The sequence below is a fragment of the Cornus florida genome, unplaced genomic scaffold (genome assembly GCF_030987335.1).
Source record: "Cornus florida cultivar Cherokee Brave unplaced genomic scaffold, ASM3098733v1 CherokeeBrave_3.0.0_Hap2_Chr09, whole genome shotgun sequence".
NCBI lineage: Eukaryota > Viridiplantae > Streptophyta > Magnoliopsida > Cornales > Cornaceae > Cornus > Cornus florida.
In genome coordinates this window covers 36,979,669-37,051,757 of record NW_026775579.1, presented here as the reverse complement: position 1 = coordinate 37,051,757, position 72,089 = coordinate 36,979,669, and the positions used below count along the sequence as shown (strand labels likewise).

The following is a 72,089-nucleotide window of genomic DNA, read 5'->3' as shown; positions in this document are numbered from 1 at the left end:
GTAGAGGAACAATTGAGGGCTGAATTAAATGGTGTCTACATTCTTCGCCATCAATAGTAGCAAAGGCTTCCAACAGGGATGGCATTAGTGATGCATTCAAGATCTGAGACTTAAGTGGTTCAAATTATGGGCGTAATCCCATCAAAAATTGATAGGTATGCTAACGATCAAGACGTTTCACAAGAAGAAAGGCTGCCTCGGGAGGAAATTCACTGATAGGCTCATATTAAGCTAGTTCCTCCCAACGAGATCTTAAATACCCAAAGAAATCAACTACAGGTAGGGATGGCAATTTGACCCACCCCGCCCTATTTTTGGTGGTTTTGGGGGACTGTTTTGCTTATTTGGGCGGGGATAGTTTGATATAATAAAAATCCACGTGGGTTTGGTACAGGGGCGGGGGGGAGGTCACACCGCACCGCCCCGCCCCGCCCCATTTAGATAGATAAATTACTTAAGTACCCTTATTTCATTAGTATATATATTTCTAAGTATATATATTAAGTACCCTATATAATAATATTAAATTGACAAATGAATTTGATTATAAGGAAAGTTGCAGTGGTAAAGAACTGAAGATGAGGAAAAAAAAAAAAAAAAGCAAATCTATTTCAACAATAAATAAATCATGGTCTTAAACGGGGCGGGGTGAGTACCCGCAGGGGTAAAAATGTTCAATGGTTGCGGGGATGATGTGGAAAGTCCCCCCATTTTTACGGTTTTGAGTGGGAACGGGGTCGGGATTTTTAAACGGTTGAGGGGGCAGGGGAGGGTACACCCGCCAAAACCCACCCCCATTGCCATCCTTAGCTCAGACAAATTCAGGCCTTCCTGCGAGGCCTTAGCAATATCTTGGTATAATTAAAAAATACGAGCATTATTCCTAGAATGAGTATACATTTGATTCAAAGCAGTCCACAAGTCATTAACAGAGTCATAAAACATGAATATATTATAAATTTGTTCCTTCATAGAATTAAACATCAATCCTAAAATGGTGTAATTGTCCATATCCCATTGACCATATTTAGGATCTTTAATATCTGGCATCTTTTTAACGCCCAAAAACCACCCTAATTTTCTTTTTCCACCAACATAAAGGCAGAGGGAATGAGCCCAAAATGCAAAATTACGGCCATTCAACAGCACACTAGTAACACATTGAGCTGGTGCGTGTTGTGCCAAAGAGAGTTTTTTTATTATTACTTGAATCATCCATTATATTAAATAAAACAATTCAACAGATCACCAATAATTTTAAATAAAGGAGGAATAAACCTGATTTTGATCAAATCAAGAAGCCAGAGACACGGCGGTCCGATCTGAAAATACTGCTGAATATCCCGGCAGCCCCAAAAAATTGCAGACACGCCTTTTGACCCTTAGTGCACGAAAAAGACTAAGGGAATACCCCTACAGGGTTCGAACCTAGAGGAGATTGGCTCCCCCTAGGACTGTCGCAATAGCGGCCTGAAGAAGAGAAAGGGTCTGTGACAAAAAAAAATAAAAATAAAATAAAATAAAATAAAATAAAAAAGGGAAAGGGCTGTGATGAGATAGAGAGAGATCAAAAGAGGCGGTGAAAGAGAGAGAGATGGGAGGTGTAGGTTTAAGGCTATGATACCAAAAAGTAATTTGGTAAGATTGGCGTACTCAATTTGAGAGCCTAACTATCATTATATACAAGAGGAAAATTGCGCTGCTCATGGTGTTTCACGATCAGTATTGGAAATGAACGGAGAAGTGGTGGAACATGTGGAACCACATATTCGATCACTCCAGTGCGGCACGAAGACCCAATAAATCTACCATGATCATTGAATCAACTTATAGATATGATTTCCAACAGTAACTACCAATACACACAGGCACTGATTGATGAGATTTTTAGGCTTCGGGTTGATATAGCTGAATATAAAAGTAACTTTAGATACAATTTTCTCCTAGAGGAGGTTGAATGGTTAAGAGGTATCATTGGAGATAGCCTAAAGAATCAAGCAAAGCTGCCGGAAAAGATCTCCCTCCTCAGTGACTAGATTATCAGCATCAACCACTCCTAGGTTGAGGAACACACTGGCTGTAAATCTCTACCACCTCAACGGCTTTACACCATTACCACCACCCACTCATATCCCAACGGCCAGATCACAAGCACGAATACAAATGTAGATTCAAATTTGAATTTCCATGCACAAAAACCAAATGACATGCTCAACTTTTCCACTTTTAAGCCTACACATGCCGCCCCTAAGACTATCACTGCACCTAACTTTCACCAAAATAGCAATCTTCCTACATCACCTATGCAATACCCCTCGATTTTAGAGCCATGGGTGATCAAGTCCGAACACAGATCCGAGGGATACCAAACAATCAATATGTAAACAAGCAGGAATACAAACGAATTAAAAGATAAAATAATAAGCTGAAAAAAATTCTAAATGAAAAATCCTTAAAAGAATATACATTAATATAATTTAATCTTTTCCAATCCGTACAACTCGGGAATCCAGCTAGTGGACTCCTAATAATCCCAAATGAAAATAAATTACAAAACCAAAATCCAAAGCTAAAATAATAAAGTAAATCATATGTAGTCGGAAGAGTGAATGTCTGTATCTATTTCATCACGATCAAGCTCTAAGCCTGGTACTGACGAATACCTGAAAAATAAGAGTGGGTCAGGCCCACATGCAAGTTCCATCCTACTACAATCCATACATAAACCCAATATGCAGATACATCCTAAATAGCTCAACAATAACTAAATTGTTCGTAAATGTATATATAAATATATCCACACTACAAGATTCTCACTGGACTACAGGCCCATCTCAACCCGACTAATAGGCATCATGCAAAACACACCTGAAGTAGGCACGAGTACCTAGACCTAGCAGGGTACACATCAAACCATCATAGCCAGCTATGCATCCCAATGCATATACGCTCCTTAACCATCGATCCTGAGACTCAAGCTCATATCGTGGTAACATAATTATATATATAAAAAATTCCATCCAAAACCAATGTTGTGCCGGTCAACTATTCATCACCAAGACACGACATATAATTAGGATTTAAATATTTTAATTAAATCCCTATCTTTTCTAATGCAGAAAAAATAAAACAAACATCTGATATGTCGTTCAACTTGTTTTAGTTAACAGGACATGCATCCATGTAGGATTTAACTGTTTTAGTTAATCCATTCCGTATGTATGAATAGGTAAGAATTAGTATTTTGATTTAATTCCTTCCTCAATATGACACCGTCCCATACCGGTGCATATAATGCATATGATCCATAAATGATTCACACTCAATTAAACATTAAATACATCCAGAGACAAACATAATAGCAATTAAATATGGACAAGATCCTATTATGCATCCAGTGTATGATTATAATCATATCACCTCCGTTTAAACTGTTAAAGTAATGATAAACAATTTAAACTATCAATTTCCAAATAATAGACAGAACATAAATTATAACAGTTCAGCAATTAGCATCCATAGCATGATATAATGATTATCAGACTTATAAATTGAGCCCATTATACTAGAATTTCCAACCAATACTTCTATAGTAGTTCATTTAAATTTCTAGAACAAAGATTAGTAATAAGATCCTCCTCAATCCTTGACGGCATGCAAATTAATATTTAAATCTCATGATGTCCATTCAATCCTCAATCATAACTCCTACACCTGATATAATGGCACTCAGAAGTCTAGACGGAGTACACTATATGAAGTCCCAAAAGGATTTTAATACTAGTTCGTTTAATTTGCTAAAGCAACCACTAGTAATCAAACTTCCATATTTCGTGACAACATGTAAATTATTACTAAATTTCATGTAATCCATTAACACAGTAAAACCAACATTCCTGGCCTTTAGTTAAATTATATATAAATATCATTTATATAAAATCCATTTTGTTTGCTCAACAAACTAGAAACTAAGTCTTCCTCCTTACTTGGTAGCATACATAGTTTTCTTTAAAAATTTATGATACCCCTTTTCCAGATCATAAGCCAATATTCCTGGGTCTTTAAATATGTTATATATATTATTTTAAAATCCCCAATTAAACTTCTATATTGCATTTTAGCCTCTGCAGTCCGAAAATCACCAAAACCACTTACTGGGCATTTACAAAAGGTAGAGGAGGCTCCAATTTTAGGTTGAGCGGGCTCCACTCCCCTTGGAGCCACCTCAACATCATGTGGAGCCGGCTCCATTTCAATGGAGCCGCCTCCATTGAAGGGTGGAGTCGCCTCCACTCTCCCAGCCTCCATTTTTCCTTTTCCGACGTGTTCCAGACCCTCTATCTTCCATTGCTAGGGTTCCTAGGTGTCTGAACTAGAACCCAACACATTCCCAACATGTATACAACATAGTATGCATCACAAATTTTAATTGAAAACATCTAATTAAGTATCAAAATTCAAGATTACACAATTTACATAAAACTGTTGTAATTTAAAATTGACATGAAATCTGGATCAGTTAAAAATAGCATGCAATCCAACTATCAGTTTTAAAAGTTGAATTAATCCCTGCAGACTATAAAGAATGCACAGAACACAAGTTTACAGAAAGGAGATAGAATGAAACTTGCCTTTAGGTTTCGGTTTGAAACCTTTCAACGTCGTCTCTAAATTCCCTAATGACTGCCGACTACCGGTAAACCTCCTACTGCCCGGTTTCAATCCTCCAAGCTATCCCTTCCTTTATCTTTGGTACGACCTACAGGCCACGGTTGAAATCGTATCCGGTGGTTCTCACAGGTTCCTCTCAAGCTCCCCTCTGTTTTCCCCTTCAAGCACCATTACGTGCCTCTGTGTTTTCTCTCAAGAACCCTTACGTGAATAGGGTTTATTTTTCAACCCTAGCCGACGTATACCATTCAATATATATAGGCATTTACTAAAACCTAAATTCTAATTCCCAACTAATTATAAGTCGGCGACCTATGAGAAAATACGAAACCCTAAACTATTTATGACATATACAATTTATGAACAAAAGACTAAACAACATAGTCTACCTAAGCACATATGTAAAAACACACATAAATCATATAAGCTATCAAATAAAACACGTCAATTCAATCACCAATAAATCAGGTAATTAATTTAAATAAACAATTATACAATGAATTTAAAATAAACAAACAATTACAATAAATAATTGATTTAAATAAATACACATTTAACCAAACAAGCAAATAAGCACATAATTTAAATAAATAAATAAATCAAAATTGAATTTAAATTTCAACTATATCCTTTTGAATATTAAGGGTATTACAACCTATCCCCACAACAATTGACCTTACCCATCACACTATCAGTGTCCCACTCCCCCACGAGGACCCAGTCCCACATGCAACCACCACATCCACCACCACCACCACCACTCCACCACCTTCAGATCCCCTAGACAAGCTACCTTAAGTCCATAATAATGATAGAAGATCCTGGGTAGATGTTGCTCGCCCTAACAAGCCCACAGATAGAATATCTCTCAAGTACATATCTCCTACCACTAACAGCACAACTAATATCATTGATATACCTTTGGAAATTGCTTAGGAGGGCTCCACATTTTGGGCTTCTCACCATCTTTCTAGCACTTATCCACGTAAGAGACTTCCATTCAAGGTAATGAAAGCAACTGCACAAAGGATTTGGGGTCACCAAGGACTAACTAATTGCATTGTTGGTGAGAATAGATAATTTCTGTTTAGATTTAAATCCAGAAGAATTGTGGACAACATTCTCACACATGGGTCATGGTCTGTTGCTGGCAAACCTATCATCCTTAGGTGTCTGGATCAAACATCAGCTCCTCCCTCAAACTTTTCTACTTGTGTCCCAACATGGGTCAAATTTTATAACATCCCTCTTCGGTACTGGACCGGTAAGGGTCTTATCCTCATTATTAGTGAGGTGGGTGTTCCCCTCTACGCAAACCAAGCAACAGAGGGTAGGTATAAGCTCAAGTTTGCAAGAATTTGCATTGACATCAACATGGCCAAGCATCTTCCAACCTCGATTAAGCTAAGAATGGGCCAACTGATGTTATTGATATCAACATTGAATACCAATGGTTGCCAATGTTCTGTAAGGAATGCAGCACCCTCTGCCATAATGAAGCTTCTTGTCTCTCTCTTGCTCTCAATAGCATCAATGCACCACCATCCCATCTCTCTGATAACCACAGTGGAAAATGGGAAATTATAACCAGAAGGAAAAAAGGGAAAGCAATCACCTCTCATGTATCACCGGTCAATCACTCGCACCATTCCCAACCTCTCATCACAACCACTACCATTAGACCTCCTCTGAAATTATTAACCCGTCCCTCCTCTGCTACACCAGTTTCCTCTCCTCTTGGCAACAACAAGATCACTATTGACCTTTCTTCCTACAACATTCAGTTCATCCCCAAAGCTGGTATGACACCTCAAAGCCCAACAGACTCAACTTATATAGCCATTAAGAACATTTTTTCTCCCATACATGATGACTTAAACACTGACATGGTTAGCACCGAGGACTCATCTTCTGATGAGCCTGCTTCTCCAAAGGCCCCAGAGATATCAGTTCATGAAGTATGTGATCCAAGCACCTTACAAGCTAAAATGGAAGCAAGAAAATTCAAAAACAAAAAATCAAAGATGTAGTAAATGTCTGTACCATCAAGCTCCTATGGCTTAAGGTACTTGAGACGTAATCCCAAACCCTTTTCCCAATGATTAACATCATTGGGTGGAACATAAGAGGCCTGAATGGCCTCTTAAAACAATTAGAGGTCAAATAGTTGATCTCTGATAACAATGTTGACATTCTCTCAATAATTGAAACCAAAGATTAACTCTATTCATCATAGAATTAGTGCTCACTGGTCCATTGTTCATAAATATAACCACTCCTACCTTGGGAGGATTTGGATCATGTGGAACCCAAATAGAGTGCATGTCTCTGTCATTTCTGAATCCAGGCAGGTTGTTCACTGTACAACCACCATTAATGGCTCACCCACCTCCTTTAATCTCTCCTTTGTATATGGATTCAACTATGCAACTGAAAGGAAATCCCTTTGGCAAGACCTCATCAACCATTCCACCATCTCAAACTCAATCCCATGGCTCATAATGGGAGACTTCAATGCTATCATAAATACCAATGAGAAGAATGGAGGCTCAAACAGGCTTTTTCCTGCGATCACTGACTTTAGAAACTGCCTTCTTGAAGCTGAGTTAGTTGACCTGAGGTTCAAAGTTATACTCTACTCATGGTGTAATCAAAGCACTGGTATTGCCTGTATTGAAAAAAAAAAAAAAAAAAACTGGATAGGGTACTTATCAATTGCAAATGGCACACTACTTTTGCCCTTTCTGAATGCACATTCTTACCCCAATGAGGCTTAGATCACAGCCCCATGCTTGTAAGGACCACCACTACATTAACCCCACGTAAGGACACACCATTCAAGTTATTTAATGCTTGGTGCTCTCACCCTTTGTTTCTTCCTCTTATTGACAGGAAATAGAGAGTTTTCATCAGTGGCACTTCAATGTTCCTACTAGTCCAAAAGCTCAAGTCTCTGAAGTAATTTTTTAGAGATGATAGCAAAGATAAATTCACCTACATGAGCATATATCCAAAGTGAAGAATGAACTATTTTGCTATCAAAATGACCTGGACCATTCTCCATCAGACCCTCACCTCAGACATCTATCAATGCACAAATTACAATAAAATCATAAAATAGACTATCGAGACTATACTTTTAAAATTAGGGGTATTACAATCGAACCCTCTCACATGCGAATTAAATTAATTTCCAGCTCATTAAAAGCTGTCTCATTGTGCAATCATCGGAAGAGCCCTTGTGAACGAGCCTAGACTATTGGGTGTGACATTTGAGCTACCTATATAAGGAATATGAGCCACTTTTACATAGAGTCTTGGATGTGCTTTTTAGAGTAGAGAGATACAATTCTTAGAAAGGAAGAAAAGAGAAGAGGAGGCTAGAGACACATTCTAGAGAGGTTTTTCATCTTCCTCAAGAAGAAGAGCACTTCTACCATGGAGATAGCCCTTAAAGGTTGGAGGACACCATTCATGAGTGGCTAGACATTCTCTTGGGGCTAGAGTTAGCCCTAAGCATGCTTTCTTTACCTTAATTTATGTATTTTTGAGGGGATTTGTATTGTAATACATGTTTTGACATATTTATTTACATAGATATTATTTATTCAATGATTTGTGTGGTTTAATTCTTCCAATTGATCATTTCATTCTATCCATATGTCTATGTATGCTAGAATAGATGTTCATGTGTTTATCTCTATCTCTTGTATTGTTGATGCATGTCTATGTGTGTTGATACTATAGATCTAGAGATTGTCAAAACATAGTGCTTAATAGAATGCTCTTGTGGTTTATTTGATGGTTCATACTCATTTCTTAATGGATTTTGCTTCTCCCTTAGTTTAATTTCCATGCCATTAGTTAGATGTAGTGTAGTTACCTTAGTTGTTAAATAGGAGGACAATTCATGCTTGTTGTTTGATGTTCTATACTTATGAATGCAAGTAGTATATTTCTCTAATTATGTGATGTGTTCGGATTATGAGCTTAAAGAAGGATTAATGACTTAGTTTGATGTATTGTGTTATTCACTATGTTGTTTAGACAATATATACTTAAATGGTCATCCATACTTGTTAAAACAACTACACGCACTCACTATTGTTGCAACATATGTTTTCCCCCTCATTAATTGTGAATTAAGTGTATAGAAAGGTAATCCTTAGTGGTGATCTCTAAGAGATCTGACAAATATTTAGAGACTTGATATATTATTTTTATTATTATTATTTACAACAGTCACACCATACAACCTCCTTTAAGTTCATATAATTAAAGTAATTAAATTGAGAAGCCTATACATCCTTTACCCAATTTGTCAGGGCAAGGATATATACAAATAATAATAATAATAATTTTCTAGGTGTATTAATTTTGACAAGTCATGATGCATGGAAGAGTTTACACAATTAATTTAATTCTACGCTACTATTTTGGGAAGTTGATTTTTTTTTTTCTTTTTTTCATTTTTTATTTCTTGGAGGTTAATTATAACTTAAAACCATGAGAATTTGTCTTTTTATTACCTTTCTCTAGACATTCAGGCAAAATAAGAATGAACTTGGGGACTGGGGGAGAAGAGTGCTTAAAATGGCAAGAAATACTACAAATAAAAAGAAAAATAAAATTAGAGTTGAAAAAACGTAAAAAATAATAATTGAATACTTCACAACCACAATACTAATAGTTTGATAAGATTTTAAAAAATTATTAATGAATTAAAAATTTCTGAAAATTTTGAAAAAACTTCCATTTAAAAAAACAATTAAAATTTTGATAATGGCCTCCGCATTGTAGCATGAGCTTCAAACCTTCCTTAAGAATAATGGCCTCCACAGCTTCAGCATTACCAATGTTGTAGAAACAAACAGTTGCAACTTTTAAAGCTCTCCCACCATAATCTCGTAACACCGTACCACCCCCACATACTTTAGAAATTGGGCAAAAAGATGCATCCACATTAAGCTTCAACACACCCCTAGCAGGAGGTTTCTAGTGCCCAAGAACTGGTTGAAGAGCAAGATTAGTCAAGTGGATAGAAGTGTCCTGTATCACTAAGCATTGAAATTCATAGTACTGTATCATAACTCTCGGTCCAAAATTGTAGAAGGTTTCCATATCTTCCTGCTGTAATACTAATCATTCATACACTTCCACAACTGCCAACAAATGAAGGAACCCAAAGAGAAGTGGTCAGCAACATTCGCTAAGCCGACCCACAAATCATGTAGGAAAATCCATACCTGCTGCATTGTAATAGGACAAAAGCACAGTAGATGAGAAACTGATTCTGCTCGACTACCACATAACGGGCACCAATCATTTGCAACCACACCCCGCACCTTTAAATTACTAAGAACCGGCAACCTTTCATGGCAGCACTGCCATATGAACAGTTGAAGCTTCCTTGGGACTTTAAGCTTCCAAATGGTCTTCCATAGATTAGAGAAGTCTTGGTCCCAACTAACAGAAGTTTCCTCGGAAGTTAATGGAGGGCAGTGATGCATTTGCATTGCCAATCTGTAAGCACTTCGGACTGTGAATTTCCCATTAGGGGAAGCACCCCAGACTCCTTGGTCAACATCCACGAATTCTAAAATAGGAATCTGAAAAATTAAATCGGCATTGCGATGGTTAAAAATACTTCTAATCAAAGGCTAATTCCAAGTCTTGTTGGATGAGATAATAAAATCAGAAACTTGCTAGACACCACTACGATAACTGGGGTCACTCTTAACAAATTATGCTATCCTCTCTATGATACATTACAATCTACCAGTATGAACTTTTCTGGTTTTATTTTGCATTTTTTCTTTTTTGTTTTTTTTAAGGAAAATAATAAATGAAAGTAGGTTTAATCATACTTAACATAGTCATTTAGTAATACAAAAATTTTAAAAATAATAATAACAACAACAGAAGAAAAAAGAAGAAGAGAGAAGGAAAGTTTATAATAACAATCCATTTCCTTTCTCTTTCTCTGTTAGATTTTGTGGTGAATTTACTTATCTACTCTTGTTATTATATTTTTAAAAAAATCTAACTATATTAAATTACAAGTTTGCCCATATTAAAAAATAATATTAATTTCATCTTCTAATCTCTTCCCCTCTTCCTCTCTCCCCTCCACCAACCAGCCACCTCCTCCCACCACCATTACAGGCCACCAACCCCATCACCGCCACACCTAAAAGTGTGTGTGTGTGTGTGTGTGTATAATTACTACTATCTCATTACAACAATTGATGAAAGAGCTTCAATACATCAATTTCCCATAACCAAATAAATTGGGTTTCAAATATATATGTGCTGCTACATCAATTTTCAATTAGAGTTTCTATAATTAATGGCTTGATTGCAGCAAAATGGGTCTAGCTACGGTTGTCCAATATCTCAGAGACCAACTCTTTGTGCAGCAAGATCAAATCTATCTCATCAAATGAACACCACCATAAACCTTTTTGGTAAGTAGATATTCAAATTTGCGTATATGCATATATATAGGAATATTGTAGGTACCAAAAATTTAACACCGGGACACTTAAAAATAAATGCAAAAACTATAGTAAAAGAATTGTGACTGAATTGAGGCAAGCCTAACAGAAGAAAATGAGCAGGTAAAATCGATGCCCTTTTTCTTAGGGTCCGTTTGGTTAGCAAGAAGCAGCAAGAAAGGAAAGGAAAGAGAAAAAAATTAAATTTTTTAATAGTTTGGTTAGATAGAAAGTGAAAATTTTGGAGAATGTAAATTTCCCGTATTTGAAAATTTTCCTCAAATTTTTTCGAGCATAAAACACACGAAAATCTACTTTCTCGTGAAAGTTGTACACTTTATTTCTTGCTTTTCCTATTATGCCCATATCTATTGTCTAAACTTGATAGACTTCATTAAAAAGGAAAAGTTTCTTTGTTCAGTAAATTACTTAATTTGTCTATTATTAATTTAATTGTTTGTAATTTTATGTGTGTCTGTAAAATTAATTTAATTTTTTCTTCCATTAGTAAATTATTATTTTTCAATGATGGCCGCAATTGCTCAATTTTTCGCAATTGGTAATACTACTAGCTCATGAACGATGTCATCTCAAGACAACATACAATAATACATACATATATGTATATATTAGCTAGAGTCCTACCGTGTTCCACTCATTGACATACATCTAATGACTCAAGATTTTGTTAACAATAGAATAGAGTTTACATAATTTCTTCCTAATAATAATAATCAATATTTTTTCATATACAGAAGTTAAATTAGTCAATTATATTAGTACTTACTCAACTTTCAAAGTGTAAAAATTCGAGGGTTCTAGTCCTTGTAAAAAAATGCAAAACTTTTTATATGATATCACATATTATTCTTGATTAAGTATAAAGAATATTCGTCTAACTCAAATTTATTTATTTTATTACTATTTATAATTATAAGGGTATTTTTGGTAAGTAAAATCATTTTCTTTTCTTTTTCATGCTATCCAAACTAACAAAATAACATTTTCTTGCAACTTTCTTCAAAAAATTTCTTGCTAACTAAATGCACAATGAAAACTTGATTTTCCTTTCTTTCACTTCACTTTCATTTTTCATTAAATTTCCCATCTAACCAAACGAAGCCTTAGTATTGATCCCTTCTTTATATGTTTATACAGAGATTTTCTTGGGGTCGTTATTGGCTGTTTCGAATGTGGGCAACCTTGACCCCTAATTTTCTGCGACTTCCTACTCATGACGGTCGTTATGGAATGTTTAAACGAAATTGGACTCGGCCTCGTTCTTTTGTTTGGGCCGGCTTGAATGTTTGATGTCTCCTTTTATGGGCTCTTAACTGCATTGGGCCTCGTTCTTTTGTGTGGTGTGCCGTGATTGGGGAGAAAATTTTCCTCAAATTCATTTATATATGTAAGAAAGATAAGAATAAAGAAATGTGAAAGCATTTTATAAAGAATCTCAATCTCACTTAGATATATATCCACACTTAGCTCTTCAAAATGATAAAGATCTGGTCTATTTATAGTGTAAAAGTTTAAATCGTATATGGCAACAAAAATAGAGAATTTAACCATAATTAAATGATCATTATAAATATAATAAATAATTATATTAAATATTATTTTTATTTTTATTAAAATATTCATAATTGTCCGTCCTCCCATCGTCCCAACTTGAATTAATCAAACACAAACGATAATGGATCTCTGAACCACCAAGAATTTTCAGAGTAACTAAATTCACAAAACGGGGACAGCTTTGAACTAGCGATTCGAGAAACATTGATTACAAAATCTGAACATTGAAGAGACAAAAGAAGAAATGTAGACTATGAATCCAGGTTTCTGGTCATTAAAGAACGACACTCAAGAAGCTCCCAACTGTGTTTAATTATCATGCCATGGGTATGATTATCACAAAATTCCTTCAAATACCTATCCACCTTATATTTGTAACCCCAACCTTTTTTCCTTGGATTTAAGAGACTCTACTTGCTCACATGCTTCTCTAAGGGGTTGATCAACAACCATTCCATTTGATTTTTGAGTAGAGCTAGCCGAAGATGAATTAGGCAAGTCATACAATTGGTAATCTGCAAAAATTCGACTCATTGTCTTTTTTACCCTATGTGAGTAGCTCACCCACCCTGTGAAGAGCATAAAGTTCAGCATACCAAAACCTCACATACTTAATTTCGTAACAAGGATTCACAACATTAAACCATTTTCTTCAGTGTTACAACCGTATATCTCAAATTAATTTGTTCTTTTTTCTTAATTAAGGCCAAACAACTTAAAACAAGTATCAAACATTTTGTCCACTAAGATAAATAAAGACTTTTAATTCCACATCACACTTAATAAAAATACGAATTTGACATCATACCAAAAGAACTATTTGAATTCATATTTCCTTAGAAGAGCATTGATCTTTCGATGAGAAAGCTCTCTTCAGGCAATTGAGTGTTTCTACCAATGAATGAAGATTTGACCTAGCTACAAGACCACTCGTAAGAAGCTACGCTAAAGAAAAGTTGATATTCTCTTGAGAAACCACATCATCAGGTACACTCCCTTTAACCGATGATCATATAAGTCTGGTTAGGAAAAGCATTCATAGCTTGATTCATGTATGAGATAGAGCTGGCAACCATTGATAACCATGGATATGATAGATAGAACATAGGACTTGATCTTCCACCTTTGGGAGTAGATTCTTGCAAGAAACAAACCTCCACAACACTGATTCCAGTCAGCTCAAGGAAGAAGAGCATTCCGGATTTCTTGTTTCGAATCATGGGAACGACGACTGAATCGCTAGGCGCTGTCGAGTTGAAATCGAGAGTAGAGGACAAGGTGGAGTCACGGTCCACAAGACAGTAGGAAAATGACGAGGCTTTGAGCTGGGAAACAAGAATCATATCACCGCCCAGGTTCCACAATGGCTCTTTTTGAAACATTTAGCACTCCAGTATGACATCCAATTACCATGTTGAGCTATCAAATGACAATATTTCTAGGATCAAATCGCCTGCAGAGGATGCCTCATCCATATAAATGATTTTGTAAGAGCATTTATCTGTCCGACAATCTCTGTTCTTTTCTGGCAGATAGTTGCACTCGTGTGAATCGCAGTTTAGTTGTACGTAGGAACGCGACCTGTCTGGGTCAAAGCCATCTTTTACAGAACATTTCACCCAAGAGATGTCACTGCCTGTGTCCAATATCATGTACACGTACTGAGGATTGGGTTGGCCAATTCCAACCCGGACCAAGTAGTACTTTGTGGCATAGCTCATTGTTATACCGGAGATGATTATCGCCGATGACTGCCAAATCTGGTTCAGCTGAGGAGGATTGCCCTTGTTTGACAGCAACTTTGATTTTTTGATTTATAAATCTGACTCGCTACAAGTCACCTTCAAGTCGAGCTATGGCCAGCGACCTGTAATCTGTATAATGGCATTGGTCGGAATATCATAATAAAGCAAGTCCAGGGTATAACCCAAAAGATCCGGCTTGTGGCGGCAGCTCTTCAAGGTATTGGCGGGAATTTGAGGCTTCTAACAACAATTGTATTACCTATCTTCTTTTTCCCTACTCCACCCACTCCCATCAACTTTCTTCTTTCAGAAAAGAGACAAGACCTATATTATTATTATTAGGACAAAAGAGGAGAAGTTTTAAAAGCGTTAATAAACTTGTAAAACATATATTCTGAAATTGAAAACTAAACTTCCAAGTCTTTAATTCCCATTAATAAATTGTTCGAGCATTACATCATAACAATATTATATATATGTATGTAGAAACAAAAACAAAAACAAAAATCAGTATGTAAAACATGAATAAATAAGCATAACCAAGAGCTAAAAATACCAATTAAAATTTTAGAAAAAGTAAAAATTTGTTACCTGATGACTGATGTGGCATGTTTCTTGAACCTTGTTCTTGCTAAATGTTAAGGCCCGATGCTAACCCTAAAAATAAGAAAACACTCAAGTTGTGAGGAAGAGGCTTCACAATCTCACTCATAACAATTAAAACACCACCATCTAAGTACTATCTATATCATGTATCAACTCAACTATGCTTTTAGTCAAAATGTTGGACACCTATTCGTAGAAAGAGGTGTGATTACAGATAGGTGTGATTAGTACATATTATACTCAGCTCTTATGTTAAATTAATCCAATAACAAAGTACAATGCATCGGTTTAGAAATAATCTTCAAAATTAACAAATCAATATCATGATATTCTGAATTCTAATAACAAAAGAAAATCAAAAACCAAAATTTGAAAATAAAAATATGGCAGAAAGATTGAATATATCCTTCATGCATTATACAAATTGTATTTCTATGTGAAACAAAACATCCAGGATTTCTCAATGGGGTGGACTAAATCAAAACATATCAACCAAAATCAATTGTTGTTTAATTCAATTTTAGTTAACTAACAATGTTTCTTTAGACAATTGACTGATTAAAGCATAGAAAATCCTATTTGGGTAATCAATAAAAAAATAAAAATAAAAAATTTACCAATTTATTTCTGAACAATTCACCACTCAGTACCCTATCTCTTCTTTTGACCAATTTACTAATCCTATTTGAGAATCTACTACAGGAAGCAAGAGTGTGAGGTAGTTCATGGCATAGTTATTAAAGGCGTTAGGCGCACTGAGGCGCTAGAGTTCCTTTGGAGCCTAGGCACGAGGCGCACGCCCGAGTGATGTGAGGCGCACAAGTAAAAATTTAAAACAATAATTCTCAGCAAAAAGAACACAATTAAACAATAAACATCCAGTAATAAAAATACTAAATATATCGCAATTAAATCAATAAAGCAACCAGCAAAATAGCACAATTAAAACAATAAAGCTCCATTAAGAAAAACAGCAAATAGAAGAGACTTAGTTTCGGTTTTGAGTCATAAAACCAAACAATCTTAAGGGAAGAAGAAAAAAACAGAATAGAATAAAAAAATAAAAAATAAAAAAGCAGGAATGGTAAATTTATTTTATTCTTTTATTGCACCAGAAGACAAAGTTCATTGCAACAAACTACCCCCCTTTCTTTCTTTCTCTTTTTGGTCTTTCTTTATTTGTTCCACTCTCCCACGTTTCTTTGTATCCATTTTTATTTGATCATTGCATTTCTTTTCTTTATTTTATTCTTTTATTGCACAAGAAGACAAATTTACAAAAGCTTATTTTTATTCCAGCACATGTGTGCTGAACAGAATTCTTTTATTGCACAAGAAGACAAAGTTGACTACAACAAACTGCACCCTTTTTCTTTCTTTCTTTCTCTGCTTTTGGTCTTCCTTTACTTGTTCCACTGTCTCACGTTTCTATATTGCTTTTCTTTATTTTATTCTTTTATAAATTTACAGCACGTAGAAAAAGCTAGACACCACATGGAAAAATGAACAGCACATGAAAAAAGCTGAATAACACATGGATAAGTGATCAGGCGCGCCTGAATAAAAGCATGAGGCGCATCCCAAGCGCACGCCTAATGAAGGTCGCTGCACCTGGGCTATTATGAGGCGCCTCTCATGCGCCTGTAGGCGCCTGGAGCCTAGGCGCGCCTTAATAACCATGGTTCATGGCAAGCCCCTTTCAACACTATCGAATTCACTCAAAAGCATGCTTTTTGTAAGTATTTTAATTTTCACTTTAGAGCTTTACCCTATATTAAGTAGTTTTGCATGTCAAAGTTCTTGTTATGACTTTTTTTTTTTAGTTCTGAAAAGATTTCCATATTCCAAAAGCTTGGCAGACCCATTATCGTCTTTTCTTTTCCTTATTGTCATGGAAGGTCTGAGCAGATTAATGAGAAAAGCGGAATATTTGGATTACATCAGGGGGTTCAGAGTTGGCAGAGATGTTGAACATCAAATGCAGATCTCCCATTTGTTGTTCGCGGATGATACTTTGATTTTTTGTAATGTCGAAGTTTCTCAACTCAGATATTTGAGGTGCATACTTGCTTGCTTCCAAGCGGTTTCTAAGCTAAAGATTAATGTTGGAAAGAGTGTGCTTGTTCCAGTGGGGGATGTTCCAAATATATCCTCCTTAGCAACTGTCCTAGGATGTGGAGTTGGTGTTTTTCCTCTTTCTTACTTAGGATTGCCTTTGGGAGTTTCTTCTACGCGAGTTGGGAATTGAGACCCAGTGATTAATAGATATGAGAGAAGATTAGCAGGATGGAAAAAACAGTATCTATCTAAGGGGGGAAAGTCACACTCATTAAGAGTACTCTCTCGTCCCTTCCTACCTACTTTTTATCTTTGTTTCAAATTCCATGCTCTGTTGATAAAAGGATTGAAAAATTTCAGAGGGATTTTATTTGGGGTGGAAGGGGAGAGGAGTTTAAGTATCATCTTGTTAATTCGGATCAAGTCCGCCAACCGTTGAGGTTAGGCAGGTTAGGCATTCGAAAAATCATTCCTTTTAATCGTGCTCTCTTGAGAAAGTGGTTATGGAGATTTGGAAACGAACGCCATCATCAGTGGAGAAGAGTTGTCTCGTGTCGTTTTGGTGAGGAGAGTGGGGGCTGGTCCTCTCTCCTAGTCACTATTTCGGGAGGCGGCGTTGTGTGGAAATTCATTCGGAAGGGCTGGGATGTTTTCTCACACATTAAATTCAAAGTTCGTGATGGCAGACATGTCCGTTTTTGGGAGGACCCTTGGTGCGGAGATCAGTTGCTGTCTCACTCCTTTCCTAGACTTCACAGTATTGCAGTCAATAAGCATGTCTACATAATTGATTGTTATCAACTTAATAACAATGGAGTTACGTGGGATGTGCGTTTTAGGCGCCCCTTTCAGGATTGGGAAATGGAGGAAGCTTGTGTTTTTTTTGATACGTTGTATAGGCAGAAGGATATTGGCAGAGGGTGTGATGATATTTTGTGAGTTCCTTTATGTAATACCCCTAATTCTCAAAATGATATAATTGGAATTTAATGATTTATTTCATGTGCATTTTTAATTGATTAAGTGGCTATGTGTTTATGTGGCTTCATTTTATATGTTTAATTGAAGTAACTGTTTAATTGTAAGTGTGTGCTTAAGTTGTTTATTTAAATTAATTGTTGTATGAAATTATTTGTTAAAAGATGATGTGTTTGTTTTCAATGTAATTTTATTTGCTAGATTAAATGTGAATTTTATTTTATTTTTAGTTTAGAAAGATAGTTTAAAAGGATGGATTTGGATAGTAATAATGGACCAATAATTAGGTCGCATAGACTACTTGAATGGGAGTTGATTATGGGTACGGATAATTACTCATATATGGATGATTGTTTATATATAATTGAGTATATAAGTATATAAGGATAGAGCATTATTATTATTAATACTAATAATAGTAGTTTAGGTTAGTAGGTTATATATATATAATTAAGTTATGTATATATATTTAGTTATCACGTGTAGACCTTATATGTATATGTAATAATATTTTTCTTTTCTTTTCTTTTCTTTTATGATTAGCCGACTTGGTATCGGGTTGGGATTAGGATTTGTATAAAACCTATATATATGTAAGGTTGTGTCTGTCAAGGGTTTTAGAACCCTATTCACGTAACAGTAGAGGCAGAGAGAAAGAACAGAGAGGTTCGAGAGAAAACAGAGAGTGTTTGAGAGAGAAGAAACTAGGGTTTTGGCCTAGGACTTAATGTCATACCAAGGAGGTAGATTGAGGAGTTGGAACCAGAGCAGTAGAACACTTCAACGGCGGCCAAGCACCACCGAAAAAGCTAGGAAGTAGAGTTTAAGGTTTCAATCCGAAACCTAGAGGCAAGTTCTATCTATAAATCTTTCCCTTAGACTTGTGTTCTGTGCATGCCTAGATAATCTCTAGGATGTAATCGGATTTTAAAACTGATCTTGTATACATATTAATTAGAAGTTTAAACTGGATTGTGTGTTATAAATTAAATTTGATTCATCGTATCAATTGTTTCAGCAAATGTGTTTTAAATTTCTGTTAGTAATGCATACTTGGTTTATATGTTTTCTGGATAATTTTGAGACATAAATTGAACCCTAGGAACTTTACTAAACATTACAGGGGGTTCTGCAGCGTATCAATTGTTTCAGCATATGTGTTTTAAAATTCTATTAGTAATGCATACTTGGTTTATATGTTTTCTGGATAATTTTGGGACATAAATTGAACCCTAGGAACCTTACTAAACATTATAGAGGGTTTTGCAGCATTGCCGGAGGCGAAGAAGACGAAGGGTTTCAGTTACGGCTCTCTGGGATAGAGAGAGCCGGCTCTAAGAGAGGGAGAGCCGGCTCCACAAGGAGTAGAGCTGGCTCTCCATGGGGGAGAGCCTACTCCACAAAAGGGGGAGCCGGCTCCCTCTTTGGGAGAGGCGGCTCTCCTACTGGAAACACACCTACGGGTGTATTTTTGGGTTTTTGGAACTTCAAGGGCTAAAAATGGGTTTCTGGATTTAAATGTGGGGGGGGGGGGGGGGGGGGGTGGGTTTAAATGATTCAAATAATTATGTTAAAATCCCATAATGGTTAATCTAGGCTATTAAGCTAAGTTATTGGACATCATGAAATTTTATAACGGATTTGCATGCTGGATTTTAATTGATGTTTAAATTTAGCATTTCTTGCATCAATTATTGGATTTGTGGATGATATGCACCGGTATAGGACGGTGACATATTAAGGATGGATTAGATCAAAATGCAAATTCCTACCTATTCATGCATAACGGAATGAATTAACTAAAAAGTTAAGTCCTACGTGTATCCATGTCAGGTCAACTAAAACAGTTGAATGACATATTGGATGTTTATTTTATGTTCTGGATTAGGATGGATTATATTTATATATATATATATATAGTTATGAGCCATGATATGAGCTTGAATCTCAGGATCATGGTTAGGGTGCGTATATTGCTTAGGATGGATAACTGGAAATAATAGACATTGTGTACCCTGGTAGGTCTAGGTATACGTGCCCATTTTATGTGCGATTTGCATATTACCTTCTATTCAGGTTGAGACAGACCTATGGACTAGTGAGCGTCCTATAGTGTGTATTTATTATACATATACAGACTATTTAGCTAATGTTGAGTTGTCTAGGATGTATCTGCGTATTGAGTCTCTGCTTGGACTGTAGTAGAGTAGAACTTATTTATGGGCCTGACCCACCATTATTTTTCAGGTGTTCGTCAGGAGCAGGGATTGTTCGTGTTGAGCAGGGATCATCTACTTCATTCTTCCGGATTATCTATATAGGAGTTTCTTTTATGTTTCATTATTCACTTATAGACAGTTGTGGTTGTCACTTTTGCAGTTTGGATTTTCTAGGGGTCCACACAGTATGGATTCCCGAGTTGTATTATTTGGAGGATTAGTTTGTACCAAAAGAGTTTATTATTTCAATGGAATTAATTAAGAGGTTTTATTATTGGATTATTCTTTTAGTTTTCTTTCAACAAACTTATTTATTCCTATTTATTCTTTTGTACTCTGTGTTCGTTTATTATCAATTTGTTTTTGATATCCTCGGGTAATCGGGTGTGGGCCTGGCCAACCCACATCCGGAAATTCGGGGGTATCACACTTTAGCTCATGATAGGTATGGTGTTCGATCCATGTTCTTGTGTTTGTCCAATTTCGTTGGTCACGAGTTCCCATGGAAGTCTATTCGGCGTTCTACAGCTCCTCTTCGAATCGCATTCTTCGTTTGGACTGCCACATTAGGAAAGATTTTGACATTGGACAATTTAAGAAAGAGAGCCAACATCATTGTTAATTGGTGTTGTTTATGTAAAGCAGATAGTGAATCCGTGGATCATATTCTTTTGCATTATCCTGTGGCGTATGATTGTTGGAGTTTTAATTTTTACATCTTTGGCGTTTTTTGGGTAATGCCTAAGCACTCCTCACAGTTGATTAACGCTTAGGACGTGCTTTTTCAGCAAAGAAAATGCTTTTTCTTTTCTCGATGGCCGACTGTTATCGCCTTGATAGCACAGGAGACCGGTTTGGGACGTGCTTTTTTAGCAATCCTTTCAAGACTGGGAGATGGATGACGTATCTGGTTTTTTAGAGTTTTTGTACAGCTAGGTGATACGTGGAGGAAGTAGGGATTCTCTTGTTTAGATCCCTTCTTCTAGGGGAATGTTTAGTGTGAGATCTTTCTTCAGATGCCTTTTGGACCGAGCTGGGGCGGTATTCCTTTGGAAGGCAATGTGGCGAACTAAAGCGCCTTCGAAAGTGGCATTCTTTTCATGAATGGTCGTGTGGGGTAAAATATTGACGCTGGATAATATGAGAAGGAGAAAGCATATCACTGTGAACTGGTGTTGCATGTGTAAGTGAAATGGAGAGTCGGTTAACCATCTTCCTTTGCTTGGTCCAGTAGCGGTTGACTGTTGGAATCTCTTGTTAGGCCTCTTTGGAGTTGACAAGGTTATGCCTAGATCTACGAGAGGTCGGATGGACAACTGGAGAGGGGGTTGGGTGGGAGCACAAGCTCGAGGGTTTTGGAGGATGGCGCCCCTGTGTCTTTGGTGGTGTCTGTGGAGGAGCGGAATAGAAAATCCTTTGAAGGAGAGGAATCTTCGGTCATTGTTCTCAAATCTTCTGCTATTAGCTCCTTTTTTTTTAAGTTCGGGTAGACTATGTTCCTCTGCTGAGGAGACTATTGAGTTTCTGTCTTCCCTGGGGACTTAGGGACCCAAGTTTCTTCTTGTTTTCTAGGGACGCGCTCCCCTTTTGAACGCTTTTAATGAATTGCTTATTATAAAAAATAAAAATAAATAAAAAAAAAATAAAAAAACGTAACAAGGGAAGGTCCATACATCATAATGAATAAGATCAAATAAACAAAGACTACGACACATGCGCGAAATATAAGAGGTGCGTGTGTGTTTAGAAAGCTCACACACAACGCACCGAAACTGATGGGTTCTACAAGCTGTTCGTAATGCAGGAAACAAAAATAACAAATGCTGAAAATTAGCATGTCTTAGACGAGCATGCCATAAATCAAGAGTTTGGTTCGTAAAAGAATGCCTGCCATAGTCCGGTAATACGGAAGCATGTGCAAGAATTGGAGATGTCCCAAGGATGTACAATTCGTCCCTCTCATACCCCCTGCCAAAAATCCTCTTCGTAGCTAGGTCCTGAAAAACACAGTATTCAGGAAAGAAAGTCACTAAGCAAGCCAAGAAACGAGTTAAGCGACTAACAGATAATAAGTTAAGGGAAAGTTTAGACATATGAAGAACAGACTGTAAAGATTAATCAGGAGAAAAAGGGATGGTACCCTTACTAATGATCAGTGTAAAAGAATCATCAGCAAGTCGTACCTACCCGGAGGATGCTTCTATATCCGAAAAATATCGAGACTCACCAGTCATGTGATCAGAAGCACCCAAGTTGGAGGAACAATACCAAACTGAGAGGCATGGAATGCAGATGGGGTACCTGAGTGAGCTGTAGTTCATGTAGCTGAAGGGATGGTACCTAAGTGAGCTGCAGCAAATGTAGCTGAAGGGATTGTACCTAAGTGAGCTGCAGCAAATGTAGCTGAAGGGAGAGATGCCTGTGATAAATGATCTCGGATAATAGACCCAATTTGTATATGCAACTGATACATATCAATACATCCAGTTGGAGGAACAGGTGGCTCATGGGCACCGAAGGACTCGAAATAGCAGCAGTAGAAGAAGTTGTAGTGCTGCCAGATCTGAGGTATGGGTAGAGCTAGAAGCACTTATCCTTAGCATGACCAGTTTTTCCACAGCGTGCACATATAGTAGAACTACCCCGTCCACGGTTACTGCCATGGCCACGGCTGCAAGTACCAGATGGTCTAGAAGAAGCGAATAATGCCATTTGATTAGTATTAGGTGCAGGAAGTGTAGCAGGAGCCATTGAAGGTGTAACCTGACGTCATCATCATTCCCATCAATAATAGCAAAAGCCTTGAAAAGAGAGGGTAGAGGTGTAGTATTCAGAATTTGAGTACGAAGGGCCTAGATGGAGTCCCACTAATAAATCTAATGGCACTCGTGTCTAGCCTTAATAATCCATGCAACCTCTGTTGAGATATCACCAAGGGACTCATAGTGAGCAAGTTCCTCCCAACGTGACTAAAGGAAGGCAAAGTAATCTGCAACTGATAGCTTCAAATCGTCTTGGGTAGCTCATGAGATACCTCGATGCAACTCATAGATCCAGGCTTCATTACGAGCATGAGCATAAGTCTTAGTGAGAGCAGTCTATAAGGTGTGTACAATTTCATGATACATAAACATATTATATATACACTGCTCCATAGAATTGAATAACCACCCAAGAACGGTACAATTATCAATGTCCCATTGTGTAAACGTGGGTTCAGCAGGTGCTGGTTTTTAATAGTGCCCAATAAATATCCAGTTTTACCCCGACTCCCTGAATAAAGTCTCACTGATCTCGACCAAGACGGAAAATTTTTCCCATTTAATAAAATTGTAGTAATCCTTTGGGCTTGGGAACTACGTCCATACGATGCATTATCCCTAGTCTAACCAGATTCCATTTCTCAAATTGTTATGATATAGAATCAAATCACACATGCTTACCGAATTCCAGATTGTAAATACTGTTGTCTGCAAGTCACAAGGGTTGGAGAAGTCTTCCAAGTGAGCAAGCTCTGTCTGCAAGAGTGAAACTCGGCCGGGCAATTTGTGAACATGTACTGACCTTACGGAAGTTGATAGAGAATGAAAAGAGGCTGGATGATTCATCAACAGCACATAACGACCGAGCCGGTCATTAATTTAGAGAGACTGAATATTATATAAGTAGAAAGTAAATCAAATCACTGATCCTATGCCTCTAACAGGCACTTGATGAAAATAATATCATATAAAATCAAATTAAGATCAGATCAAATTCAATCCTTAAACATACTCCCAATACAGATCAAATCCCTATATTTTCTCCCAATAACGAGAATAGAAGAAGATGACTAGCTTCCTTCTTTAACTTGATTTATAAAGTGAAATAAAGAAAGAAAAGAAAATGCATTCCCTGCGCATGACAATCAAGCTTGGGAATGGGGGGCAACTGATAAGGGTAAAATATTCAGTTAGAGTTTAAAGTGCCAATTAGTTCAGATTTCATAAGGATATTGACTAAGCGGTTGTTCAGTTGATTCAAAGGCTGTTGAGCAACATAGCAATAAGACTTCAAATTCAAAAGGGTAGATTAACCTCCTAGAAAATTTCTCCTCGATCTTAACAACTCTAACGGACAATGACCACTAGCTATAGAAGCACTGGTCTGGCAAACCAAAGAGGTACGACACAATTAACACATTAAATTCTTGCTTTACTTCAGAGCTCCAATGACTAACTTGATCGTCGGAGAGCTTTTGCCAGGCACCACACCAGTGTCGGTCAAGATTCATCTCTTCTTTTTGCAGAGAAACGGTGTCGTTCTGGATCGTGTAGAATCTCACTTCAACATATATGACTAAGAGATTCAAAGTAAAATGCGCATGAAAGAAAATCCAAAACAAGAGCAATTCAATCAAGCAAGTGTATATGTGACTCATTTGTTTGGTAAGTTCAGTCCCTTCCCAATGCATCTTCGGGGGAAAAGGCCCCTCACTGTATTACTAAAGTGAACTCGAAAAAGAGGCTTTTTCGGTGAATTCAGTTTAACTAACTATCGCTAAAGAAATTGTAGCAGTTATAGGTGTGCATGTGTGTACATGTGTATGTATAGGTGTGCATATGTGTATATGTGTGTACAAGGTTACCTATTGAGTCTCTCTAAATCTAGTGAGAGAATTTCTATTCTCGAGAGACTTGAATTTTAATCAAGTGTTTGTGATAGATTTATCCACTATATATTATTAAAAGATTCAATGTAAAGTGTGCATGGAAGATAATCCAAAACAAGAGAAATTCAACCAAATATGTGTGTGTATATTGGTGTATATGTGTATGTACAGGTGCGCTTATGTGTATATGTGAGTACAAGTTTGCAGACTAATATTGGTATTGATAGTTCCTCAATTCCAGTTCAAATATCTATAAAATAAATTAGATTGTTGCTAAGATTTTGATATGTGTAGATATAAAATTAAAATTAACTGACTGGAAGGTGCGTGTGGAGGTGCATACGTGTGAATAAGTGTTATATAAGTGTTTATATTTGCATGCACGTGTTTTAATAGATTCCATAAGTGTATGCACGTGTTTATGTGTATGTGTACATTTGTATTTATGTATGTATTTATGTGTTCCCATATTTGTCTCTTTATGTTATACGCCTATATTTGTGCATGTATGTGTGTATGTGTGTGTGCATATTATATGGATATATATGTCCATAAATATATTTATATCTATATGTTTATATGTCAATTAGTCAATGTCTATATGTGTACATCTGTATATGTGCGCCATTGTGGTATGCGAAACAAGTTTTTTTTATTTTTAGGTATTAAATGGTTGATATTGTATTATATCTGTATATATGTGCATTCGCATGTGTATGGCAGTGTATGCATGTGCATATGTGCGTGTGTGTATATCTATGTATTTATATGTATGTTTGTGTATCTTCGTCGTTGTCATTGCCTTTATTCCATATGGATGGGATCGGCCATATAAATTTTCTTTTTAATTCATTCCTAATATACACCATATCTTCTCTTAGATTTAAATTTTTTTTAATATTTTAATTACTTCATCCCACGTAAGCTTTGGTCGGCTTCTTTGTATCTTACCTTCTAAGTAAGGAACTCTTCCTCTTTTAACAAGTGCATCGTCGAAATATCGCCGTAACACTAAGTCTACTTTCTGTAATTTTATCACTTATAGGCGTTACACCTAATTATCTTCTCATATGTTCATTATTTATTTATTTTATTCTACTATTATCATCAAACGTAGCATTCTCATTTTCGCTACAGGAATTCATTGTACTAGTCTTTTTCAGTGCCCAACACTCTGCTCCTTAAGATATATTGTTGGCATAGTAACCATTCTATAGAATTTTTCTTTTAATTTATCTAGTGTTCGTTTGTCACAGAAGATACCACTAGCTTACCTCTATTTTGTCCACACTCTCGAATTCTACTTGCTACATCACCATTTATCTCCCATCTTTTTGTAATATTGATCCTAGATTACGAAAATAGTTGTTTTGAGTAACTTTTTGGTGGTCATCGTTTGCTACTTTATCAAAATTACATTCCATATATTTTACTTTAGTTTTACTAGTTTTTAGGCCTCTTGTTTCTAATGTCTTTCTCCAGATTTCTAATTTTGTTTCTAAGGCTTCCTTAGATGTAATTACCTCTAACATTCGCCTACTCTATTCCCAACACCCAATCTTTCTTCCCAATTTATCTACATAAACAACCAACACAACATCAAGTGTCAATTTCATCCATCAAATTTCAAAATATTGCACCTAAAAGATAAAATAAAATAAAAAATTCAAAATACTGCGAAGAACCATGAGCTCATTTCTTTTTCACAGCCATCAAATTTCAGCATTGAGCAATCAATTCCAACAAATGGTGATATAGTGACTGTTTGTGTTAATTTGGACATGCGATCACTGATTTGGGTGCAGGGAAATTTGGTTTGGGGGTGGGGTGTAAGGAGGTGATCGAGGAGGAGGGGAGTGTTCTGACTTGTTGGGGATGTGTGTAAGAGCTTCAATTGTGGAGGAAGCATTGGTGGCAGTGCTGATTGTGGACAGAAACTGTGATGAAGAGGGAGCGGTGGTGGAGAAAGTAAACCAAAATTAAAAATAAAGAATAGGACAAGTCCAAATAACACAATAATAAAAATAAAGACTACAGAATGAGATTTACCTCTGTTGGAGACAATACTAATGCATCGGACTCGACGTGGACATGCATGGCAATGAAATACCCCATTCTTTGCAGTGTATCCACTAGTTCATTACCCAAACTTGTTATAGGTGAAGTAAATCTAAGAGCATGAAAAGATACCCTGCACCGCAGCCTTTGCAACTCGGCATCCTCCGTTGCAACCTTCAAGTGACTGATGATAATCACTTCATGTTTCCTCAATTTAGGCAATGCAACCTTCGTCAGCCACCCTAGACGCAGAACTTTTGGAGGACAAACCTGAGGCAACATGATAATGTTAAATAATTACCTAAAAAAAGAAAGAAAGAAAGAAAACATGATAATGTCAAAAGACTAGGTTAAAAGCTCCAAAAGGTAAATGTGATATCACTATTTCTACCTTGTAAGGATCTGTTATGTTTCCTTGAGGTATGACTTCAACAATCTTAACATCATACCTCAAGGAATTTATAAAATGGGACACCATGTATATCCGACGGAATTCAAACTCCGCACCCAATCTTGGAACGACAAGGGTTGCGTTTAGAGCTCGAGCAGCAATCACTGCATCCGATATCTGGAATTTTCACAGTAACACAAAGACACATCAAATATTTGCAATAAAAGATTTAATGAAAGTAACAAATATTTAATATTATTTCACAAGGCGCCAATGTATTATTGGTTATTAAATCCTTTAATACATTAAATCATTTAGTACAAGAAAGATACAAGTTGTCACGCCCCCAAATTTAAGTATAAGAACACTTAGTCCAACACCCAAATTCATCCACAGCCATCTAAAATAACTTAATAAATTAACACCATCAACTAAACAAAACAAATAATGCGTCAAACAAATCCACATATAAACCAGGATAACTAATACTATCCAACTCTCACAACAAAGCAACTCACCACAAGAGTCACTCATACTGAAATAAATAACTGGAATAACTAAAGCCAAAAATAATCTAGTCAAGCTATAGTATCTCACATGACTCTTTGTCACGCAGTAATCATTGAGTACCTGAAAGATGTTAAAGGACAGAGCTCACGAGCTTAGCGAGAAAACTGCTCAACACAATCACTGCTCAGGAAATCAATCTTAACTTATATTCCCATATATAAAAGCAACTCATAAAAGGTACATTAATCAAGTTTAACTTATCTCAAGTTATTTACTCTATTTTCATATATTATCACTATCAATTTCGTATAATAATTAATATCTAATAAATTATTATATTTTCAACCATATTTCAAGTTGATTACAAAATTATTACTCAACCTCAATCCATAGAATAATTATTAACACATTTTTTTATTATATCTCATCTCATTACTAGATAACTGTTATATCATTAATTTTATATTAGAGTTCAAAATTCACATAAGTTTTCACAATTAAAAACCATTAATTAGTTAACCATCTTTATTGATTTTACTAGGTTTCCACCAAGTTATGTCAGTTTCCTTAATCTCAATAAATTGATTAGTTAACCATCTTGATTAACCTGTATTAAATTCACTTGTTAAACATGAATCCCGAGCATCAATAAAACAAATGGCTCGCACTCAAAATCACGAGTATAAGATCCCATACTCCAACAAGCTGATGTGCATCGCATAATCCCGAACTATTGAAAACATAAATGTGGCTGGGTTTGTACATCTACTCAATTGGATGGTCCCAGATCACGTCCACATCTAGCATGCTCAGCCCAATGGCCATAACAAAAAGGGTACTGCACTCCCACTAAGCAGGTCCAGACCATCCTCATGAGACCAATCCCCAATTTCCCCTCCAACTCTCACCAGGAGTGTGAACGCATCGTCACTGCCCCAAGTAGTTCAAACTAATCTAAGGAGATCATAGGGCCCACCTCCCACTTAGACAGTCGAACATAATTTCAACTGTCTATAATAGATTCAGTTTTAAGTTTAAGTTCTTTACATTATATTATTTTACAAATTATAATTAACTTTCACTATGTGCACAATTTACAATTAACCATTTGATTCTACTTAAATAGGAGAATTCGTCATATACTATATCTTGGTTCCATTTACTTACTTTTCTTGGATTTAAAACCTATTAACCCATTAGCACGTTTCCCAAAGTTGCTGACCCAGTCAACACTAATGTATTCTCAGCATTATTCTCAGGCTCAAAAGTGATTACATGTAATAATCCATTAACAATTTTTAACCAATTATTAATGTGTTTTTAATCATTACTTGAGACTCAAATACAAACCAGTGAGTGTACAAAATTCGTTCAGCTCTCTTAACATCAGCTCTAGGTCTCAGTAAAATTTCAAAACCTAACTTTTTACCGATTTTTCGTTTCAGGTTAATTCAATATATCATCATCATCATTGCCTTATTTTCCAAATGTATAGAGTCGGCCGCATGGTTTCTTTCTCTCCATTCTATTCTATTATACACCATTTCTCCTCTAAGATTTAATGTTTTAAAATCATTTTCAATTACTTCATTCCGTGATAGTTTTGGGCCTTTTGGCTATCTTTATTTTCTCTTTTTTTGTATGCAAACTACTTTTCCCTTGTTAACGACGGACACATCAACGGGCCTCCATTCTACGTGTCCATACCACCTAAAGTCTATTTTCTCTTATTTTGTCACTAATAGGAGCTATGCCTAGAGTCCCCTCACATTTTGATTAGTAACTCTATCTTTTCTAGTTACTCCAATCATTCACCTCAACATCCTCATTTGAGTCACGTGAATGCATCATTCTTGTCTCTTTTTTAACACCCAACACTCTGCCCCATATTATATAGCTAGTCCAATGGTCGTCCTATAAAATTTCCTTTTAACCTGTTTCATATTTTTTTAATCACATAAGATAGCACTAGCTTGTCTCCAATTAGTCCAACTCTTTCCAATCCTACGAGTGATAGCATCGTCCATTTCCCCATTTTCTCATATCGAAAATGATGATGTTTAGTGACCCTATGATCTTGGATTTCTTATGTTATATTAAACCATTACTTTTTTATTCTTTATTAAATTTATACTCCATACATTCTATTTTAGATTTACTAAATTTTAGACCTTTTGTTTCAAGTGCATTTTACCAAGTTTCCAATTTGATACTCTGAAGTCTTCTTTAGATGTATCCACCAACACATTGTCATCTGCAAACAATATACACCATGGGATGTCCTTTTGTATTCCATCTAAGACTAATCTATATAATAGGTATGGGCTAAGTACTGATCCTTAGTGTAAACCCACTTTTATAGAGAAATCGTTAGTTTCTCCACAAACAGTACGTCCATGGTCTTTGTATTCTCATACATATCCTTGGTATTGTTAATAAGATTTACAGGGACTTATTTTCTATGCAAAGTCACCAAATTATATCCCTTGGAACTCAAAGTCAATGAAACCCATGTGCAAATCTGTTTGCTTATTTCCATAGTCTTTGTTCTATAACCCATTCCCACAATTTCACCGTATAACTCATTAATTTTCTTCCTAAATATTTACTATAGTTTTGTCATCACCTTTATTTTATATATTGCGACAATTGTACTTTTTTCCATTCATTTGTTATTGTTCCTTTCATTTAAGATTATAATTCAATTACACTACCTAAACCACGGCTAAAATCACCAACAGGCTTATGGCCTAGCAGTACAAGGCTCCTACTTCCCAAAGGGAGGTCAGGGGTTCAATCCTCAGTGGAAGCAGTGCGTGTGAGTCCCGCCGCCCCCGAGGGGGGGGACCCACGACAATCACTTATTTCACCATAATTAAGTTCATTAAACCTAAAATATAATATTCTAGAAAATTGTAATATTTTCCCTATTTTTTAAAATTTTTAATTTATTGACAATCTTAATTTATTTCTGTAGTACCCAGATGTGGGCCCAACTTATTGGGGTCGGCGAGTGAACACAAAATGACCAAAACAATCCTGATGTGGGCTTGGTGTGGCCTAAGCTCTCGCTCATGCACTAGGAAGCACGGACACGCCTAAAAGGACAAAGAATCCGTGTCGGACACATGTCGGGCACCGACACACGCCGGACAAAGCCTCAACACTTGTCGGACAAGCCAAAAAACCTGTCCGAATATTATATATTTTCTTAAATATTCGGATATGCCTTGGACACACGTCTGACCTGCCATTGGACATGCGTCCCATTCTTGCGGATTTTTAAAAAAGTTTTAGAAACAATGTTGATTTGAAGTACAAATATTAGGAGTTGTTTAATAACTTTCAGCAATATGATGCTAATTACATAATTACTTAAAAGTTGTTGCTTTATAAAACAATTTTATATTAAAACAATTAGATATTTATCTTTATATTTTAGTTCAAGGTTCGAATTCTTGCACGATCATCTTGTTCTCCCACCAACCAAGCTTTGCTACCAGTGGATGGTCTCTATATCTCTCTCTTCTCTTTTCTCTCTTCTTCTTCGTCCCCCTCTATTCTTTCTTCTTATTGTTTTCCACAAATCCTAAGATACCTCTTTTTTTCCTTTCACAATAAATTTGATTTTGCGTTTCTTTGTCCTTTTTCCTCTATTCTCCATGAACTTTTTTCTTCTATGGATTCTTACCTTTATTTTTAACTTAGGCCTAATCCTCATTTTTTTTTTTTTTCCTTCCTCTTTGTTAACTCTCTCTGTCATTCTTTCTCTTTCCCAGCAAAATACAATTTTTTTTCATTATGAGGTTGTAAAAACTAATATTACTCTTAATTTCTCAAAGTACAATATAATATAGATATTTATTTATTTATAATCCACCGTGTCGGTGTCCTAATTTTTCTGGATTGGCCGTGTCGTCGTATCCGTGTCGTGTCATGTCGTATCCGTGTGTCGTGTCGTATCCACGCTTCTTAGCTCATGTACCTAGCCCACGTGTGGGTGCCCAAACTATCTTCCCCAAAATTGGTTTCCTTGCTCAGAACCAGAAACCCCATTGTTTGAATTTAAGAACTAGCCACATTCTTGCCATAAAAGCAATCATTAATTTACCTCAAATTGTAACCAAATCATGGAAATTCAAAAATAACATGCAAACCGAATCCCAATCAGAGGCCATCAAGCAGTTTCCTTTAACGCAAACACTCCTCGAGTTCCTTATATGTCTTTCTCTTAGTAATATAAGTTACACAAGTGCACTTTATATATATAAATCATAGACATACATATACACTTAATGTTTGCAAGAAGTTATACATACACAAACGCACACATGAATTAGGTAATATGTCAGTATTTGACATGTTTATGGAGAAACAAAAATTAGATTTTGATCAACTGAATTAAGTAAATATATGTACCTATATCATATAAATTTAACCCACTAATGATTTTAAAAAGCTAAACATATCGCTTTGACCATGGTTGACTTTTCTCTCTTCTCTCTCTACCCCTTTTGACGTCGGAGTCTTTCACTCCGGCGCCTATTGCTTTTCCGTTGTTGGATCTCTGGTTCTCTGGAAGGGATCCGTAATATGCAGCTATCATATTTTAAAGCGGCGAGTTTACCACGCCTCAATTTCCATGGAGAGATCAAAAGTTGTACCATCGGCAACGACGTGGTTTTTAGGGTTGATCACCAAAGCATAAAGGAACGTGAATCTGCTCTGAGATCTTGCTTGGTTGGCCATTTTGATTGAGATGTGGGGTGTATCGAAGGGATCGAGGCATGGGCGACGAAGTGTTGGAAGGTCTCGTGTGGGGGTGAACGTTTCCTCCCTGCCCGACGGCCTATTTTTGTTCAGGTTTCCATCGGAGGCCTAGGCACTAAGGGTCATGGATGAAGGGAGGAAGAGGTGGGGCGACACCATATTAGCCATCGATATTTGGTATTTTGCGGTGGGCTGTTCAGCAGTGGAAAATCAAGAAATGATACAAAGGGTGATGCTGTTTGGTTTGCCCCTCCATCTGTGGTGTAACAAGTTGTTCGAAGCCATTGGAGACTTATGTGGTGGAGTTAGAGGCGTGGAGGCAGATGTTTCGGTGAGCGGTGAGAGAATTCTGCTCTATGTTTCTAAATTGGCAATGGAGAAGAGCTATGAGTTATCAGTTTTGCCTCCGATATCTGAAGTTGAGAATGACTTGAATACGGACGGGAAGGTTGCCTATGGGTCTGTTTTTTCTGAGTATGTTAATCCAGTGGACTATGCAGTTAAGGACACGCCTGAGGGGGTCACGGTCTGCATGGGAAGAGACCTCCATTTTCAGTTATCTAATGATGAGGCTTCAGCTCTGCTCAAAGAGCTCCGTCTGCGTGTAGCCTTGAAAGGCCTTAATTGCTTGCCACTTGCAGGGGTTGAGGAGAACCAGTCTTTTAGAATACGATGTTTGAGAATGGAAGAGATACTGAAGATAAGGTGATTGATGACCTTGGTTCCATCCAACAGGTTTGCTCTAATGAGCTTGCCCCTTGGCTGGAGAATGACTGTTCTGATGTGGAACCACTGGCTGTTATGCGACCTGGCTCTTCTGGAACTAATGCTGATATGGGAAAGGACTGGGTGGTCGAAAATATAGGAGTCATTAGTGAGTTGTTGGGTGTCTCATCGGAGGGTAATAACGACCAGAAATGGAAGGAATGGAGATTGCAGTAACTAATGAGGTAGTGAACACCAGGCCCTTATCGTCACAGAAATGGGCACAAGAGGTTAAGAATCGTATCTCTTATGTTAATTATAAAAGGAAGAAAGGGGTGGTGAAGGAAAGGGGAAGGACTAGAAGCAGGAGCTTAAAGAAGGGAAGAGGGGAGATAATCTTATCTGGTTTTTAATGAAGCTACGAATCATTACATGGAATGTTCGTAGTCTCAACGACCCGAACAAGAGGAGGGTGGTAAAGGTAGCTTTAAGGAAATGGGGGGGCAGGTTGTTTGTTTGCAAGAAACCAAGTTGGCATCCATTTCTGACGGGGTGGTTAGGAGTTTGTGGAATGGGAGGCCTTGAACGCTACAGGTACTTCGGGTGGAATTTTAGTTATGTGGGATAGTAGATTGTTGTCTAGAATGGACGTGTGGATGGAGAGATTTTCTGTGTCCTGTGAGTTTAAGATGGAAGAGGACAATTTTAGATGGGTTTTTTCTGGGGTCTATGGACCCGTTGTTGATAATGAGCAACCTATTTTTTGGGAGGAGCTTTGCCATGTTCAAGGATTGTGGTCTCTGCGTTGGTGTTTGGGTGGGGACTTCAACTCTATCAAATCCCCGTTAGAGAGGTGTACAAGGGGAAGGAGGCCCTCAAATATGGATCAGTTTTCTGCCTTTATTTTTTTTTGATAAGTAATAATAAATTAAAAAAGGCGTTCAATAGGGGAACGTGTCCCATAAACATTATTGATGAGCATTTTCTTGTTGATTTACCAATGGAAGGTGCAACCTATACCTGGTCAAATGGTAGGGACCCAATCACTCTTTCAAGACTGGACAGATTTTTTATTTCTGGGGAATGGAAAGAGAAATTCCCGGATGTCGTTCAAGCGGTGTTAGCAAGGGTCACATCCGATCATGTTCCTTTGGTCTTGCATTGGGGGTTTGTGCTCTCGAAAATCCCCATTTCGATTTGAGAATGTGGCTGAGAGCAGAGGACTTCCAAGGGAAAGTACGATCTTGGTGGGAGGGAGCAAAGCTTCACGTTAACAAAGAAGTTAAGATCTCTCAAATTCGATCTTAAGCAGTGGAATAAGGATGTTTTTGAGAATCTTGAATGGAGGAAGAATAGAGTTCTTGCTGAATTTTCCGAGATTGATAGTCTTGAGGAGGCGGGTGGGGATGTGGAGTATCTACGTTCCAAGAGCTTCTTGTCAGGCAGTCCTTGCTGAGATTGCTAGTATGGAGGAGATTTCGTGGTGACAAAAATCCCGGGCTCTTTGGCTCAAAGAGGAAGATCGTAACACAAAAAAATTTCACAAATTAGCTAATGCTCACGGAAGGAGTAATCACATAGGACGAATTCGGGTGGAAGGTGTGGAGTTGTGGAGAGAGGAAGAGGTGCGTAATGGGACTGTTTCTTTTTATCAGAAGCTTTACACCGAGCCATTAGCTTGGAGACCCAAACTTGACGGTCTCCATTTTGAGGCTATTTCTAAGTTAGATAGAGATGGGTTTGAGACTCCTTTTACTGAAGACGAAGTTCTAAAGGCTTTGTCAAGTTGTAATGGGGACAAAGCTCCGGGGACTGACGGGGTTACTATGCGTTTTCTGATGGAAAGTTGGGCAGTAGTGAGAAATGGGGTGATGGGTACATTTCAGAAATTTCATTCTACTGGTGTCTTTGAGAAGTCGCTAAATGCCTCATTCATTGCCCTAATCCCTAAGAAGGGAGGCGCTAATGATATTAAGGATTTTAAACCAATTAGCTTAGTGGGTTGTATTTACAAACTCATAGCAAAGGTGCTTGCTTTGCGGATGAGGGAAGTAATGGATGGGATTATCTAGGATTCCCAGAATGTTTTTGTTAGATGGCAGCAAATTCTAAATTCAATTCTTATTGCAGGCAAATGTGTGGATTCCAGATTGCGAAGTGGTGTTCCTGGAGTTTTATGCAAACTTGATATTGAGAAAGCGTATGATCATGTGAACTGGAATTTCCTACTTTATTTGTTACAAAGAATGGGATTTGGAAGTAGATGGAGGAAATGGATTGAGACATGTCTTTCGTCTGTTAAGTTCTCAGTTCTTGTGAATGGATCTCCCGCTGGTTTTTTTTGGGTGTACATAGGGTATTAGTCAAGGTAATCCTTTGTCGTCTTTCCTTTTTCTAATTGTTATGAAGGGCGTAAGCAGACTTATGCGCAGGGTAGGGGATCTTGGTCTTATTAAGGGTTTCAGGGTGGGAAGAGATTTAGCCCATCAGGTGGAGATCTCTCATTTACTTTTTGCGGACGATACCCTGGTTTTCTGTGATGCTGATGGTCTCAACTTAGATACTTAAGGTGCATCCTGGCTTACTTTCAGGCGGGCTAAGAGTGTGCTTGTCCCGATAGGGAATGTTCAGGATATCTCCTCCTTAGCTGCAGTCCTTGGGTGTAGGGTGAGTTCTTTTCCTATTCCTTACTTGGGTTTGCCCCTAGGGGTCTCTTCCAGGAGAGTGAGGAGTTGGGATCCTGTGATTGACAGGTATGCGAAGAGATTGGCAGGATGGAAGAAGCAATACTTGTCTAAGGGGGGTAAAGTAACTATTATTAAGAGCACTTTATTGAGCCTCCCCACATATTTTCTTTCTATGTTCCAAATTCCATGCTTTGTTGCTGATAGGATTGAAAAAATTCAAAGGGATTTCCTTTGGGGCGGAAGGGGAGAAGAGTTTAAGTATCACCTTATCAAATGAGAGCAAGTTTGCAAGCCCACGAAGTTGGGTGGTCTCGGTATTAGAAGCTTGATTCCTTTTAATCAAGCTCTCCTGGGTAAATGGTTGTGGAGATACGGGAGGGAAAGACATCGTCCTTGACTCCTTGGCGAAGGTTAGTTTCATGTCAGTTTGGGAAAGAGAGTGGTGACTGATCTAACCGTCCGGTTTCTATTGTAGGAGGAGTCGGGGTGTGGAAATCCATTCGAAATGGATGGGATGTCTTTTCCTCTCATGTCAGATTCAAAGTACGCCACGCAGATGCGTTCATTTTTGGGAAGATCTTTGGTGTGGTGATCAGCCATTATCTCGTACATTTCCTAGATTATACAGTATTGTAGCTGACAGACACGCCTACGTAACTAACTGTTGTTGGCTTGATAGTAGTGGGATTACGTGGGATGTGCATTTTCGGCATTCCTTTTAGGATTGGGAATTGGACGAGGTATGTGTTTTTCTGGATCAATTATATCGGCAAGAAGGAGTTATAGAGGTTGTGACGATCTGACATGGATCCCCTCTTCCCACGGTTGTTTCGAAGTAAGATCTTTATTCTTATGTCTGTCTAATTTTGATAGCCTTGACTTTCCGTGGAAGACCATTAGGCATTCTATTGCCCCAACTAGGGTGGCATTCTTTGTATGGACCGCTGTTTGGGGTAAGATACTGACGATTGGTAATTTGAGGAAGAGGGGAAATTGTCTTGTTAATTAGTATTGCTTATGCAAGCAAGATGGTGAGTCAATTGATCATATCCTTATGCATTGCCCCGTGGCGCACAACTATTGGAATAGGGGTGCACAAAAGAACCGTGGAACCGGGACCGGGACCGGAACCGGAACCGAATTTCCGGTTCTCACAGTTCTGGTTCCGATTCCGGTTCCGGTTCCTAAAATGAGGAACCGTTGGGATTCAGTTCGATTCCGGTCTCACGGTTTGGTTCCGGAATCGAACCGAACCGTAATATATATATATATATATATATATATATATTATATAATTATACTTGTGGGCTGTGAGCTATGGGCCGTGGGTGCTAGTGCTAGCCTACTAGTTGTAAGTTTGTAACTTAAACCACTAACCACATATTTATTAGATAATATTTTAGGGCAAATCATTTTAGCCTCCCCAACCGCCTCCATCTTTATTCTCGTTCTCGACTCTGAACTTCTCTCTCTCTCTGTGCAACTGCAAACTACAAAATCTACAAGAATCAGAAGTTCAAAACCCATATATTTCACTTTATTTATCTGCCTGCAAGAATCAAAAGTTCAAAACCTATATCGGCATATCAGTTCAGATTGTTCAAAAAATCAAAACCCATATCTTTCAGTTTCCATCGCCCGTTGTTCAGTTCGGGTTCGTAAGCTTCAGTCGCTATCTCTCAACTCTCAAGCTTACACCCCTCTCTCTCTGCAACTGCTAACTTGTATGTATGGGTTTTGTTTTAAATTTTTTTTTTCTAAATCAATTAATCAAGGTCTGTAAGACTGTAATTCTTGTTTTGCAAACTAAATCCTAGTCTATTTCTATTTTTTTTTTTTTTGTGTACCAGAATGACCTTTCATATCAAGCCTTGGAAGGAAGAGGGGTGGCCGGAGATTTGCAAAGCTCCTAGAAAATTTAAGTTTCCATTGTAGCAATCAACGACAGTCCATTGTTCCTTGGAACCAAATCGGAACCGAACCGTGAATGCCGGTTTGGTTCGGTTCGGTCCGGTTCCGATCTCAATGGTTCCGATTCCGGTTCCGGTTCCATTTTTAAGGAACCGTTGAGATCGGTTCCGGTTCCGTTTCCGTTTCCGTTTCCGTTTCCGTCTCCGTCAGGAACCGGACCGTGTGCACCCCTAGTTTGGCATGCGTTGGGTAATGCCATGTTCTTCTAAGGATTTGATTCGTTCTTGGAAAGGATGTTGAGTGAGAAGGGGCGTACGCGATTATTGGAGAATTGTCCCACATTGCATTTGGTGGTGCATTTAATGGGTTCGAAGGGAAGGAGTCGTCTGCGGCGACGCTGAAACTTTATATTGTTCGTTCTCTCTTCAATTATGTGAAGAGGAGTTCTTGCTCCTCTTCAGATGATTTAATTATTTTTTTGGATTCCTTGGGGCCTTGGTCCCGGTTCCACTCTTGTATAAGGGATGCGTTTCCCTTTTGAACACTTTTTTATTTAATTTTTACTTATCAAAAAAAAAAAAATTAACCCACTACATGAAGGTATCAATATGATCAAATGTTACCTTCCCAAAAAAAAAATTTGATCAACTATTCAATGTAAAATAAAGAATCCCCTAAATCTCATATTGAGAATTTAAAAGACAAAAGCCACAAATATATATATATATATATATAACACAAGATCAACTTGTATGGCTATAACTTTTAAAAGACTTCTCGTCTCCTCTCTAAAGATTGTAGTTTATCTCATTGTAGCTTTTTCCTTTTATTTCTTTTTTAAACCCTAACTAGTTATTAACGTATTATATTGTTAGGATACTAGGATTATTAGGTTGCTAATATGCCATATTCCTAATAAAAGTAGGATTATAACTCATATAATTTAATGTTCCAAAATTAAATCTGATCCTCAAATATTTTAAAAAATCAATTTTAAAAATTTGTAGGCATTACATTCCACACACCTCATAGAAATTTCATCCCCGAAATTTCTTCCCCGAAATTTGTACACCTTAAATGAAATATACATTGTACGAACCCTAAACTTAAATCATGCTTCACACTTTCTCTCGTCTCTCCACTAATCCTTGAACTCTAGACCTAGAGGCAGACCAAACAAGGTAACTCTTTTTTCTTTTTTTTTTGGATAAGTAACCAAACAAGGTAACTCTTAAGCCAAAGAGGCCATAAGAGGACCAGTTCTTCACACTTTGATTAGAATCCAAGCATGTAATCCATCAAAACATGTCATACTGTCAATCAGTCTTGCTACTCTAATGTTTCTATTTAAACATATATATAGTAATCTACTAATCTCACAATATTGCAACCTCAAATGTCATCTCTAGATACACCAATGCAATGATCCAGTTACTTATGGCAACAATGGAATAAATTATCTAGTACGAGGAAGAAGACACAAACCTCACTCCGATGCCTGTACATGCCACCATAACAGTGCATAACCAGGTACCCATTTGAATCACCTGGAGGCGCTGCCAAATTAAGGAAAAACGTAAAAAGGAAAGAAAAATCAAAAGTTGCACAAAGTAGTATAACCGACTTAAAGCAGAATCTTAAAGCATCTGTTGACAAAATTAAAATTATTAACGCAGCCAAACTGATCAAGGTGATCAAGACGCTTTCCAACCATTTAGTGGTGCAGTGCCCTCCAGTGTCTCGATACCAGTCTGCCAACCATAACATACATTGAACATATCAAAACCTTTGTGCACCCATCTTACATGTAAATTACTAGAATATAAGTGAAATAAATGACATTCACAAGCAGATTTTTAACCATAAAGAATTACAGCAGAAAAGAATGATCATTGTTGTTCAAGTATTAGATTTTATGCAGGACAAAAAAAAATGTCAGTAGCTTGCACCCTAAACATGCTTGGGGGATTAGGGAGGGGGTGTCTTGCCACGTGGCACTCAATGCCACCTAGCATGAATACTTTATGATTTTTGGAAACTTTCCACATTCTAATTTTTGAAAACTTTCCATGCTTTGATTTTGGAAACTTCCCTAATTTATATGATTTTCTGATTTTTAGTAACTTTCCTTTATTGTAATTAAGCCAATTATGGCTAGAATTGCCAGGAAACTCGATATAAAAGGTGGCTAGGGTATTTGAGAGAGGGTAATTAATATTATTGTTAATAGAATTGCAGCAATGATTGTTTGCTATTTTTTTTCCTCGTTCTAGCATTCTTTTCGTTCTTCGTTTATTTCTCTCTTCCTTTAGATGACAATTGTTTGTCGTCTCTTGGTAAGGCCACATCAGTTTGATATCAGAGCTTTGGTTTCGGCATTCCGACTGCTCGATCATGCCTCCACAACAACAACTGAGAGGGGGAAATCATAGGATGAAAGGTCCAACTACTCGATCGACCTTGCCCCTGCCCATGAAACTCACAATTCCACCCCCCTTGGGAGCCCAACGTCCTCGTTGGAACACTTCCAGCTGGTCAGGCTTTGATATTATTTTGTAACGACCGGATCCACATGACAATATTTTCCGCATTTGGTCGAAGCCCGCACACCGTTGTTCCTGGGCGTAAGCCAAAATGTGTTGTACTAAGTAGATACCCACCCTCACATATATAGCACATCCCCTTTCCACACCCAGGCGATGTGGGACTTGTTCTTGGGCAGGGGTAAGGCCCTGGTCGTGCCCAAGAACAAATCCCACATCGCCTGGGTGTGGAAAGGGGATGTGCTATATATGTAAGGGTGGGTATCTACTTAGTACAACGTGTTTTGGGATTAGGCCCAGAAACAAAGCAGTGCAGGCTTCGGCCCAAAGCGGACAATGTTGTGCCAACCCCATCGTCACAATTACCACCAGCCCACAAAATGCCACTATTCCCACTGCCTTTGTCCTTGTCAATCTCAGCAACTCAATCACAAAACCCACAACCTACCCCAACCCCTTTCAACACTACCTTTGCAAAACCCAGATCGAAACACTGGTTGTTATTCGTAGCCGAACCCCAAAACCAAAAACCATCAGCACCGTTGCGTCACCGTTGGAAATCCGCCATACCAGCACCCGTCGTCAAGGCATCCTTCCTTATCGGAACCAATTTACTGTCAGTGGTAATCGCGTCACCCATCAGCCGTCATTGCCAGACTGCCCTCGTTTTTCGCCAGAGTTCGTTGAAGATTTCATCGCTTCATAGTCGCCGAGAATTTTGGATCCCCTCGCTCGCATCACAAATCTATCGTATCGCAATTTCAGCTGAGAAATCAGCAATTCAGTCATGTCTATTGTCTTCACAATTGATTTTGGGAAGTCAAATTTGGTTGTAAGGCTCAAATTATTTTTTGGGCCCAATTCAGTTTTAATCAAGCCCAATATGGTCCATGACTTCATGCGAGGAATTCAACTCACTGCTCACCCTTGGCGGTTTTTGGGCCCCTTCCCGATTTGAACGGTTTCCAAACTTCTGTTCTCGGTGTGGAATTAGTGGTCATATGTATCAGAACGTAGAAGCGAGAGGCCTGAGGGATCTTCATCGAGACTCCATGTTAACCAATGTGGTCCATGACTTCATGCGAAGGGTCTGGTTGGATGGCCCCTTGATCGGCCTCGAGGTTCCCGTTTGACGGACAGGCAGGAGAAAAGATGATTTTATGAGGACTGTAATGATATTGAGGATCCTAAATCGCTGGCGACGTCTGAGCAGGGATCTTACCAGCTTCCGAGGGTGGCCACGGGAGTCAACAACAGGACGCTGACAAGTTATGTCGAGCAATGACAAACGCTGAGGAAGGCAGCATTGTTGCATGCATGGGATGCCAAAGGGAGGGGGCTATGGATATGGACCAAGGTAATATGGGCCAATGTGATAAGGGTCAGGCAACAGATTGGGCTATGGTTGAAGGTGACCCATTCTTGTTACTGTTTTCAGATCAGGTTGGGCATCTAGCAAAGAAGAATATGCCGATGGGCCTTTCTGAGCCTAGAAGGGATGTTTCTGAAGGCTCATCACATGGTCCAGAAAACCCATCAAATGGCCAAGTCGTCAAATACAAGCCAGGCCGTAAGATGCCATTAGCCTGTTGGGGCCGTTCGATTAAAAATTATAGAAGCCCATCCTCGACCAAATCTGGAGCCCAAAAGAAGCCAGTGGTAGGATCCAAAAGACCTACAACAATTTTGGGGTCCTAGCTGGAAGAACGATCCAAGAAACGCCATCATCAAGAGGCACTAACAGACACTACCAGTCGCTCGAACAACAAATGTACTGGTAGGCAGGTGGCTCGACAGATGACTAGCCAGCAATTGATGGATGAAGAAACTCCGTTAGTTCCCAGCACATCCAAAGAACAGGTGGGGGTTGCCAGCCTCAAATGGCCCCATGGGGATCAATGAAGACTGATTTGGAACTGTCGTGGCTTAGGGAACCCCCTGACAGTTCGGCAATTGAAGAAGCTCATTACTCCTCATTCCCCAAAAATGGTAGCACTATTAGAAACAAAAAAAAAAAAAAAAACCGTAAAGTTATCGAAGCTCTTCAGACCCAAATGGGTTTTCTTTAAAAAAATTAGGCACTATGCTCAATAGTATGTCTTCAACTCTAAATTTCCTTCAATTCTAAGTGTTTTGACTTAATTTGAGTGCATCAACATATTATCAACATCATCAGTCGTCATCACTAGAGTCAGCGTTGACATGAACATCCTCATATCTTTAACATTAACTCATCTAGAATCGACATCTAGAATCACATAATCCTCTTGCATAGATATACATTTGATTAAGATAAATTGAAAAGAGACTTCCTATCATAATTGGTCATTTTAAAACCAACATCACTACTAAAACAGCAAGGGGATTTATAAAATTCAATTAGCTAGGCAGAAAAAAAAAAAAACATACCTATTATGTTGATGCGATTTTGTTTTTGCCATTTCTCTTCCGTCCGGACTCCGAATCAAGTAATTCTTGAGTCTAAGTTCATTAATTTTTTGTTGTCTATCCAATGAGGTGCTCGGTGGCACCCATAACTTTCTGAAAATTACCGTTTTGCCCCTAGGGCTAAAATTGTCCATTTTTAAAATATCGCTTCCGCATTTTGTTTTCCTTTAAATTCCGTGACTTCATGGAAAGTCACCCTAGCGTTCTTGGGATGCCGTTTATCCCTAGAGATCTTGTTTTCTTTGTTTTCACTTCCGCATTCCGGATCTGTTATCGAGTCACTTTCGGGTCACATTGACACATCCAGGTTTGTGAAAATTCGGAACGTCATAGTAAGTCCCACGTAACTTGGACCGTTTGACTTGTGGGCATCATTGCTGACGTGGTGTCGCTTGTTGATCGTTAAACCAAGTTTTGTGGACCATTGTTGATGATGTGGCATAGTCCGTTGACCGTTTGACCAAGAAATGTGAGCCATGTGGAGTGAGATATATTCAACACCTACATTTAGTCCCCCTGCGCGGGTGAGCTTTGTATAATTCGTAGAAGGTTAGCTGTGCATAAATGACTCGAAAGTGATGCTTATACAAGGTTTTACTTGACTTGGTGCGATATCAGGGTTTGGTGACCTAGAACGATAACAGTGTTTGGTGACCTGGTGCGATACCGGGGCTTGATGACCTGGAGTGATACCAGGGTTTGGTGAGCCGAAGCGAGACCATAGTGCGGTGACCTAGTGCAGTACCGTGGTTTGGTGATCTAGTGCGATACCAAGGCTTGATGACCTAGAGTGATACCAGGGTTTGGTGACGTGGAGCAATGCCAGGGGTTACTAGTGAGTGCGAGATAAGAGTGCGAGTGAGTATTGGCACGAGCGAGTGCAATAGCTAGAGTGTGTAAAAGTGTGTAAGCCAAGTGGATGGTGATAGACACTATAACATAAGTGATAGGCATGAGCAAGTGCTAGTGAGTGTTGGCACATGTGGGTGCGAGAGTTCGAATACGAGTGAGTGTTTGATCCAGGTGGATGGCGTGAGACATCACAACGTAAGTGATAAACATGAGCGAGTGCTAGTCAGTGTTAGCACGAGCAATTGCAATAGTTTGAATGATCGAGTGCGGATGAGTACTGGCATAATGGAATGCGATAGACTCAACGTTGACATCAATACCCTCATAACGTTAACATTAACATCCTCATCTAGAATCGTCATCTAGAATCACATAATCTTCTTGCATAGATATACATTTGATTAAGATAAATTGAAAAGAGACTTCCTATAATAATTGGTCATTTTAAAACCAACATCATTGCTACAATGGTAAGGGGATTTATATAATTCAATTACCTATGCAAAAAAAAACATACCTATTTTCTTTTTGCCCACTCCACCCATTCCCATCAACTCTCTTCTTTCAGAAAAGAAACCTATATTATTAGAACAAAAGAGGAGAAGTTTTAAAAGCGTTAACAAACTTGTAAAACATATATTCTGAAATTGAAAACTAAACTTCCAAGTCTTTAATTCCCATTAATAAATTGTTCGAGCATCACATCATAACAATATCATATATATGTATGTAGAAACAAAAACAAAAACAAAAAATCAGTATGTAAAACATGAATAAATAAACGTGACTAATAGCTAAAAATGCCAATTAAAATTTTAGAAAAAGTAAGAGTTTGTTACCCGATGACTGAGGAGGCATGTTTCTTGAACCTTGTTCTTACTAAATGTTAAGACCCGATGCTAACCCTAAAAATAAGAAAACACTCGAATTGTGAGGAAGAGGTTTCACAATCTCACTCATAACAATTAAAACACCACCATCTAAGTACTATCTGTATTATGTATCAACACAACCCAATTATGCTTTCAGTCAAAATGTCGGACACCTATCCGTAGAAAGAGGTGTGATTACAGATAGGTGTGATTAGCACATATTATACTCAGCTCTTATGTTCAATTAATCCAATAACAAAGTACAATGCATCAGTTTAGGAATAATCTTCAAAATTAACAAATCAATATCCTAATATTCTGCATTTTAATAACAAAAGAAAATCAAAAACCAAAATTTGAAAATAAAAATATGACAGAAAGATTGAATATATCCTTAGTGCATTACACAGATTGTATTTCTATGTGAAACAAAACATCCACGATTTCTCAATGAGGTGGGCTAAATCAAAATATATCAACCAAAATCAACTGTTGTTTAATTCAATTTTAGTTAACTAACAATGTTTATTTAGAGAATTTTTTTTTTTTTTGATAAGTAACAATGTTTCTTTAGAGAATTGACTGATTAAGGCATAGAAAATCCTATTTAGGTAATTAATAAAATAAAAATAAAAAAAATTACCAATTTATTTCTGAACAATTCACCTCTGTACCCTATCTCTTCTTTTGACCAATTTACTAATCCTATTTGAGAATCTACTAGTGGAAGCAAAGCGTGAGGTAGTTCATTGCAAGCCCCTTCCAACACTTTGGAATTCACTCAAAAGCATGCTTTCTGTAAGTATTTTAATTTTCAAGAAGTAACTTTAGAGCTTTACCCTATATTAAGTACTTTTGCTTGTCAAAGTTCTTGTTATGATTTTTTTTTTTTTTTAGTTCTGAAAAGATTTCCATCTTCAAAAAGCTTGGCATGTTGATAAAAATTGTTTCAGATTCAATCTATGCAGATTTCTAATCCAATTCAGATTATTTTTTTCCTTTTTTCATGCCCATATTCAAATTTTCTTGTAGACATAATTGACACAACAAACAAACAAACAAAAAAAAAAAAAAAAAAACAACAACAGAAACAGAAGTTATAGAAATAAAAATATATATATTTGTTTTGCTGAAATAAAATGTAGATTACGGTGATTACCTCAAAATGCAATGCAAATTTTGTTACTTTATATTGGAAAAAAAAATTTATTTAAAAAAGGTCATAAAAATTTTCACCAAGGATTTAGTTTGCAAAACAAGAATCACAGACCTTGATTAGTTGATTTTAGAAAAACAATTTAAAACAAAACCCATACATACAAGTTAGCAGTTGCAGAGAGAGAGAGGGGGGGGCAAGCTTGAGAGTTGAGAGCCAGCGGCTGAAGCTTGCGAACGGCGAACCCGAACTGGAACAGCGGGCGATGGGAACTGAAAGATATGTGTTTTTGATTTTTTGAACAATCTGAAATGATATGCCGATATGGGTTTTGATATAGGTAATAGGTTTTGATTCTTGCAGACAGATAGATAAACTGAAATATATGGGTTTTGAACTTCTGATTCTTGTAGATTTTGTAGTTTGCAGTTGCAGAGAGAGAGAGAGAGAGGGCAAGTTCAGAGTTGAGAACGAGATAGAGATGGAGTAGGCTGAAATGATTTGCCCTAAAAATACTGATATATATTTTTCTTGTAGACATAATTGACAAAATATATATATATTTGTTTTGCTAAAAAATAAAAAAATAAAAGTAGATTACGGTGATTACCTCAAAATGCAATGCAAATTTTTTTTTCTTATTGTAAAAAAAAAAAAAAAAAATTATATAAAAAAGATGATAAAAAAATTCAACAAAAAGGTTGCAAAACAAGAATTACATAGCTTGATTAGTTGATTTATAAAAAATAAAAAAATTAAAATTAAAATACTTACAAAGTTAGCAGTTGCAGAGAGAGAGAGGGGCAAGCTTGAGAGTTGAGAGACAGCGGCTGAAGCTTGCGAACGGCGAACCCGAACTGGAACAGCCGGCGATGGAAACTGAAAGATATGGGTTTTGAACAATCTGAAATGATATGCCGATATGGGTTTTGATATAAGTAATAGGTTTCGAACTTTTGATTCTTGCGGACAGATAGAGAAACTGAAATATATGGGTTTTGAACTTCTGATTCTTGTAGATTTTGTAGTTTGCAGTTGCAGAGAGAGGGGTGGAGGCAAGTTCAGAGTTGAGAACGAGAATAGAGATGGAGGCGATTGGGGGAGGCTGGAATGATTTGCCCTAGAAATATATTTTTGTTCTGAGGGGAAACAGATCCTTACCAATGGTTGTTCGACACGTTGACGGCTACAGATGTTCACCAGTTGTCACTTGCAGTGGGCAGTTAAAAACGAGTCTCTGTTCGAAAGCATTGTGTATTTCAAGAGGAGAGTGAAAAATTATATTTGTGTAATATTTAGGGATATTTTTTTTTTTTTTTTTTTTTCAGAGTATTCTGCCGTACCATGTACGTTTCTTTTCTTTTCTTTTTTCCTAAAGACCATAGCATGTTCATATTTACAGCTTTATGTACGGTGGGTTGGATGCAATTAAAGTTTTCAATTGAAGTTTTCACACAGGTCGAAATCTTAATTTATGCATGATGTGATATGGATGAAAATGCCCTGTTTTATTGTGTGGATGCAAAATCAAACAATGCAGGTTCAAATTTTTTAAATTGAAGCAAGAGTGATAAAAAAAAAGTTTCAATAAAGTTTCCAATTCTTTCACTCGTGTAATTGATATTTTTTTTTACAGCTTTATGTACGGTGGGTTGGATGCAATTAAAGTTTTCAATTGAAGTTTTCACACAGGTCGAAATCTTAATTTATGCATGATGTGATATGGATGAAAATGCCCTGTTTTATTGTGTGGATGCAAAATCAAACAATGCAGGTTCAAATTTTTTAAATTGAAGCAAGAGTGATAAAAAAAAAAGTTTCAATAAAGTTTCCAATTCTTTCACTCGTGTAATTGATATTTTTTTAAAAAAAATAATACCAATGATACAATTATTATAAAATTTGAAATAGGAATACAATTTATAGAATTACAAACTTGTCTAAATTTTAAGTTTAAACTTCATTTGATAGAAATCTAACTTTAATACATGAACACTTGTAAGTGCATTTGTATTTTTGTACTAAAGTCTAGGCATTTTCAAACACTTGTAAGTGGATTTATACTAATGTAAACACTTGTAATCTGTAATTTTGTTGGTTGTTGAAGTGCATTTTACTAATTTATTTATTTTTATATAATTTTATATTTTTATAAATAAATTTAAATAATAAAATACAAGAATACAAATTGTCATTGCCAAACAAGTTTTTTATTTTTTGTTTTCAATATATATATATTTTCCCTAGTTGGTACTCACACACACTTGTCTCTTCTGAGACTTGAACCCCTGACCTCCCTTTGAAAAGTAAGAAACTGATACCACTAGGCCACTGGCCCGTTGATACTTTCAATATTTTCACAACACTGAGGTTACCAAACATGTTTTCATGTTTTTGCTTCCATGCATAGATGTTACCAAGCATGTTTCCATGTTGGCTTCCAAAGCATCGACGTTAGTAAACATGTGTTTTATGTGTTTTGCTTCCAAATTTCAGAACATTACCAAACATGTTTTTATGTTTTTGCTTTCAAAAATCTTACAACAAATAGACGTTACCAAACAAGTTTCAGAACAGTATTCAATACCCTCTAAAGCAGAAACATTGCGTCTGCTTCAGGTCATAATAAAAGCACAAAGCAACTATGGTTGCCAAATGAGCCCTAAATATCCTCTAATACCTCTCCCTCTAATCTTATATAGCGCAAGAGTAAGTAGGTTTTGGGTCCCACCACTAAAACACCAAAACGGCCCTTTATGTCCCTTAATTCTCTACATATTGCTCACAGACATATAAGGCTACACAACATAAACTTTCAGTGTCCAGCATAATATAAAATAAGGAAAATAATATTGAGAAAATTTCCGAACTCGAAACCCTATCCAGGCCCACATGGGGACCTCCTAGGCTCACAAATTTGAAATGTCTAAAATGATTCTAAATACATTTTTAAGAGTCCATGACTCAAAGTAATGTCCAAAATGAATTATGAAAACCCGTGGCACGCAATCCCACACATACAATGCACAAAAAACAAAAAAAAGCTAGAAAATGCAAAAATAATGGTGGTCAGAAGACCACATGACACATCGATTCCTAAGCTCTACTCACAATCCCATCAAAAGTTGAAACAACACAGATCATCATATAATCATATGACCACACAATCGATCTCCAACAATAAGGTCAATTAGTTCGTTATGCACATCAACTCCAAGGTGACTAAGAAATGCAACATTCTCACAATCAATTTCCTCAAGTGTACTATCGAGTATCCAAAACACAAGTCTCTAAGACGTAGTCCAAAAATCAATCTAATCAAACCATATAAAAGAAGAAGAAGGTGATAAATCACCCAACCTCAATACAATCTCATCACCATAACACTATATCATGCGCCACTCGACGTCATTACAAAACAACCTCATGTCAATCATGTTGGTAAAATGATATCAAGGTTCGCCAACAAAAATAAGTCCTTAAGAAAATCAACAAGCGACAAAAATCATATCAAGAAAACACTAAGTCATTCTCCTCATGTGTGTTAATACATGAGTCTACCATTACTCAATTGTCACGTCAAAATCTCAATAATTAAATTAATCACATATTCTACAATGAGATAAGAAAATCTCCATTAATCAACAACCACAATCATAATCTCTTAGGTTTACACCTAGTCAACTGAGCTAAAATAGGAGCTCCACAATAAATGATTCACACAACTCCCAAATCACAAATACGACATTCGAATTAGGATAACCCTCTATTTGAAATTGAGCTACAATATCATTTAAACTTGTGCCCCAATATGAATCTCCTCCCAAGAAAAACAAATTAATCATTCATAAGATAGTGACTCGTCATCTGTGTGCCCAACCCAACTCTTTATACCAATCCTTAAACACTAAAATCATATAAGTCTCTACAAAACCCAAAGTCAAACTCCCCAAAAGGAGTCACTAAGGCACACAAGATCAATCTCCACAATCAATCCATGACAAAGTGATGACATTCACAGCTCTAGCATCCCCAACCATGCCTACAACAAGGCTACATAAGGAGAACCATAACACCAATGGAAATATTTAATTGAGCATCATAATACATATAGAAGCATTCTTTGTCGAATACGTAAAATAATGCTAAACATTTAACATATAGTCATGTTTAACACATAGCATATAACATATTTGGCACATTAAACATAACATGCGGTATACACAATATAACAAGTACTTCATAACCTTATACAAGTAGTATGTAGTCACATAGAGCATGCTTGATCACATATCATATACTTTAAACTTAAACATATAACAACTAGTCAAGTGAACGTACTTTATCACATAAAACACCCTAGCCAATAAACACATAGGACCAACTAATTAAATCTCAACTCTGTCTAGGTAGACCCCTACTCGTCGTCCTTATGTTTTTGAACCTAAAACTCTAATGCCAACTTTGTCATGACCTAAATTCATAGGACTCGATGAATGGAAAGGTCATAATTGGGCTCTTAATCAAGCCACAAAGGTGCAAAGTAATGATAAATAATCTTTATATTAGATGATTAACACCTTCCATAAGGTTCAAGTGGTTGGGATAATGGTTTCCCATAAATGGGTAGCTTCAGTTTGGGAGATTTCATTACCATACCTCACTCAAATAGTCATAACTCTTTGTAAAGTTTAAATTTTTGAATGAGGTTGGTACCGCTGAAAAGCTAACTTCAAGCCCATCAAACTGAACAAAATTTTGACTTACTTTGGATTAAAAATGAGAGAGATATGGCCGTTTGAAGTTATAAAGTCAAAGCTGATTGAAAGGGGGAAGTTAGTCGGCTCAAAATCTGTGTCAGCCGGCTCAAAATGCAATGCTAGCTGGCTAACACTTTACATGAGCTGGCTGAAATACTTTTGATCATTTCATTACATCAATGGAAGATCATGTAGAGGATCTCAGTCATGTAGACCAACAAGGCAATTAGCATCCAAATGTTGGGCCACAACCCAACAATATACAAATTCCTTTGGGAATGCCAAGGCCACCACTTGTTCCACAACCACCAATTATGCAAGTTCCTCTTGGAATTCCAAGACCTCTCTTTGCACCACCACCTCCTCTAGGACAAGTTCCTATTGGAGTCAATATAGAGCAACAAGTTCCCAATCCTCCAATGGTTCTAAAAGACCATTATGTGCTAAATGAGTATAATGCCCCGACATGTATCCGGCTTTCGAATTTTAGGGCGCATCACTATGAGATTAAACCTTCTACCATTCAAATGTGCCCAATTTTCTTTGGGTTAAGCAATGAGGAGCCATATAAACATTTGAATAAGTTCTTAGAAGTTGTTCTACTATAAAATACACGGATGTGTCCGAAGAAGTGTTAAGGTTAAAGCTTTTCCCTTTCACTCTTCGCGATAAAGCTAAATATTGGTTCAACAACTTACTGGCTAATACCATAACATCTTGGGCAGAAATGCAACAAGAATTCTTAAAGAAGTATTATCCCGCAAGTAGAACCAATGCCATGCACACATCAATCCGTGAATTTTCTTTAGGGGATGGAGAACTTCTACACGAAGTGTGGGAGAGATTGAATGATTTGCTAAAAAAATGTCCACATCATGGCATTCCAAAATGGCAATTGGTTCAATACTTCTACGAGAGCTTATCCGAAACCCAAAGGGTATGGTAGATGCTTCGTGTGGAGGTATTTACTTAGAAAGGCATGAAGATGATATTTGGCACTTATTTGAGAATATGAGTGAAAACTCCATGCATCGGTCAAGTATATCAAACGAAATACTTCAAAATCCAAAACAAAAGCTCCTTTAAAAAAGAAAGGCTGTAAATGCTACATCTGCAATGAAGAAGGACACATTGCACCCAATTGCCCAAAAAGGGAAAAAGGAACATCCAAAATGATCAAAAGGATCGAAACTGAAGATCTTTGTGTCATCTATGGTAAAGTCCTCTCTGATTCAGATAATATTCTTCACGAAATGTCTAGTGAATCAAAATCAGATGTCAGTGCCAAAGAAGTTTTTATGTTAAATTTTACTTCTCATCCCAAAGAATCCTCTAACATTAAACTCAGCAATGTTATTGGAGAAGAAGTCCAGTTTATGAACGAACAACTCATTCAGTTCGCAAAACTACAAAAGCTAAAAATAGAAGATCTCTACAAGATTTCTAAATTGTCACAAATCTTTTCAAAAAGGATTTTTGAATAATTCAACGGTAATACCACAGTTGATAACACTTATTCCAATGGTATGCTAGATTTCAACATCTTTAGCAAAAAAAGTTGCTAGATGGAAAAATCAATATTCCAATGCTAGATATATTCATATAGGAATGGTCCAAATCAAGATCACTTCTTTGTTCAAAAAAGGAACTGATCAGCCCATTCTTGTTCTTGTTATAGATATCAGACTCCATAATCCGGTTGAAGCCCTAATCGGAGGTGTTCAATCTAATCTTGTTAACAATGTTATTTGGTTCAAACTAAAACTAAATTATTTTGTTTCAATCAATGATCCAAATATTGAAAAGGTTTTAAAAGTTAAAATCAAACTTTTAAATCTTCAAATGGATTATAACTCTCCAAGTTTAGGTATTCAATGGAAAGTTCTTTATGAGCTAACCAAAGAACTTGAAACTTTTAGTCATCAGATTGACCCTAAACTGGTCACTCTTTTTGAACCTCGACCATTCGACTCAATAATTGAACCAAAATTATTGAGATGGACAGATCTCGAAATACCAAGAAATAGGTTATTCGAAGATGTTAATATGGATAAGAAAGTTACAATAGCGGAACCCACAGTTACCACTATTCAAGCTTCTGGTTCTAATCTCTATATAAACAATGTAGAGAAACCAAAATCACACCGTTTTGCTTTTGCAAAACTTATTCGTGAATGAACTAGCTGGGATAAACTTCTCCCTTCAAGATCTTCAAATGTTTAGTCTTCTGATATACCTAGAAGATTCACCAGAGAAGAAAAAGCTAAGGGGCAAATCCCTCTTTTTCCTGGATTAAATCACTCTATTAACTCTGCTAGAGTTTTTCATTTCCAACAAGGAAAAGAAGAAATCATCTTTGCTCCTTCACAAGGAAAAAAGAAGCATACCCATGCTGATGGTTTTTTCAATTTCAAAGGTTATAAATCTTATAATCTTTGTGCTCTTATAGATACAGGAGCCACAGTTTACTGCTGTAGATATAATGCCATATCACGCCTAAATTTATAAGAAGTAAATTTTAAGTATTAAGTTTTATGTGTTAATTTAATTTAAGATTTTTTTATCACTTGAATTTTATTTCATTTTAAGTGAAATTCATTCCGGTAAGAAAATATAAATTGTGTTATTAATGTGTTTAATTGAATAATAATTTAAATTATTGAGATAATACTGAAACGAGTTATTAAATTAATTAGGTTTCACTATCCTTTGATTACCGGCCCTATTTCTGAAGTGTTGCTATGTATGCTTATATATACTAAAATTATTATTTTCGTGATTAGAGGTATAATTTAATGATAGGTAGTTGTAGCATCCAGAAGCCCTCAATCCTGACCATAGGATCCACCTACCCAAGAACATTGACTGTACTACTAAAATATATATATATATAGATTTGGAAGTTTTTCTTTTTTAAAAAAATGGGTTTTGGGTTGGGCTCGGTTTCAACCCAAGCCAACCCGAACATGCAACCCGATTTGAGCACAATTTGTGAATTTCAAAGCCCAATTTTTTTAAATTTTGGGTTGAGTTCGGGTTGGGCCAGGTTGGCTTGCCCAAGCTGCATCCCTAAAAAAGATATGTCAAGTAACCGCCATGATTTAATCAATTATATTACTCAAATGCGAGATAGAAACTCTTTCTTGTGACATTATATTTTTGGGTTGAGTTCAGGTTGGGTCAGATTGGCTCACGGTCACCCAAGTCGCACCACTAGATGGAAGACACCACATTGGACTGGTGCCTGGGTCGACATGCCAAATTTTGACTATTGTCATCATACACTGGGCGGCATCACGCAACCCACTGTTTTGCCCCCAATATGATGGATGGGAAATCATGATGTAGAAACTCGTCCTTATACAAGAAGGAGAAAACCCATTTTTAACAGATTACTTAGGGATGGTATCCATGATGAGAAACCTTCGTCTTGTCGTCCAAGCCAAATCGCGTCAAAATTATTATTTCTTCAAGGAACTAATCGTTCCCATAGTCGGCGCAAGCTGTTGATGCGGAAATCCTCGCAATCCGAAATGACTGCGTTTACCTGCAAAACAACGGGACATCACCTCGAATGGCACTGGTGAAGTGCCGGCCGAGGATCCTTCGACGGTCAAGTTAGTACTTATAATCGTATAGTAGAAGAATTAAATTTGTATTGAATGTTTAAGGATTTTTTTCCATACCTGATTTAACGGCTCGATACCCTATTTATGGCTACCCATTAGAATCAAAATACTTCCGCACATGTCGATGGTTAAGATCTCCCTTATCATTAGTAACGAGATTTGTTGAGGTGATGAAATTAATTGTGGTATTAGGATTCACCTTATCATCTTTGTCAGTAGAATAACAATATCCCTATATCTTCGAGTTGAAAAGGAATTATGCAAGTTTCAATTGTATAGGATCACCAAGTGGTCTATAGTTCAAAATAATATAATAATTTTTTATGTGTTGAATTTGAGTTCTACTCAGTAGGGAGCTGTACACACGTAAGACCATCACTACCCACGTCTTCACAACTCCAAATACTCCTATTGAGATTTTAATGATTGAAATTACTTATCATTAACATATAAATGATTGAGACTATCATGAATAATTTTATACGAAGGACTTGTGAAACATTATGTTTGGAATGATGTGATTTAAATTTTAAAAATGAGATTTAGAGAGGGATTTTAAATTATCCTCCCTCCCTTTCATAAAAAAAAAAAGTGTTATTTTTTTTGAGAATTTAACTTTTTTCTAAAGCTTAATTTTTAATATATTTTTATTATTATAGTGATAGAAAATGTATTTTCAAATATACTCTTTTATAGTAGGTCCAGATTATAACTTCAAACAAAGTGAGTAAATTGGGAATATTAAAAAAAATTGTATATTGAATTTTGGAGTGAGACAATTATTTTGAGACAATGAAAACTGAAAAGATGGACACATTTTTTTTGTAGAACGGAGAAAGTAAGAAGCAAGTGTTATGAAATCTTGAAAAATGATTTACTATATAAAGATATGAAGTTTACTTGGAAAAAATTTGCTGATTATTCAACTTAAACTCCATTTTAGTATTTTGAATTTCAATTTGTTGCAAACAAATTACGTTTTGGGTTCTACTCTACTAGACTCATTTGAATTTGGACGTTTTGGATAGTACACCTCTCAATGTGAGAAAAAAAAAAAGAAATTACTAAATAATCTAAATACAAAAGAAATTACTAAATAATATAAAAAACATAATATCATGAATGAAAGTTTTCATCTCACATTTTACTTAGTTGGTGAGAGTGTCGACACAAAAATAAATAAATAAATAATTTAAAATATAATGTGAGGACTCAGAGTAAGAGTTTCTATCTTGCATTTGAATAATATAGCTGATTAAAATCATGGTTGTAACTTGACATATCTTCTTATAATTCGATATTACAAATGTCAGGATTCAGGAGTAAGAGTTTTTATCTCGCATTTGAATAATTTAACTGATTAAAATCATGGTTGTAACTTGACATGTCTTCTTATAATTCGATATTACAAATGTGATTCATATACATGCATATACAATCAAGAGATAAAATTAGTCTCCAAAACTATCCTCCTATATATTCATACCTTTACAAACTCTAAACAGTTTCTCTACCATCAACTTCAACTATACTCTAAATGAATTATGCTATCCTCTCTGTGATACTTTACAATCTACCAGTATGGACTTTTCTGGTTTAATTTTGCATTTTTTTTTAAAAAAAATAATAATAATAAATGAAAGTATGACATAGGTTTAAGGGATAATTTCACTTACCTCCCCTGAGGTTAGACGTAATTACAGGTAGTACCCCTTACGTTTCAAAAATTACACTGTCCTCCCTCAAGGTTTGCTCCGTCGTAACACTTTGCCTCCTCCGGTGAAAGTCAACACCGGTCAATGATGATTTTTGATGACATCAGTTATTTTTAACTATATAATACCACATTTGCCCTTACTATATTTGCAAAGATATTTTAACCCTTAGTTTTGTATTAAAACAACCTATATACCCAGGAAAAAAAAAAAAAAATACCCGTGAACTCATCTTCATCTCTTCCAAGACAATGAAAGGGAATGTTACCGGGTTCAGGCTCAGGTAGAGATACTTCAACTGGTTAAGCCAGGTTAAGAACCGATCCACGGGTCTGATTAATTGGTTCCAAGACAATGAAAGGTACTGTAGTGAAGGAGGGAGTGAAGTGGGTGAGAGAGAACCGGAGAGTGCGTTGTGCTTGAGGTCGAGGCGGGTTAGGGTTTGTGACGTGAACGTCGAGACCGAACCGGAAAGACAATTGTGACCGAGAATGACGTTTGACAACGCCGGTAGACCTGCGACCTACTGAGGAATATTTTCATTAATTTGATTGTAACTGAGATCGAGGGTTCGTAGAGCACGAAGCTGATCTAGAGTTGCCAAAATTCCACCGGAGATGAAATTCCTGCTGACGACGAGAAACAGTAGGTTGTTCAACTGAGATAAAGTTTTAGGTAAAGCGCCAATGATCCGACCCGGGACAAAGGTGAACTCGGCGAGAGCGGAGAGTTTTCTGATTGCAGGATCGAGGCGTCTGGTTAGACTAGGCGAACCGGCCCTCGGGTCACCGAGATTCAAAGCGATGACCCTGTCTCCGTCGCAATACACGCCGCGAAGTCGCAGGGCTCCGCCATGAAATCCCATGTGGAGAAGAAGTCCGATCCCGGCATGTCTTCTAGGGCGTTTCAAAGCAATGACCCTATCTCCGTCGCAACCTTTGATTGATATATAGTTCAGGGATCATCTATTTGACAGAGAGGGGCAACCACCCTTTGAAACTCCCCCATCTCTCTGAGCAGCGAGCCTCATTCCTAAACTAATGAGTTTTGAAACCCTACACAAAATCAAGATTGCAGTTGCAGAGAGAGAGAGGGCAAGTTCAGAGTTGAGAACGAGAATAGAGATGGAGGCGACTAGGGAGGCTGAAATGATTTGCCCTAAAATTATATATATATATATATATATATATATATATATATATATATATATTTGACCTTGATTGTGATTTAGAAAAAAATAATTTAATATACTTTACTTTTGGAAAAAAAATAATAATAATAAAAAAATAATTTAATGTGATATTAATAAAATATTATGGACAATATGGTAATTTTAAAAAAATATATTCTTTATATGATATTAATAAAATATTAGAGGGTGTTTCAGTCATTTAACATGGTCAATGGCCGGAATAAAATGCCGGTCAGTTTGGAGGGAGGTCAGTGTAATTTTTTAAATGTAAGGGGTACCACCTATAATTAGGCCTAACCTCAGGGGGGGTAAGTGAAATTATCCTAAGTTTAATCATCCTTAGCATAGTCATTTAGTACGGGCCTAAAATTGGGTTCGATATAGAAGCTTTAGAATCCTAACGGCCCAACCTAATCTGACTCTGACTCTGACTCAACCTTCTTCATTAAATATTTTTTTTTCCCATTAATTCAAGCTCCCAAACATGACAGTCAATACCCGATCAAGGAAAACTATAGACTTTTCTAATTTTTATTTTCTTTTTCCTTTTTTAAGGAATAATATATAAGAGTACTCATTGAGATAGGTTAAATAATCCTTGTAATGTCATTTTGTAATGACAAAATTCCAAAGACAATCCTGACTCCTCATATCAAAGAAAAAAATTTATTGCCCCTAGAGACTTGGTAGAGTTGGTAAGGCAACGATCAGGGGTGTCATATGTCCCAGGTCTGAGCTCGTCTATCCCCATTATAATACCTAACTGAAATTGGTGCTGAGGTGTGGGGCCGTCGACAGCATCCCTAGGGTGGGTCCCGAAGAGGCCCTGCCTAAGGGAGTTCCTGATGCCAATAAAAAAAATAATAAAAAAATAAAATTCATAATAATAAAACAAATAAAAAATATACAATTTAGTTGCTTCTATTGACAACAAAAATATGACCTTTCAAAAAAAAAAAAAAAAAAAATTCTTACAACTAAAACATGACAAAATTACAAAAACTTGATCAGAAAAACCTCTTTTTTATTTTTTATTTTTTATATTACATTTACCATTTTCCTTTTTACATCAACAATTTATAGCCATACATATTGTTAGATTTGTCCTTAAAACAAACTTAATTTTTTCTTAAAATTGTAAAATTAATGCATGGGCTCTCTCAAATAGTCAACCTATTATCGTCCAATTTTGATGACTTTTTGCACGGACAGTCCTCCCTTCTTTCATTAGTGAGAATAAATGTACAATTTTTTCGGTCAAAGGTGCGGCCACCAAAGAAGATCATTGACACCCTTAATTTCATTCCTGAAGATAAAAGTGTCATTTTTCCATCAAAAGTGCTTTCGAAGAAGATCATTGATCTTGATTTCAAATTATGAGAAAAAATACAATGCCTTGCACTTTTGGTCTGAACCTCCCGTTAATTATTATCTGCACCAAACTCATACACCAAATAAAAAAAAAATAAAAAAATAAAAAAATAAAGCAAAATATATTGAAACACAATATTAAAAATCTTCATTGATGAGATAGAGGTGCATTGAAAATTAAATAATAAATCAATTGAAATTAGCGTAGATAATATGTTAGAGATAGCTAATATGTTAGAGATAATATTCTACATTTGCTTGAACTTTGGGGGGGAAAAAAAAAAAAAAAAACTTAATTTTTTCTTAAAACAAACTTAATTTTTTTTTAAAAAAATTATAAAATTAATGCACGGGCTCTCTCAAATAGTCAACCTATTATTGTCCAATCTTGATGACTTTTTATACTGACAATCCTCCCTTCTTTCATTAGTGAGAATAAAGGTGCTATCTTTTCGGTCAAAGGTGCTAAAGAAGATCATTGACACCCTTGATTTTATTACTGAAAATAAAAGTGTTATCTTTTAGTTAAAAGTGCTTCCGAAAAAGATCATTGATCTTGATTTCAAGTTGTGAGAAAAAACACAATGCCTTGCACTTTTGGTCTGAACCTCCGGTTCATTATTATCTGCACCAAAACTCATACCCCAAATCAATAAAAAAAATTTAAGCAAAATATATTCAAACACAATATTAAAAAAAATTAAAAAATCACCATCGTTCATGAGATAGAGGTGCATTGAAAATTAAATAATAAATCAATTGAAATTAGCCTAGATAATATGCTAGAGATAATATTCTTTATTTGCTTGGACTTTGAAAAAAAAAAAAAAAGAAAAAAAAAAGGCAAGACAAATGAAAAAAAAGAGAAGAGAAGTAAACCGAGCAACCCAAGCTAAATAAAAATCATTTAAGGAATAGTACTAAAATAATTGTAACGATATTCATCCAGATGACCTACACTCTACATAAACTGAGCAATTGTTATCATTCTTAAACTCTATTTTAGTATTTTAAATATCAATTTCAATTTCAATTTGTTGCAAACAAATTATGTTTTGGGTTCTAATCTCCTAGACTTGATTAACTCTACCGAACACTCACACATGTCCCTAATCCTCCTTTCTGTTCTCATTCAGCAGGTCTTGCATGCGAAAGTACTGTTGGAAGTGTTTTTGTCTCTTAATTTACGTTAAGAGACTTCATCTCTCGTATGACGTTGATGATAGAACCAGAGATGGACCTTGGAGATTGCAAAACGGTTAAGGAGGCCACCTATTTCTCACCAATCAATACTATTCGGTATGTATATGGACCTTGGGTATCAATATCCTCTCCCCCTTGCGTCGGCCTTTAAAGGAGGAAGGCGAATCCTTAGATCCCAGCCACCTATCCACATTTCCTCATACTCCCGAATTTGGAGATGAGAACGTGGCCTTCTTGGTCCCGCAAGACCCTGTTCCTGGTCTTCGAGATCCCCCCTCAGATATAGGGTTAGGGGGAGCTTGAGATAAAAGTGGACTTTGGTCCTTGAAACCGCCCTCAGATCTAGGGAGCTCGAGAAGTGTGAGATGTCCGAGGTTCTGTCTGCAGGAGACGACCTTGGGAAGTAATAAAAAAGGAGGAGGGACCGATTCGACTGGAGAGGGGTACATCTACAGAGGAGTGAACGGTAGCGACCCTTTCCTCGTTCAGCAAATCCAATTATAGGACAAGTAGCTCGAGATCACTTGGTCCTTTTTCGGTGACACGCCAGACAGATTCTGGCCAAGTGTGTTTTTTTCAGAAGAGGTGCCACGTAAACAGGTGTCATGGCACATTTATCAACTGTTGGAAACGGGGGCATTAAAAATATAAACTTTGGATGAGAATTGGAATAGATTCCGCTAAGAATTTTTTGCGGATCTATAGACCAGCGCATTCCTCTCCGCAAAGAGATGAACGTGGTATATTTATTTTCTCAAATCCGTTTCTGGGTAAATGAGAAATTAGATCCAAAGTGAGGTGTTTGGAAAAAATGTTAAAACCAATTGAAGTTTAAATAAGTCAAGCTTGGGCTTGGATTTGGGCTTGGGTTTGGGTTTAATTGTAAAGTCCAATTATTCTTTTTACTAAATGGAATTTTGGATTGGGCCTGTTTTTGGGTTGAACTTATTTAAATGGGTTTCACAAATGGTTGGTTTTTGGGTGGTTTGGTTTTTTGAATTTAAATTAAAAAAATTACTTTTTAGTTTTTTACAAAAGGTTGCACCTTTTTCCGAGCCATCATAACCCATGGTTGCACCCACCCAAAAAGGCACCTTGCTATCTATAAATACCCCCCTTTGGATCATTTGCAAATCACACCAAAATTCAGAGAATTCTTCTCTTATTCTGAATTTTCTTCTTCCTCCTTCTCTCTTTAGTCTGTGAGTTCGAGCCTTAGTATTTGGGTTCGAGCCTTAGTCAGTCACTCCAAGTCCGAGTTCGAGTCAGAGAGTACTACACCGAGCCGGTTCGCCTATTCCTTTGGTTTGCAGTGCTACTATCGAAAGAAAACAAGTCGTTGTATCTTGGGAGATAGACACCACTTAATCCGTTAGCACCATAGCGGGACGAATCTGTTTTAAGGACATATAATCAAATTCTAGCCTCAACTTTTAATCAGGTTCATTTATTTATAGTTTTTATTTTATTTTATTAAACTATATATTATAAGTAATTATATATATAGATTATTATTTTATAATAATTATATATATAAGCATTATATTATTTTATATTTGCAGATAATATTTAAATAAATAATACTATAGTATGTGGTATACTTGGACCATATTTTGAACAACATCAACATCTACTATAACACATAAATGGAATTTAAGAGAAGAGAGGCTTTAGGAGCGGCGGTGGTGGAAGGGTCTGATATGAATATAGTATTATTTCTTTTTAGAAGATTCTTTTGCAAAAAAAAAAAAAAAAAATGTAACAGTTTCTTTGCAAACACAATGGGCGTAAACACCATATTGGTGTTTACAAAATGTAAAGGAAGCTACAGTGGAATGTTCAACAATGTTTAACCAAACTTAAAACATAAACGATATTGCCAAACACTACTTTAAGGGCTTTGTGTTTATTCTAGTTCATGAACAAAAAAACACTAAATAAAAGCAGTTTTCAAACACCCCCTAAACCAATCATCTAAAATTACCAAGAACAGTAGCCACTGCAGTGAAAACTAACTAATGGGCAATATCAACTATATAAACAGTGACGATGGATGAAAAAATCAATCACAATCAACACCTATTACCTTGCTTAACATCCTTAATATGCAGCCATCAGAATACGAAGAAGGCCGAAACATAGCTGAGAAAATAAAAATCTAAACCAAGCGAGATGAGAAAGATTGTACCTTGTTTGGCTGCCAAATGAAAATTTCAGTATAAATATGTGACATATATATATATATATATATATCCACAATAATTGTTTAGGTGGACAGGATCTAGTTAGGCAAACCATAGTTTCACTCACGGTTGCCATTTAATAAATTGCACACTTACAACTTATCAAAAAAAAAAAAATTGCACACTTATTTTTTAAGTACTGCTGTTCTGGCACCTTCTTTAAATATATAATACATTTCTTATCTAAAAAGGAAAAAAAGAGAACTTATTGGAGTAATTGATATGGAGGTAATGCAATGTTTAACTGATAAAATTGTACATTGTATGTCAAATCCTATGCACCACAGAATACGCCTATGAGAAATATTAAAAAAAAAAAAATGATAATATTCTTATTTGGATAAAATAGATGTGACACGAGTGAAATAACATTTTTCACCTTCTAATTGTTAAGGACAATTTTAGAATTATAAAATACTACCTAATCCACTATCATTTCCCTCTCACTATTCTCATTTTTGAGAGGATATGATATGACCTCCTTATTTCTCTCAATCCATTCTTTTCTCTCCTTTTAAGCAACTCAAACACAATCTACGCTATCATTTTTTTTTTTTTTTTTCCCTCCAAGTCCCTAACTGAGCCTTAATCTCTTTCCACCTTACATACACAAAAATTTATTGTACCAATAATGACACATAAGCTATCCCCACATCCAAAAAAGGCAATAGAGATTAGAGAGAAAAAGAGAAGTTTCACCATGATTCAAGTATACACCATGATTACATTTTAGCTCAATTAAAATGTCAGTCTGTCACAATGGTCCAATGGGCTTCCTCTCGCAACACTGGATTGAGAATCACTTTAATCCAATGATTACAAAGGAGAGTCCACCATGAAGGCTCTCCAGAGATGGGTTTTTTTTATCACAAATCGAAATGTTTCGGTTATAAACATGCAGGCTCAGGACTTGTTGAACCATCCTAATGGGGCTGCCAAATATTAGACGAACAATTGGGTTTTGGGCCGAACACGCCCAACTTGTAGCCCAAGTTCTGTTACAGATTATTACTTTTCACGAACTAATTTATTCTCCAACAAAAATTAAACGAAGCACAATAATTAATCAAAGGAAATATTTTTTTTTTATCATTATTTTTTTTTACATATTTAGTCGAATGCAAATATATAAGCACACACATATATATAATTGTTACATTTAATAAAAAGATAAAATCAAAAAATAAAATATGATAATTACTAAAATAAAGTAGTAGAAAATCTGACTTCATGTTGAGAGACACGCAATGAACACTTGGTCTTAAAGTTCATAGCACTCCCCACTTGAAGGTGTGGATGGTCAATTCCAAAATACAACCCAAATTAGCTCTTAGTAGCTCCTAAATTGCCTCAAAGATAGGTAAAATATACAAAAGAATAAAAGGAAATATAAGCCACCAAAGATTGTAGTTAGCTAGGGATGGCAAAAATCTCCGCCCCACCCCACCCTGTTTTGGGGCGATTTTGAGGAACCGATTATATAAATAAGGACGGGAATGGGGGTTACTTTGAAAAACCCGATGAGTTTTGGAGTAGTTTATGGGGGTGAAAAATTATATAGGGATGGGAATGGGTAATGTGATCCCCTCCCCAAACCGCCCTATTGTCATCCCTAGTTATAGTTTAGCGCACTTTATTTCCTTCCAAAGAAAATAGGTTGATGGTTCAAGTCCCACTGGGAGCAAGATAATAATAATAATAAAAAAAAAAAAAACATACAGAGAAAATAGTGCATCTGATATTGAGTAACAGTTTAGATGTAGCATCCACCTTTAAAATAATCAGTTTAGATGTAGGACCCTTGTCCTTGAAGGATAACCACCAAAAGTAAGAAAAATGGTTAGAACATACTGTAAATGGTTTGAAAAACTGTACTATGTGGCCCAAAAAGACTTTATAGCCCTTTTATATTCATGAATAGCTCGGGCTCGTTCGTGAAGTAAATGAGTTGCGCTTGAACACATTTTTTAGGCTCGTTTAGTAAAGGAGCCGAGCTTAAGCAACGCTAAACTCGGTTCGTTAGACTCGTGAACAGGCTCGTTTAGCAAAATGATTATTTTTTATTTTATTTTATTTTATACTAATATACAATTGTGTGACTCATTTAATATAAAGTCAATCTAAATATATATTCATTAGCCCAATTTCATTTAACTTTAAGCCCAACTTTACTTCACCTTAAGCCTAACGATGGCAATGGCGCGGGGCGGGGCGGGGATCTCATTCCCCATCCCCATCCCCGCTGAATTTTTCAATTCCCATCCCCGCCCTCATCCCCACTTAAAATTTCACCACCACCCCCTTATCCCCTGCCCCGGCCCTGCCCCCTTATCCCCGGTCCCGAATAACATATATATATATATATATATATATATATATATATTTTAAAAACATAATTTTTCTTATTTTCATACATATACTAAATCTAATTTAGTAATAAATTATTATATGTAAGGGTATATTAGTAATTTCACACTTAATCGAGGTGGGGCGGGGCGGGTTTACTCATTACCGGTCCCCGCCCCTGCCCCCGGCCCCGGCGGGTTTTCAAAATTTACCCCCATCCCCATCCCCGCTATAAACGGGGCGGGGACCCGGCGGGGATGGGGAATTTGCCATCCCTACTTAAGCCCAAGTCTACTTAATCAATTACATTTACCCTATCATCATTATATATATCTTTATATCAGGCATTTTTTTCTGACCAAATTCATTACAGCAACCGCTCCTCCAATCTTCACAACGTCGCTTCTTCCTCTCTAGCACGCCATTGACCATCTCCAACAAATCTTTGCAATATTTGCTATGAAACCCTAAACAAATCTTGCAACATCACTCCTCTAATCTCATCCCTTTCAACATCGATTTCCTCTCTCTTCCAGTGACAGTTTCCAATAGATCTCTCTCTCAAATTTCTCTTTGGATCCCGATTTCTCAATTCCAATATAGTGTTGGGGAGATCAGAAAAATGATCAGAGAATGCGAAAGTGATGCTCTTTGATCCATTGTCAAAATAGTACTAGATCTAAAGTTTTTTTTGGCTTGAAGGCGAGCCTGAGCCGAGCTCGAACAGCCTCCTAAAATTGGCGAGCCGAGCCCGAGCAAAGTAAAGCTCGGCTCAGCTCATTTGTAGCCCTAGTGGTTCCCATTACATGAAATGTTAGTGTGTATAATATAGTCCATTGATGCACCCCTTGACAATAATTCACTCCCCCAAGCAACCAAATCCAAATTCTTGTTTGTAGACGTCTGTTAGCCTATGTTATTCAAAATAACAACTGACCTCTTGAACCTGTTGAGGCTTGAATTCGAGTTCAAAACCACCACGGAACACAATAAACAAGTACAATGACACTTACCCTAAAGAACAACAACAGCAGATACATACCAACACTTTTGTGATAATTTGAAGATGTTTTCAACTTAATACCTCTTCTTTAAAAAACCACTTTCAACTTATATTTGACCAACATTCAAGAGCAGATAAATGGCACCCTTGCAGTATGCAGTCTTTAATCCGTTTATATATATACACGTGTACAGTCTTTAACCTTTAAAACTACAAATTAACCTGGGTCCTAAACTGAATTTGATAAACACAGTAAATAAGTTGCTTTACTTGAGAGTAGGTAAATCAAAATTTGGATACATTGCACAAAATTTCATCTAAACAACACCGTTGGTGCTTACAAGGTTTAAATAATCTATTCTTAATTTTTTTTCAAACTGATTACTAATGGCTGATGAAGTTTTGAAAACTAAAAGGTTGTGATTGAGGATCTTCCAAAAGTTCTTCTCTTTCAAAACTGCACAAATTGGCTCAATTAAGCATTCCATGCTACAATCAGCTCACTTATAGAAGGGCAAAAAATGAGCGTAAAATATTGATAATGAAAAGCTCTCACATTTCACAATACTTTGAATCCAGTAAAAAGCAAATATCTTCTTTGCAACGATCTTAGACTTCAATCCAGTAAAAAGCAAACCTTTGAAGCATACTCATAAATCTTTCTCGCTCTAAAATTCTCTCTCTAGAAGTGCCAATCAGCAGCTATCACAATACTTTGAAGCAAAAACCTCCAAATCTCCAAAACCAATCTTCGAAAAGCTATAGAAAATGAGACAAAATCGGCAACTAGAACCTCGGATCAAAGTAGTACGAATCAGACTCCACCGAACCACTATATACGATATGATTAATAGGGATTCCAAATTCAGGGGAAAAATAATTAAAGAAATGATTCGAAATTGTTTTCTTTTTCTCTCTCTCTCTCTCTTTCTTTTTCTTTTTTTTTTTTTTTCAGTCGATTAAGAAGTATTCTGTTGTAACTAGCTACAGGGAAGAGTGGAAGTGCAGGGGAAAAAAAATTAAAGAAATGATTCGAAATTGTTTTCTTTTTCTCTCTCTCTTTTTTTTTTTTTTTTTTCAGTCGATTAAGAAGTGTTCTGTTGTAACTAGCTACAGGGAAGAGTGGAAGTATGGGACCCATTTTGTGTAATCGACGGCTGAGATTAGAGGAAGGTTTTGCTGAGATGGAGTTATTTGGTTTTAAGGTACTGGGCCCCACATGAGTCAGTGATATTTCTAATAGCGCTACCCATTTTTGACCACCAGATCCACCGACGGGTGATAGGACTTAAAAAAAACCAAGTTATGTTAATACAACAATACTCTTATATCACCGAACGCAGAAATATCTTTCCCAATTCACCACTACCATTGTCGACAGTCCACCATATATGGAGGAAAACAGTGCCCTCGTATCACCAAACCCAGAGAGAGGACACGAATTTTAGAGAGAGAAACACTGAGGCTTCATTTGTATACACAGGAAATGAAAGAAAAGAAAAAGAAAAAGAAAGAAAAGGATTATAAGAAAAGAAAAGAAAAGAAAAGAAAAAATAGCTATAATTTATATACTGGGCAGATAGGAAGGAAAAGAAAAAAATTGACAATATTGTTATTTGGATAATACAAATTAGAAGAAAGAAAAGAAAGAATAATAATAAAATTACTATCTTACCCTTTTTCTGGGTGCATACCCATCAAATGCAACCCACCGTATGCAACACTCAGTAGCTTAACCACATGAACTCTCTTGGAAGCCAGTGCAAACCGACATAAATAATTCTAGCTACTGTTATACCACTAACAATGCTACAATGGCATTTCAGTAATCAAACAAGCAATTTGTCCTAAAATCCACAAATTTGAGCATAAGCTGGTACTTGCCTTCAATTTGAGCATATATGAATTGATGTGTGAGAGAGAAGGCATCCACAAGATAATCAAACAAGCAACATATAATAATTAAAGTTCACTTGCATATATGATGAAAGTACCAAAATAACCAGAAGCCATGATTACTTGAAATTTTTGGTAAGCTAAAAAAATGATGGGAATCTACTTGAACATTTCAATAAAATTTTTGAGCTAATAAATTGTATGAATAAGTTTGGATTACATATGTTTGATGAAAACTTGATGTCATGATCGACAGCCCTGCAACTCATTTTTGCTTATATCTTTGGTATTCTTGATTTGCTCTTGGTAGGAGGGTGAGATGGGTTCAAAAGCTTCATTTGCAGATGATATAGAGATTCTAGATGGATGATAACCAAAAGACATGGGGAGGTAATACGTTTTTCCAGTCCAAATGTAACAAGTTCTACTGATGATAAATGTGCCATCAAGTCTATGTGAATCGATCACAATGAGATAAAGAGGGGTGAGAGCGAAAGAAGGGGGGACTCGATTTGGCTCCATTTCTAGGTTTCCTTAATGAAATTTCTAGAGTTTTAAGGCCATTAAATTACAAGGTTTTGAGGACTAACCTTGCAGGTATCAATCGTTGGTGGCTCGTCCTTCGTTGGCCGGCGAGAAGCTTCACCGTTGAGAGAAGAGGAGATAGAAAAGCTGCTGCGCCCTAATTTTGTCCTCATAAATGGAAGGCTAATTTTGTCTTTCTCTTTCAATTGTTTCCTTTTTCCTCAAATCTTCTCGAAGGGATTTGATTTTACTGTATTGGAGCGATAGTCTATCCCTTCAAATCCTTTCCGATCATTTCTTTTCTCTTCTATTTCCTCCCTCCAAACACATTAAACACTATCATTCCCTTTCTTTTCTCTCTAAATCCCTCTAAACCCTTCAATCCAAACGAGGCCTGAAGAACTCTTCAACCATCATCATCTAGACCCACTCCACTACTAGATCATGGACCATGAAAATGGATCACACCCGTGGATTCTAGGTCACCACCAAGAACCCTTCTCTCTCCCTCCAATCACTGAAATCGTGCTATTCCAAGATGATGATGGCGACGATGACTCAGTGAACCACATTTCCTCGACGCTGATGACAATACCACCAACCATGATCTCGCCTCCGAAATAAGGGCGTTGTTTTGTCGGAAAGGATGTGCTCGATGAGATTGAACTGAACGGAATGATCGGCGATGCGTTACGATGGTGGCGGTGGGGTGTTGGAACTGTGTTTCATGCTTGGATCGTCGATTGGAAGATTTTGCAGAGGAATGAGATGTTATGCGCAAATAGGTTGTTGCTACGTGGAAGTCATTTTTTTGTCAAGTATATATCTGTCGTCCAAAAAAGCATTTCTCAGAGAAACTCTCAAGTTCTATGCAGGATATGGGGTAGACTTTTACATTGGAAATGAGAGAATCCCTCAGCAAACATGAGAGGATTCAAATTGTTTGATACCTTCGATGGAAATGGTCACCCGAAGGGCCTACCTAACCTGCACCCGGAACGGACTGATAGGCTTGCCAAGATAGTGGATCGAGGCATTGGTCGTTCGTGCTTTCCTTGTACCAGCATTATATAGATGAGATGGCCTCTACTAAAGCATCAAAACCTCATATTGACTCTTCTTTGGGTGATTCCCACCAAATTACATCATCCCAAACCGTCACTGTTGTAGATCGATGGAAAATCAGATTAGATGACGGCGCCTTCATGTTAGGGTTTTTTTTATGGTATGAAATTATCCAACGAGTCGGTTTTATAAACCAATTTGTGTCCCTCTCCTTCTCCTCTTTATATAAGTAAAGTACAATGAGGTCATATAGTTTTCCATTCTATTTCAAATCCTAAACCCATCAAATCTTACCTATCACCTTTCAAAACCTATCCACCTCTAAAAGAAATGACAAAGAAGTTGGAGTTGAGGTTTTGAAGAGAGGGTTGGAGTTGATACTACCATCAGTGGTCGTAACAAAGGGCTCCAAATATTTAGGAACGATGGAATGGGAGAGAGAGGAATAGGACCCATTCCATCGTTCCCAGATCTTTCGAGCGTTTGTTACCACCACTGATGGTAGTATCAACTCCAACCATCTTCAAAACCTCAACGATAGGGTTTTAATGGTGGTAACAATGGAATGGGAAAGCAGAAGAGAGAGAGGAAGAAGAGAGTCGCTGAAGAACTGCAGTACCGGGAGTTTCTGGGAGAGGATAAGGTTAACAAGATGGGTGAAGATATGGCGGTCAAATATAGTAGAAAGAAGCCCAGCGAGTCTTAAATGCATCGGTATTTCTTTAGAAAATTCGTAGTTTAATTATGTGTTTCCACCTCTAACACCTGATTCCATTTATAATCACACACGGTAGATTATGTGCTTCCACCTCTAACACATAATCTATCCATAATCACACACTGTAGTTGTGTTTCCACATCTAACACATAATAATCCATGTAATCCAGTTATGTCACTATTATGTCACTGTTATGTCACTATATTTGTCACTGTGTCTGTTTATTTTCTGGTGTTTGAATGAGTTTGGCTGAGCCTTTAGCAGTATGTTGCAACAAGCATAGTTTGTTTGAATTAGGCCAATATTTTCATACCCTGTTGCTTACATTGGTGTTTGAATGAGTTTGGCTGAGCCTTTAGCAGTAAGCTTAGTCTTATGATTTGCAACAACCATCAATGCCAATATTTTTATAAGTTTTATCGTTTAAGAACTTCAATTTTTTGATAGAATCAAAAAGTCCAAAATCTGGAAACACCATCTAACTTAACATGTGAACAGTTTGAGGAACTTCTGTATAAATGCATAGAATCTATAAAATTATGGGAAGCTATAACCTCTCCTCATTTCATCACAACACAAATTCCAACATTTTCCCATGTATCTTTCAAACCCTTCTATTGACAAATTTCATAAAAAAGGCAAAAATATGCAAAGCACAGGACCTCACTCGCTCATGCTACCTTTGGGAGAAACTTCTATTGACCATCCAAATTTCTCTCCCCTCCCACTTTTCAACTCGTTGGTGTTCTCTCTCTCTCAAACCCCCTTCTTCCTACTAATCAATCCCACCTTTGCAAACTCCTACCCTACTGATACAGAAAAAGAATTAGGTAGTTACCTGTTCACTTTGTCTGCAGCAATTAATACTCTCCAGTCATTGGCAACCAATAATTAAATAGAGTAAGAATTTCTATAGCAGGATTCTTTCTCTTATTAGTGTTTATCTTTGGTTAAAAACTAATAAGAAAAAGAATCAGGTAGTTACCTGTTTTTTTCTTGTTTGATTGTCTTTCGTCAAAAATAATAAGCACAACGAATTTTCCCACTATAGGCACGTGTCGTGCACTGACATATATTGAATACTCTGGACATGTATGGGATACGTCTTTGACCTTTTTTTTTTTTTTTTTTTTGAAATTTTAAGCAACTGATATTATAAAATATAATTACAAAAAGGAAAAAGGCCTTCGGCCAGCAAACAATGAGCCCAAACGAAACAGGCCCAACCCTAAGGAAATGACCCCGCCCAGGATTACAGATTAACGGCAAGAATAGTAACTACTAAATGTGGTTCTGGTAAACATTCCTAAATTGTAAATTTCTATGCAGAGAAGCATAGATGACGGGATCAGTCCGGTGGCCTTGGAGGAGGACGCCGACGACAACAATGAGGAGAGATATTCCAGTCCTTGAGTATGGAAGAGGTCGCAGCACAATCTCTGAGAAGCCCCAATTTTAGGACTGAAGTTATGGTATGACAGGCTTTGGTGAAGAAAACTGTGATACCCCCAGATTTCCGGATGTGGGTTGGCCAGGCCCACGCCCGATTACTCAAGGATATCAAACCAATTAGCAATAAACGAACACAGAATACAATTAAGGAAACAGGAATAAATAAAAATTTGCTGAAAAGTAATGATCCAAATACTGAAACCTCAGAATAAAATTAAATTAATAACGAATTATTCTGATACATCCAAATTCTCCATTTCTAATACAACTCGGGAATCCATTTGGTGGACCCCTAAAAACTCCAACACTGAAATCATCAACTGAAGAACTCCACTGCTAAATCATGAAGAAGCTTCTACGACGTTGAAAGAATGAGAAGCCGTCTCTGCTCAGCGCGAACAAGATCTAAGACCTAGAATCGTCTGTTACCCGAAAAATAATAGTGGGTCAGGCCCACGAACAAGTTCTATCCTAATTACAATCCAAACAGAGACCCGATACGCAGATACATCCTAGATGTCTCAACCATATCTATATAGTCTGTAAATAGATATATACATATAACCACACTACAGGACTCTCACTAGGCTATGCTGAGGGTCTCAACCTGAATAGAAGGCAACATGCAAAAACGCACCGGAGTGAGCATGACTACCTAAGCCTAACAGGGTATACCTCAATCAACATAGCTAACTACGCATCCTACTGCATATACGCTCCCTAACCGTCGACTATGAGACTTGTGGTACCCCTCGGATCCGAGACACGGGTTGATCAGGCCCAGGCCCAAACCCGAGGGAATATCTAACAATTAATATTTTATAATGAACACGGAATACAAAATGAATTAAGAAATGAAATTAAAGCTGAAAGGAACTAAAATAGAATCCACAAAACATTATAATTATTAAAATCCATCAAACCCAAACTCCAAAACTCCATTAGTTTATAACTCGGGAATCCATCTCTAGTGGACCCCTATTAAACATCCAAACGGAAGATAAAACAACTGTAATAAATATCCAGAAATAAAACTATGGAGAGAATCCTACATCGTCGGAAGAGTG

At 36.8% G+C, this 72,089-nt stretch overlaps 1 protein-coding gene and 1 pseudogene across 6 annotated transcripts; both read right to left on the bottom strand.

Moving 5' to 3' along the window:
* Positions 1–13,487: 13,487 nt before the first annotated feature.
* On the bottom strand, positions 13,488–47,034 carry LOC132273679 (O-fucosyltransferase 1-like). Of its 6 annotated transcripts, none has more exons than XM_059774682.1 (10): positions 46,678–47,034; positions 44,715–44,780; positions 44,393–44,452; positions 39,715–39,783; positions 39,518–39,588; positions 27,450–27,626; positions 27,050–27,328; positions 22,237–22,346; positions 15,080–15,145; positions 13,488–14,812 (listed from the first exon to the last, which is right to left on the bottom strand). In XM_059774682.1, the coding sequence occupies exons 2-9, from the start codon at positions 44,731–44,733 to the stop codon at positions 15,127–15,129; spliced, it is 804 nt and encodes a 267-aa protein (XP_059630665.1). In that variant the 5' UTR covers positions 44,734–44,780; positions 46,678–47,034; the 3' UTR covers positions 13,488–14,812; positions 15,080–15,126. The 6 variants fall into 6 exon arrangements, 4 of the variants coding, with proteins under 4 accessions (XP_059630665.1, XP_059630666.1, XP_059630667.1 ...); XM_059774683.1 differs by lacking the exon at positions 46,678–47,034 and adding an exon at positions 46,068–46,405; XR_009470219.1 differs by lacking the exon at positions 22,237–22,346 and having other exon boundaries at positions 46,678–47,029.
* Positions 47,035–52,842: 5,808 nt separating this feature from the next.
* LOC132272491 (receptor-like protein 39) lies at positions 52,843–56,907 on the bottom strand (annotated as a pseudogene).
* Positions 56,908–72,089: the final 15,182 nt, after the last annotated feature.

What these genes read in the sequence shown, in the direction of transcription:
- LOC132273679 (XM_059774682.1), bottom strand. An exon ending in AGTGGGCAAAAAGAAAATAG is followed by an intron (nt 39,784 to 44,392) that starts GTATGTTTTTTT and finishes TATGGTTGGCAG; the next exon opens with ACTGGTATCGAGACACTGGA. An exon ending in CGTCTTGATCACCTTGATCA is followed by an intron (nt 39,589 to 39,714) that starts GTTTGGCTGCGT and finishes TTAATTTGGCAG; the next exon opens with CGCCTCCAGGTGATTCAAAT.